Below are 72,089 nucleotides of genomic sequence, written 5' to 3' on the forward strand. Positions count from 1 at the left end.
CCTGAATGCATTGCACACAGATTGAGGCACAAATGCAATCCTTAGCACTGTCTTTTGCGATCTGCTTTAGGATTATGTTGCATCTTTATTTTCTCTAGGATGGTCAAAAATCATGAATTGTTTAATGGTAGCAAGATTTCTTTAATCTGTTAAGGTAGATCTGGCCAGGCTCTAGCTTCACAGACAGAAAACTTGCAGGCAAGCAGCAAGAGCAGAAAGAGCTTCATTGCATTGCCCAATATAAAATTACACTGAATAATGTGTTTTTGCTCATCCTAGTAATTCTGATCTCTTAATGTTCACACAACAGTAAAGCAGTCAGAACACTCAGTTATAAGTTAGATGTTTTCTGTTGACATCTTGGTTTATCGTGACCGTCATTCTGGTCAGTGCTAAGCAGGTTTGCTGATTGTCATTTTCATGACAGTTGTGCCGTGTTCGTGCTGTCTTGCAGTGAGAGGGTTACAGCACATTGAAAAGTTGATGTTTCTAGCGTTACAACACTTTCTAGGGTTACAGCATTTCTAGGGTTGATGTTTCTAGGGTTACAGCATTTCTAGGGTTGCCATGAGCTAATTTTTTGCTATGGGGTATTCTCTCTTTTCCCTTTTTTTTTTTTTTTTTTTTTTTTAAATAATCTCTACTGAGCAAAATGTAAAGATGAAACTGTATCCTCTAGGATGCCTACATTCAGAAGCACGCTTAGTTAACAAGAGAGAATACAAAGTTATCAAGCAACCACAATATTCAGTCCTAATTCACATGATGCTGTGGTACGTTCTTCTGAGTGATGCTGTTTGATCCCAGATGATCATAGCAGTTGTTGTGATCGATGTTCGACTGCATGGGAAATGCTGCGTCCTCGTGGTCTTGATTCTTCCGCCGTTGTTTGTTGCGATGATTGCAGTTAGCAGAAAAGAAGGCTCGAGGTGACCTGATCGTGGCCATCCAGTATCTGAAGAGAGCCTACAAGAATGCTGGGGAGGGACATCCTAGCATGTCAGGAAATTACAGGACTAGGGAGAATGGAACAAGACTGGGGATGGGAAGATTCAGGCTGGATGTGAAGAAGAAATTCTTCACTGTGAAAGTGGTGAAGCCCTGGAATGGGTTGCCCAAGGAGATGGCCGAGGCCCCGTGCCTGGAGGTGTTTAAGACCAGGCTGGACGAGGCTCTAGCCTGCCTGATCCAGTGTGAGATGTCCCTGCCCATGGCAGTGGTTGGAACTAAATGATCCTTGTGGTCCTTTCCAACCTTGACTCATTCCACGAGTCTATGATTCCACAGATTTTCTAACTAATTTTGAGTGGTTTTTGTTTGTTTTTAATGTGAGCTATTTTTAAATTTGTAATTAATGTTTTGCTTCATTTCTTTAATATTTTGAAATCTACTTTCAATAAATCTATTTCATTTTTGTTTGATTTCATTATATGGATTTATGGGGTTTTTTATTATTTTTTACATGTTTGCAATTGTTTTTATTTAATTTTTTAATTTATTTTCATTTCAATTTTGATTTTGTAAATTATTTTTATAGTTTTTTCTTTTTAATTCTAACTTGAGTTGTTTCATGCTTTATGTTGAATGTATTTCTTGTATTATTTATTTTGTTTCTTTTTGTTATTTTATTTAATTTTTATCTATTATTTTCTATTGTTAATTTATTACTTTGATATGACTAATATTTTGACTTTTAATCTAGTTCTTTTGTTTAATCTTTAATTAATTTCAAATTTTGTTTTTAAATTTATTTATATACTGTTTTAATTTGGTTTTTTCTTCATTGCATTTTATTATATATATTTTTTTTAATCTGCACTTTTTAATTATTTTTTAATTTTTTTGTTTGTTAATTTCAATCTAATTTTGATATAATTTTATTCAATTAATTTTTGTTATTTTGTATTTTAATTTTTCTTTGTTCTTTAAATTTTTATTATTATTTTTAACTTACTTTTTGTAATTTTTAATTTATTTCTTTTTTACCTTCTTTATTATAATTTTTCTTTTGTTATTGTAATTTTTTAATCTGTATTTTAATTTGTTATTGTAATCAATTTTTTCTTTTTCAATTTCTTTTATTTTTGTAATTTCTATTTTTTCTTTTTATCTAGTGTTTAATCTTTTGTTTTTTATCTTATATTATTTATTGTAATTATTTTTTATTTTCCATGTTTATTTTATCTAATCTATTTTATAGTCTAATTTTAATTTTTACTTTTTTATTATATTTTTTAACCTTTTCTATTAATTCTTTTTAATTATCATTTTTCATTTTAATTTTCTCAACTTTTTCTTTGTATAATTTTTTGGTTGTTTTAATCTAGTAGTCTTGATAATCCTTATTTTCATTTTTTTGCTAACAATTCTTATGTTTTTCCCTGTTAATAGCTATTCTGTGTTAGTAATCTTTATGATTTTTCAGTGTGACATATTTTGTTTTTAATATTTTGTTTTTATTGTTGCTCTTTTTTATTACTATTCTGTTATTTAGTACTCTATGTTTTGTATCCAGAGTTTTTGTGCTTTTGTTATATATTTCTATTTTTTTTTTGTTTAACTTTTTGTTTTTGCTTTTTTTAAAATTTTTTGTATTTTTTTTTCTAGTCTATGTCTAAGAAGGAAATATAAAGACATTACCTTAGCTAAGGAATACTTTTTTTTAAAATGAATACCTATTTACTACAAGTCTTAATTATATTACATGGAGCTCCTTTGAAATGCCATGGCACACAACTAAGAAGGTTCAAACCAAAAGAAATCTTACAATGTGATCTCATTACTAAGTACTTACACCTTACTACAATTACTATGTACTAGGTATCTATAAATATAAAATGCTTACCATTCATTATGCTTACCAGGAAAACTTAGCAAAACTCTAAATAACAAATCTCTTAAGGACATTGCAATCAGAAATGAAGAAATTAGCACTGTAACTTTAAATCAGAGCAGAGCTTTGGTTGGCAAGAGTAGTACTAGAAAATCCTCCCTTTTCTGGGGGTGGGGGTAGGGGTGGGTGGCTAGCAAGGTGTGACCTAGTTGCTATTGTTTCTGTATTAGGGTCTTAACGACTTGCAGCCTATCGTGTCTGAACGACCATTGTTCCACCCATACTGGATTATGTTTTCTCCATTTTAATTTGAGGGTTGGTTGCTGACTAGTAGCCATTATAAAGATGGAACGGTAACAAGTTTTGCTCCTAGTTGACTTAAGGCATATCAGCCCAATAGAGCAACTGGAAGGGTTAACATGTACGGTCTTACAGTGATTGATTTGCTGTAGTTAAAAGCTAATTGCACTGGCTCTTTGCTAACCCAGGTTGTTTGGATACCTTTTAAACACATGACTTCAACATTTGCCATGAGCAATGACTAGTGACCATTCCGTTTATGACCAGGTATAATGATGACATCGTCTCCAGTATCCATAATAATTGAAAATTGTATCATTTGTCCACAAGGGTGTCTGACAGATAAAATCTGTTCCAGTTTTCCCTTTTGGATTTTTAGGGCTAATGAGGTAGTAGGCATATCAGTGGAACCTGAGCCTTCTTGCCCTTGGATTCTGTTAGAAGTTTTAGGCACTTGGGACTGAGATGGTATTATCTAAGCAATTTCTGTCCCAACAAGAGTGCTAACAGGAGAGGCAATGGTATCGAGCATAATTTTCATAGCCCAGTCATAATCAGAATGTATTGAACCAGGAATTATAAGAATGCCCTGTCTAAAGATAGACTGTCGTCTGCCAATTAACAGAGCAGAGGGTCTGTGACCCAAAGGACCATGCCAGTTAAACTCGACAACGCTTTGTGGATTCAAAAGGAGATATGCGGCTGTTGTCAGGTCCGCTGTGCGCTGCCTGGGGGGGCTGGGGGGGGGAAGGGGGAGGGGAAGGTGGGGGGCGCGGTCCAAGGACCCTGGTTTGGTGTCATCGTGCGGGGTATATTCACGCTGCAGGAGCAGCTTCTGCGACGATCTCGAGTAAAATGATTAGATTTGTGACCCTTTCGAGTCTGTCCAACAGTCAGACACTTTAAGGTACCTAGGTTTCTCAGAGGCACGATGATTTCAGGACTGCTTCTATGGCCGTGGCTAGATACATTGCTGCTTGTCGATGCCTTCATTCGTTGTGGTCCTGCAGTCATGAGGCAGTGGCACCTGTTGATAAAATGCTGAGAACCTATTTAGTTTCTTCATTAGCATTGTCAAATTCCAAAATATCCACATTTCTACCTTCATATTGTGAGTCAGGTCTGAATTAGTATTGAATGCTGTATGTAAGGGATGGTATTGACAAAGGAACCAAGTATCCCTGTTAGACCCTGCTCAGTAATAAGAAACACAGGATCAGAGTTATTGTCCTGGATGGTGGACCACCCTTTGATCACTACATCCTGACTTAATTGCAAAACATTCTCAGGAAGCTGCATTTGTTGATAAGATCTGGCAAAGATCTCGCCCCAATGAGATGGCTAATGGTGACACCTCGTAAAGTCTGCTGGCTGCTGGGGCATGGCTTCTCAGGCATTTGCAAGTGAATTGTCAGTTAATTGAGGAGTTGCAAGGGCTAAGACGGTGTGACTTTCAAGTCTGCTTGCTGCTGAAACTCAGACAGCACTGTCTTACGATGTAACTTTTTTGTTGCAATCAGAATACCATCCATAGTCTTATAGATGTCACAAGTCTATGTCACAATGAGTCTGTTTAAGTGGGAAGAGAGTGCCTTCAGGATTCAAGCATGCCTTCAGGCTACCCATTGATATCGGTGGGTGGAGTCTGCCTTAATCGATGACTCAGTAGATGCAGACTTTGTTAAGTCCTCCGAGTGTGAGCAAATTGTAAAGAAAACGATCCTTCAAATGAATAATAATCAGGTCCCAATTTGTGGGGACTGGGAGTTGGGAGGCCAGGTTGTAAGGCACCCATCTCCTCCATGATCGCTCTCAGACCTTGTAGTAAACACCATTTGCTGACATACGTGTGTCAAAAGGGATTAACAAATGTGTTGAAAACAACTGATTGATTACAGCAGTTGTGTATCCTGACTGTAGCCCATAGGTAGCTATGGCTTGTCTAGCTCCTGTTAAAGAACATTAGTCAGTTCAGATGACCATAGTCATTGTTAACCTTCTCCATCTGTGACTACATTTCCCACAATACCTTTCCACCAGCTCAGCGGGACAGTTCCCTGTCCCTCCCACCTCCCGATCGCCCCATCGGGACTCAATTGAAATCTCCGTCCGAGGCTATACTCTGCTAATGACTGGAATGTAGGGGGCGGGGGGGGGGGTGTAGCCGGTGAAACTGCTGGGAGGAAGGGCCGCTGGGGCCGTTCTTGCCGCTACCGTGGGGGTGGCTGTTGCCGGGGCTGCTGTTGTCGGTGGTGCGTCGGTCGATGCCGCTTGATCGGAGCCGCCGGTACTCGCGGGGGCCATGGGGGGTCGCGGGAGGCGTCGCCAGGAGAACTGCCAGAGCGTGGGGCGCCGTTGAGGTGGGCGCTGCCAGGCCGAGGGCTGCCGGGCTGAGCGCTGCCGGGGTGGTGGGGGCCACCATCGGGGCGGCCGGGGCTCGCGGCGGGGCGGGGGTGCAAAAATGCCGTGATCGCGAGCCTGCAAGCGCTCCAGGAGTTCTAGGGCAGAGTTCGCACTGTCCGGCTTCCAAGCCCAAGCCATCGCTGGCGGTATCAGGAAGATGTTGATGAAGGGGATGGAAAACGCCGAGCCGCAGGTTTCGCCGCTTGCCTTTTTTTTTTTTTTTTTTTTTTTTTTTTTTTTTCTCCTCTGGGTTTCTCCGCTGGGCGCGGGCGGCTGTGTCGGTGTGTTAATAAACACGGTGTGCTGGCCAAGATGGCGGAGGTGCCGTCTCCTTTGTCTAATTCTTAATGCGTAGCGACCTCCATTTTTATTTCGCGCGCCTTATCAGTTCGATCTGGATTCGCTTCTGCCGCTATTGACGTGGCAGGAGCAGATTTTTCCGCGCAAAAGGACGGTAATAGAGAGCCGCGATTCGTGTAGAAGGAGTAGCGGGCAGTTGAAATTGAGGAGGATGCTGACGGAGCGGCAGACGATGTGCAAGGAGAGACGTGGGGGGGGCGGGGGGCGGGGAGTGCCTTCCGAGTCTCTCGTCTCGGTTAGAATCAAACGCCGCAGCAGCTGAATCGGGAGTAGCCTGCTCTGCTTTTTCCGATTGCAATGTCCGTGACGATCCGTCACACGGTGCTATAGCAAAAAGCTGCTTTATAAAGCATTTAGCACCTCATCCCACAGCTGGGCTGCAATTTCGTCCCATGCTTCGGAAGTAAAAGCTTAATTGCCGTGGGGATGACTCTGGGCACAGGCTAATAGCCCTTTTACGATCCCAGAATTGCCAGTAATACCTCTCACGGAGAGGATAGGTGGAAGGCATTTAGCACAGCCTCTTCTGTGGTGGCGTGCTGCCCCTTGCCTCTCCCCAGTCGCTCACCGGGCCAGGGTGAGATTCACTTCCTTTGTGAGCGTGCGCGCTGCTAATTTTTCCAGCACCGGGGCAGTGCTGTCCGACCGGCTTTCCGTATCGCTCGGACGTACCTCTCTGCGCTGAGTCGATCAGAATGGTACTCCGAGGATCCCTTGTCCATGAGTTCAGGTTTATTCGGGCGCCAGATGTAGGACGACGGAGATTGGGAATCAATACGGCTGACCAATGTGATCGAGTATTGTTCCTTTATTGTTCCAGTGTTGCAGGCCTATGGAGCAGGCCTGTAGTGCAAGTATAGCACAGTAAAGTGTAGAAGAAACAGGAGACAGGAAAGGCAGAAGAAGAAGTGCGTAGCAAGGCAACTGCTACGACTTATATAAACTCGGAGTGCTCTGTTGGCATAGCTCCAGTGGTTCCCTATGAGTGACCACACATTGCACTATTACAGATTATTGGTCCAACTACTAATGACACAACGAGGTTGTTGATGCAGGTGCATATCCTGTTGTCCCAAGATAACTGTCCATGTTTATAGCTACCAGTGTCTTGTTTTAGTTACATGCTGCAGGCACAGCACTGTTTTGCTACACTGCTAGCTGATTCTGCATTTATGGCCTACCACCATGTCAGGCTCCAGGCCTGCACTGCCAGATTGCTCACACTGCTCGTCGCTGGCATTGCCACAGATTCTTCTTTCGTTTACCAACATCCGTCCACCATATTCCCTTTCTTAAAGGCACAGTCTCAAACGGTCACAGTCCACCCCTTCTAAACAAATTTCATTGACTGTTCATACTGTCCATCCAATCCAAAATGACATTTACAGTTCGTAAGTAAAGTTCATAGTCCATTGCGGCTATGCTCAGATGTAGATGATTCAAAAGTCCAAGAAAATCAGAAAATGAGAAAAATGGAAAACAGTTCATTTCTTCGCCGGCGAAGCAAAGAAAAGGGAAACAGGGAATCTCAGGGTCTCTTAGTTGACTCAGGGCTCTCAGGGTTCGTGCACCGTAGATTTCCTCGCTGAGCCTTCCTTTGGACGCGATGTAGCTGTACAACAGTTTGAAATTAACCTCTTTCAGCTAAAGTTAAATTTCTTTGTGGTATACACTGAATTTCTCTATTCTCTTGCATTACCCAATAAGTGTGACCCGGACCTTCAGCTGAAACCACCCCTTGGACAGGTTTAGCCTCTCCTGAGGGTGAAAATACCCAAACAGTTTTACCTAACAGATTCTTTTCTCTAACAACAGGAACTCTGTCACCTTCTACTTTCCGTAGAAAATCTGAATGTGCAGGTCCAGCTCGGTTCACTGAACCTCTACTATTTACCAGCCAGGTTGCTTGTGCTAGATGTTTTTCCCAGTTTTTCAAAGATCCACCCCCCATGGCTTTAAGAATGGTCTTCAACAAACCGTTGTAGCGTTCAATCTTCCCTGAAGCTGGTGCATAGTAGGGAATATGGAATATCCACTCAATACCGTGCTCTTTTGCCCAGCTCTTTACAAGGTTGTTCTTGAAATGAGTTCCGTTGTCTGACTCAATCCTCTCTGGAGTTCCGTGTCTCCACAGGATTTGTCTCTCCAGACCGAGAATGGTGTTGCGTGCAGTTGCATGTGGAACTGGATAAGTTTCCAACCATCCAGTGTTTGCCTCTACCATAGTAAGCACGTACTGCTTACCAGAACGAGAATGTGGTAGAGTGATGTAGTCAATCTGCCAAGCTTCACCATACTTGTACTTGGACCATCTGTCACCATACCACAAGGGCTTAAGTCGTTTTGCCTGCTTAATAGCAGCACAAATGTCACAGTCATGGATGACTTGTGTGATGGCATCCATGGAAATGTCTATGGATCTGTCACGAGCCCATTGGTATGTTGCATCTCTGCCTTGATGTCCTGACGAATCATGAGCCCACCGAGCTGAGAATATCTCACCTCGGTGTTTCCAGTCGAGATCAAGTTTAGAGTCCATGTCTACTTGAGAAACTCTTGCAGCTAGATCTGCCTGATGGTTGTGTTGTTGTTCCTCAGTAGCTTTGCTCTTAGGAATGTGAGCATCGATGTGTCTCACTTTCACTGGAATTCTCTCGATTCGATCAGCAATGTCCTGCCATAGGTTGGCTGCCCAAATGGGTTTTCCTTTCCTCTGCCAACCACTCTTCTTCCAGTTCTTTAGCCAACCCCATAGAGCATTGGCTACCATCCATGAGTCGGTGTAGAGATAAAGCTTTGGCCATCTCTCACGTTCAGCCACGTCGAGAGCTAGCTGGACAGCTTTTACCTCTGCGAACTGACTGGATTCTCCTTCTCCATCTTTCGCCTCTGCAACTCGGCGTGTTGGACTCCACACTGCAGACTTCCACCTTCGCTTGTTTCCAACAAGACGACAGGAACCGTCTGTGAACAAAGTATATTTCTTTTCATCATCAGAAAGGTCATTGTAAGGAGGAGCTTCCTCACCACGAGTTACTTTCTCCTCTGGAGGTTTGGCACAGTTGATACCTTCAGGCCAACTTGAGATCACCTCCACTAGACCAGGTCTTTCAAGATTTCCCATTCGAGCTCTCTGTGTTATCAGAGCCATCCACTTAGACCATGTTGAGTCTGTGGCATGATGTGGTGTGGATCCTTTGCCTTTGAACATTCAATTCAAAACTGGTAATCTGGGAGCTAGAAGAAGTTGTGATTCAGTTCCAATCACTTCAGAAGATGCTTTTACTCCTTCATAGGCAGCTAAAATGTCTTTCTCTGTTGGAGTATAATTAGCCTCTGAACCTCTGTAACCTCGACTCCAGAAACCAAGAGGTCGTCCACGTGTCTCACCTGGAGCTTTTTGCCACAAGCACCAGGTTGGACCATTGTCACTTGCAGCCGTGTACAAAATGTTCTTAATGTCTGGACCATCTCGGACAGGTCCCAGACCCATCGCTTGAATTACCTCTTGCTTTATCTGGTCAAAGGCTGCTTGTTGTTCAGGTCCCCAGTGGAAATGGTTTCTCTTTCGAGTCACATCATACAGAGGTTTCACAATCCGACTGTATCCAGGAATGTGCAGTCTCCAAAATCCCACTATCCCCAAGAAACGTAGGGTCTCTTGCTTGTTTGTGGGACTTGCCATGGTAGAGACTCTATTTACCACATCCACTGGAATGTGTCGGCGTCCATCCTGCCACCGCACTCCCAGAAACTGAATCTCTGTGGTAGGTCCTTTCACCTTGTCTTGTTTGATGGCAAAACCTGCATTCAGAAGAATGTCAATGATTTTGTTACCTTTCTCGAAGACTTCCTCAGCAGTTTTACCCCAGACGATGATATCATCGATGAACTGGATGTGTTCTGGAGCACCGCCTTTCTCCAGAGCATCGTGGATCACTGCATGACAGATGCTTGAGCTGTGGCTCCAGCCCATTGGCAATCTGTTGAAAGTGTACTGGATTCCTGTCCAGGTGAAAGCAAACTGAGGCCTGCATTCCTCTGCTATGGGAATAGAGAAAAATGCATTAGCAATGTCTATGGTAGCATACCATTTGGCCTCTTTGGATTCCAGCTCATACTGTAGTTCCATCATGTCTGGTACTGCTGCACTCATAGGTGGTGTTACTTCATTTAGGGCTCGGTAGTCTACCGTCAGACACCAGTCTCCATTCTGCTTTCGCACAGGCCACACTGGACTTGTTGAAAGGTGAATGAGTTTTGCTGACGACTTTCTGACTCTCCAGCTGACGAATTAGATTCTGAATGGGCAACAAAGAGTCACGGTTGGTTCTGTACTGTCTGTGATGCACAGTCTGAGAAGCAACCGGCAATTTAATGTCCTGTATCTTGCGTTGTCCCACAACTGCAGATTCATCAGAAAGCTCAGGTCTGGCAGATAGCTTCAATTTTTGTCCATCAATTTCTATAGAAGCTACTCCAAAAGCCCATTTGTAACCTTTAGGGTCTTTGAAACGCCCTTCTCTCAGAAAATCAATTCCCAAAATACAAGGTGCATCAGGTCCGGTCACAACTGTATGCTTCCTCCATTGTTTACCAGTTAAACTTATATTAACCTCTACCTTACTTAACTCTTGAGATCCACCAGTGACTCCCAGAATAGTTATAGACTCTGATCCCTGATAATTTGATGGCATTATGGTGCACTGAGCTCCTGTGTCAACCAAGGCCCTGTACTTCCAAAATTGTGAAGTGCCAGGCCACTGGATGTACACATCCCAATAGATTCTGTTATCTCTGTTATCCCTCTCCTCCCCCTGGCGGGAGGCAGGGTACCCCTAGTTATGGGGAACATGCGCACATGTGCATTGCACATAGTTTGCAGGGTTATAACTTTGCATGTTATAACTGGAGCCACTGTTGGAGCTACTAGGGTTGTTCTGGGGAACTGTGGAAGAAACAGCTACCCTTCTGGTATTGCTACCTCGGGTTCTGCCACTTTGCAATTCCCTCAGTCTCCTGAAAAGATTAGAAGTTGGTTGGCCATCCCAGCGGTTCATGTTCTCACCAAACTGATCACGTAGAGTTATCCAAATAGTTCTACGTGATCGCCTTGGTGGTGTGTTTTGGAATGACCTGTTTTGGAATGACCTCCTTGGAGGATGTGTATTCCTCACAGATGAAACTTGTATCCACCTGGAGGGAGAATTGAAATTATCCCTTTGTGCCAATTGGGATATGGAATTTTTAAATTAATCTTTTAACTCTCTTATGCAATTCTGTATATCACCAGACATAGTTTTAATGGCTGAAACCAAAGAACCACGTGTCATGCTATCCTCCAATTGTCTCATTTGATGAGTGAATTGGCCAACCGTAGGAGAAGCTCCACCATAACTTCTTGACACAATTCTGCTTGCCAGAATGTTTGCATAATTGGAAGGAGCAAGTTTGATGATCTTTTTAGCAAGACCAATACCCACAGGAATGTCATCAGGATTCAGAGTTTCATGTTCACCATAGAGTACCTCTCTAACAGCAAATTCTCTCAAACGCTTAATTCCCTCATCTATGGTAGTCCAGGGTTTAGGGTTCCATGGAAGATCATCTCGGGAAGGGTATCTCAGGGCAACCGCTATTAAAAGGCGTATCCACAGATTAACCTTACCGAGAGCCCTGCCTAGATGTCTATGTATTCCATTATCCCTTGAGAGAGTTCCTAACTGAGCTGCTGACTTGTCTCCAACTATTAGAGCTGGAGCACCTGTATCATAACATCTACTAAGCCAAGCTAGAACTGGCTTCTTATCTGCCCTGGTGAAATCTTTACGGACATTTCTCAGTTCCTCACGGGGTGACGAACACTCTGAAATATCATCTTGCTCTTCGTCTCCCTGAATTTTTTGTCCATATAATCCTGCTGTCATTCTCCTAAGGATCTCTTTAAGCTGAGATCCACCTTTGCCAGCTGCTTTCCTAACTTCATCTCCATCCTGCTTTGATCTCACTAGGTTAGCTAGATCTTTAAAACAAACCTTCTCTTCCTCCTCAGCAGGATCTTTTAGAGTAGAGGGCCCCTCACCAGGATCAGTCTCCAGCTCTTCTTCTTCTCCATCTTTGGCCTTTCCACCTCTAGTCTTTAAAACAGCCACCTTAACTGGAGCTGTGTTTGAATTTACAGCCACCTTAATGGAAGCTGACAGGTCCTGAGATAAATCAGCTGCTGGGGCAGTGACTTCCGGTCCCACCGAGGGAGTGGGCGGAAATGACGTTGCTCTGTTAATGGCCGATGGAGAAGAAGAAGGAGGAGAAGGAGTAGGCGGCATGTTGATACCAGCCGACACCCTTGGCAGCTTGCCAGAATCAGCAGAAAAGTCATTTAGAGCTGCTTTACCAATTAACTTTTTAGCCCTCTTTTTAACTGACACAGATTCTGCACCCTCTTCGTCACTAGATGACTCTGGGACTGATCCAGAGCCACGGCGTTTTCTTTTTGATCTAGTTTTAATAACAAAACAAGCTCTGGACACCTTTCTCTCCTGCCGCAAAGAAATCAGGAGATACACGATAATTATCACCAGCAGCAGAATTATAGACACCAAATAAATCACCTTTGGTTCCCAGGCGTCACCTAAAGTTACTCTCTCCTCAGGCGGAATCTTAAAACCCTTTATCTCAATTGGGAGAGTGGTGGAGGTAACATTCCTGTATCTCACTGGCCATAAGAAATCCATGGATTTTCCATACCATAGTCTAACTCTATACACAACCCACATATAATTTTTCCGCACCAAATATTTACCCAGGTAATCCAAAATCAAACCCAAACAATACCTGTAAACCAGAGCCCCAAAAATTGAAAAGAATAATCGCTCCACAAACCACAACACCTTCGTGTTTGCTAATTCAGCTAGAAAACACTAAATCAATCAAGTAATAAATTAAACTAATTATCTGCCACACGTTGGGTATGCCAAGAAAAAAAATGTCGAGGGTTGGAAGGGTTAGGCCCAGAAGCCTCCTCCCTCCCCGCTGTAAAGTAAAGGGAAAGAAAATTGAAGGGAAAGGGGAAAAAAAACTCACAGCTGAATTAGCAAAGCAGTGGAGCTGTATATTTACAAAGCAATGTAGGATATGCAGGGGAATATATACAAATTTACAATATGTACAATATATACAAAGATATACAATAGAGTAGCGCAGAAATGAGAGTTCCCCCCTCTGCTGAGGGGGGTTTCCCACCTCCGCTCTCCCCTCTTTCCCCCTTTCCCCAGAGTGGGATAGAAAGAGAAAGAAAAGAGAGAAAAAAAAAGTTAGAAGCAGTTTGTGTTAATTGGAAAGGAGTTAATACAGGCCTTTATCAGTTTCAAGGCCGAAGCCTTGGCAGACAGCCCAGGAGCTGCAAGATGCTGCCCGAAGGAAAGGCGGAAGCAAGACTGAAGATAGAAGCGCCGGAGTGCCCAGTTCACTCCCAGTTCAGAAGGTGATTCCTCCCACTTCACCACTTCACCCACTTCTTTCGTTTACCAACATCCATCCACCATATTCCCTTTCTTAAAGGGAATATGCTTGACCTCCTCTTCACCAACAGGGAAGGACTGGTGGGCGATGTCGTGGTTGGAGGGTGTTTGGGGTCCAGTGACCACGAGATAATTGAATTCTCGGTTTTTGGTCAAGCCAAGAGGGGCGGCAAGAAGACCTCCACTCTGGACTTCCGGAGGGCAGACTTTGGGTTACTCAAGGAACTAATTCAGAGGGTTCCTTGGGATAAAGCCCTTAATAATAAAGGGGTCCAGGAGAGCTGGACCTATTTCAATGAAGAATTGTTGAAGGCTCAGGGACAGGCTGTGCCAATGTGCCGGAAGATGAGCCGCCGGGGCAGACGGCCAGCCTGGATGGTTCATGAACTTTTAATGGAACTGAGGGAAAAAAAGAGGGTGTATCACCTTTGGAAGCGAGGGGAGGCAACCCACAGAATGTTTAAGGATGTTGCTAGGTCTTGTAGGAAGAGAATTAGGGAGGCAAAAGCACACTTGGAGCTTAAACTGGCCTCTACTGTGAAGGACAACAAAAAGTCCTTCTATAAATACATTAATAGTAAGAGGAAGGGGAAGGACAACCTCCACTCCTTGGTGGATACGGAGGGGAACATTGTAACCAAGGATAAGGAAAAGGCAGAGATACTTAACACCTTCTTTGCCTCAATTTTTACTAGAAGGGCAGAACGTCTTCCTGACAGCTGGCCTGCAGAGCTGGCAGAAGGAGCCAGGGAGCTGCACAGTTTCCCTATGTTCCATGAGGCGGTGGTTGGAACTCTCCTTAGCAGCTTGGATCCCCACAAGTCCATGGGACCAGATGGGATTCATCCTAGGGTGCTGAGAGAGCTGGCAGATGAGCTGGCCAAGCCACTCTCCATAATTTTCCAGCAGTCCTGGCTCACTGGCGAGGTCCCAGAGGACTGGAAGCTGGCCAACGTGGTGCCCATCCATAAGAAGGGCCAGTTGGATGAGCCAGGGAATTACAGGCCTGTCAGCCTGACCTCAGTGCCAGGCAAGATCATGGAACAGGTCATCCTGAGTTCAATAACACAACACTTACAGGATGGCCAAGGGATCAGGCCTAGCCAGCATGGATTTAGGAAGGGCAGGTCCTGCCTGACCAACCTGATCTCCTTCTATGATCAGGTGACCCACCTGGTGGATGTGGGGAGGCCTGTTGATGTAGTCTACCTGGACCTCAGCAAGGCCTTTGACACCGTCCCCCATAGCAAACTGCTGGCCAAGCTGTCAGCCCATGGCTTGGACGGGAGCACACTGCGATGGGTTAGGAACTGGCTGGAGGGCCGAGCCCAGAGAGTGGTGGTGAATGGTGCCACATCCAGCTGGCAGCCAGTCACTAGTGGTGTGCCCCAAGGATCACTGCTGGGCCCTGTGCTCTTTAACATCTTTATTGATGATCTGGATGAGGGCATTGAGTCCATCATCAGTAAATTTGCTGACGACACCAAGCTGGGGGCAAGAGTTGATCTGCTGGAGGGTAGAGAGGCTCTGCAGAGAGACCTTGACAGGCTGGACAGATGGGCAGAGTCCAACGGCATGAGATTTAGCACATCCAAATGCCGGGTTCTGCACATTGGCCACAACAACCCCATGCAGTGCTACAGGCTGGGGTCAGAGTGGCTAGAGAGCAGCCAGGCAGAGAGGGACCTGGGGGTGCTGGTTGATGGTAGGCTTAACATGAGCCTGCAGTGTGCCCAGGCAGCCAAGAGGGCCAATGGCATCCTGGCCTGCATCAAGAACAGTGTGGCCAGCAGGAGCAGGGAGGTCATTCTGCCCCTGTACACTGCACTGGTTAGGCCACACCTCGAGTACTGTGTCCAGTTCTGGGCCCCTCAGTTTAGGAAGGATGTTGACTTGCTGGAACGAGTCCAGAGAAGAGCAACAAAGTTGGTGAGGGGTTTGGAACACAAGCCCTATGAGGAGAGGCTGAGGGAGCTGGGGCTGCTTAGCCTGGAGAAGAGGAGACTCAGGGGTGACCTTATCACTCTCTACAACTACCTGAAGGGAGGTTGTAGACAGGCGGATGATGGTCTCTTCTCCCAGGCACCCAGTACCAGAACAAGAGGACACAGTCTCAGGCTGCGCCAGGGGAGGTTCAGGTTGGATGTTAGGAAGAAGATCTATACGGAAAGAGTGATTGCGCTATGGAATGGGTTGCCCGGGGAGGTGGTGGAGTTGCCGTCATTGAAGGTGTTCAGAAGGAGACTTGATGGGGTGCTTGGTGCCATGGGTTAGCTGTTTGGGTGGGTTGGATTGGTTGATGGGTTGGACACGATGATCTTGAAGGTCTCTTCCAACCTGGTTTGGTTTATTCTAATAAAGGTTTATTCTAATAAAGGCACAGCCTCAAACGGTCACAACTCTACAGCTGCATACAGCACTTCTGAGACAATTCGAATGGAAGCAAAAGAATGTTGGGGTAAAACCTAACGGGAAAAGCGTAGCACCAAATTGCATTTGCCATCTGATCTAACTTCTGGGGGCAGTCAAAATGAGTATTTGAATTCTGCCCTATCACTTTCCTCTGCTGAGATACAGGGTGGTCCAAACTGCTGCAAAATGCTTGATTTCGAGATTGATAGAAACTAATGAAAAAATTGTTGGGGTAAAACCTAAAGGGAAAAGCCTAGCACCAAATTGCATTTGCCATCTGATCTAACTTCTGGAGGCAGTCAAAATGAGTATTTGAATTCTGCCCTGACACTTTCCTCTGTCGAGATACATGTTTTACTTTGCAGCTGCATACGGCACTTCTGAGAAAATTCGAATGGAAGCAAAACTTTGTTGGGGTAAAACCTAAAGGGAAAAGCCTAGCACCAACTTGCATTTGCCATCTGATCTAACTTCTGGGGACAGTCAAAATGATCCTTAGAATTCTTCCCTATCTCTTTCCTCTGCTGAGATACAGGGTGGTCCACACTGCTGTAAAATGCTTGATTTCGAGAGTGATCGAAATTAATGAAAACATTGTTGGGGTAAAACCTAAAGGGAAAGGCCTAGCACCAAATTGCATTTGCCATCTGATCTAACTTCTGGAGGCAGTCAAAATGAGTATTTGAATTCAGCCCTAAGACTTTCCTCTGATGAGATACATGCATTAATCTGCAGCTGCATAAAGCACTTCTGAGACAATTCGAATAGAAGCAAAACATTCTTGGGGTAAAACCTAAAGGGAAAAGCCTAGCACCAAATTGCATTTGCCATCTGATCTAACTTCTGGAGTCAGTCAAAATGATCCTTAGAATTCTTCCCTACCTCTTTCCTCTGCTGAGATACAGGGTGGTCCACACTGCTGTAAAAGGCTTGATTTCGAGAGTGCTCGAAACTAATGAAAACATGGTTGGGGTAAAAACTAAAGGGAAAGGCCTAGCACCAAAATGCATTTGCCATCTGATCTAACTTCTGGCGAAAGTCAAAATGATCCTTAGAATTCTTCCCTACCTCTTTCATCTGCTGAGATACAGGGTGGTCCACACTGCTGTAAAATGCTTGATATCGAGAGTGATCAAAACTAATGAAAACATTGTTGGGGTAAAACCTAAAGGGAAAGGCCTAGCACCAAATTGCATTTGCCATCTGATCTAACTTCTGGAGGCAGTCAAAATGAGTATTTGAATTCAGCCCTAACACTTTCCTCTGATGAGATACATGCATTAATCTGCAGCTGCATAAAGCACTTCTGAGACAATTCGAATAGAAGCAAAACATTCTTGGGGTAAAACCTAAAGGGAAAAGCGTAGCACCAAATTGCATTTGCCATCTGATCTAACTTCTGGAGGCAGTCAAAATGATCCTTAGAATTCTTCCCTACCTCTATCCTCGGCCGAGAGACATGCATTCATCTACAGCTGCATACTGCACTTCGGAGACAATTCGAATAGAAGCAAAACATTCTTGGGGTAAAACCTAAAGGGAAAAGCCTAGCACCGCATTGCATTGGCCATCTGATCTAACTTCTGGAGACAGTGAAAATGATCCTTAGAATTCTTCCCTACCTCTTTCCCCGGCCGAGATACATGCATTCATCTACAGCTGCATACAGCACTACTGAGACAAGTCGAATAGAAGCAAAACATTCTTGGGGTAAAACCTAAAGGGAAAAGCCTAGCACCAAATTTCATTTGCCATCTGATGTAATTTCTGGAGACAGTCAAAATGATCCTTAGAATTCTTCCCTGCCTCTTTCCTCTGCTGAGATACAGGGTGGTCAACACTGCTGCAAAATGCTAGATCTCGAGATTGATCGAAACTAATGGAAAAGGTGTTGCGGTAAAACCTAAAGGGAAAAGCCTAGCACCAAATTGCATTTGCCATCTGATCTAACTTCTGGAGACAGTCAAAATGATCCTTAGAATTCTTCCCTACCTCTTTCCTCTGCTGAGATACAGGGTGGTCCACACTGCTGTAAAATGCTTGGTTTTTGAGAGTGATAGAAATTAATGAAAGCATTGTTGGGGTAAAACCTAAAGGGAAAGGCCTAGCACCAAATTGCATTTGCCATCTGATCTAACTTCTGGAGGCAGTCAAAATGAGTATTTGAATTCTGCCCTAACACTTCCCTCTGCTGAGATACATGCATTACTCTGCAGCTGCATACAGCACTTCTGAGACAATTCGAAAAGAAGTAAAACAGTGTAGGGGTAAAACCTAAAGGGAAAAGCCTAGCAACAAATTGCATTTGCCATCTGATCTGACTTCTGGAGACAGACAAAATGATCCTTAGAATTCTGCCTTACCTCTTTCATCTGCTGAGATACAGGGTGGTCCACAGTGCTGTAAAATGCTTGATTTCGAGATTGATCGAAACTAATGAAAACATTTTTGTGGTAAAACGTAAAGGGAAAAGCCTAGCACCAAATTGCATTTGCCATCTGATGTAACTTCTGGAGGCAGTCAAAATAAGTATTTGAATTCCGCCCTAGCTGTATCCCCTTCTCAGATACAGGGTGGTCAAAACTGCTGCAAAATGCTAGATTTCGAGGTTGATCGAAACTAATGAAAACATTGTTGCGGTAAAACCTAAAGGGAAAGGCCTAGCACGAAATTGCATTTGCCATCTGATCTAACTTCTGGAGACAGTCAAAATGATCCTTAGAATTCTTCCCTACCTCTTTCCTCTGCTGAGATACAGGGTGGTCCACATTGCTATAAAATACTTGATTTCGAGAGTGATCGAAACTAATGAAAACATTGTTGGGGTAAAACCTAAAGGGAAAGGCCTAGCACCAAATTGCACTTGCCATCTGATCTAACTTCTGGAGGTAGTCAAAATGAGTTTTTGAATTCAGCCCTAACACTTTCCTCTGATGAGATACATGCTTTAATCTACAGCTGCATACAGCGTTCTGAGACAATTCGCATAGAAGCAAAATATTCTTGGGGTAAAACCTAAAGGGAAAATCCTAGCACCAAATTGCATTCGCCATCTGATCTAACTTCTGGAGACTGTCAAAATGATCCTTAGAATTCTTCCCTACCTCTTTCCTCTGCTGAGATACAGAGTGGTCAACACTGCTGTAAAATGCTAGATTTCGAGATTGATCGAAACTAATGAAAACATTGTTGCGGTAAAACCTAAACGGAAAGGCCTAGCACCAAATTGCATTTGCCATCTGATCTAACTTCTGGAGGCAGTCAAAATGATCCTTAGAATTCTTCCCTACCTCTTTCCTCTGCTGAGATACAGGGTGGTCCACACTGCTGTAAAATGCTTGGTTTTGAGAGTGATAGAAATTAATGAAAACATTGTTGGGGTAAAACCTAAAGGGAAAGGCCTAGCACCAAATTGCATTTGCCATCTGATCTAACTTCTGGAGGCAGTCAAAATGAGTATTTGAATTCAGCCCTAACTCTTTCCGCTGCTGAGATACATGCATTAATCTGCAGCTGCATAAAGCACTTCGGAGAAAATTCGAATAGAAGCAAACCATTCTTGGGGTAAAACCTAAAGGGAAAAGCCTAGCACCAAATTGCATTTGCCATCTGTTCTAACTTGTGGAGACAGTCAAAATGATCCTTTGAATTCTTCCCTACTTCTTTCCTCTGCTGAGATACAGGGTGGTCAACACTGCTGCAAAATGCTAGATTTCGAGATTGATCGAAACTAATGAAAACATTGTTGCGGTAAAACCTAAACGGAAAGGCCTAGCACCAAATTGCATTTGCCATCTGATCTAACTTATGGAGGCAGTCAAAATGATCCTTAGAATTCTTCCCTACCTCTTTCCTCTGCTGAGATACAGGGTGGTCAACACTGCTGCAAAATGCTAGATCTCGAGATTGATCGAAACTAATGAAAAAGTTGTTGCGGTAAAACCTAAAGGGAAAAGCCTAGCACCGAATTGCATTTGCCATCTGATGTAACTTCTGGAGACAGTCAAAATGATCCTTAGAATTCTTCCCTACCTCTTTCCTCGGCCGAGATACATGCATTCATCTACAGCTGCGTACAGCACTTCGGAGACAATTCGAATAGAAGCAAAACATTCTTGGGGTAAAACCTAAAGGGAAAAGCCTAGCACCACATTGCATTGGCCATCTGATCTAACTTCTGGAGACAGTCAAAATGATCCTTAGAATTCTTCCCTACCTCTTTCCCCGGCCGAGATACATGCATTCATCTACAGCTGCATACAGCACTACTGAGACAATTCGAATAGAAGCAAAACATTCTTGGGGTAAAACCTAAAGGGAAAAGCCTAGCACCAAATTTCATTTGCCATCTGATGTAATTTCTGGAGACAGTCAAAATGATCCTTAGAATTCTTCCCTACCTCTTTCCTCTGCTGAGATACAGGGTGGTCAACACTGCTGCAAAATGCTAGATCTCGAGATTGATCGAAACTAAAGAAAACATTGTGGGGGTAAAACTTAAATGGAAAGGCCTGGCGGAAATTTCATTTGCCATCTGATCTAACTTCTGGAGGCAGTCAAAATGAGTATTTGAATTCAGCCCTAACACTTTCCTCTGCTGAGATACATGCTTTTATCTACAGCTGCATACAGCGTTCTGAGACAATTCAAATAGAAGGAAAACATTCTTGGGGGAAAACCTAAAGGGAAAAGCCTAGCACCAAATTGCATTCGCCATCTGATCTAACTTCTGGAGACAGTCAAAATGATCCGTAGAATTCTTCCCTACCTCTTTCCTCTGCTGAGATACAGGGCAGTCAACACTTCTGCAAAATGCTTGATTTCGAGAGTGATCGAAACTAATGAAAACATTGTTGGGGTATAACCTAAAGGGAAAGGCCTAGCACCATATTGCATTTGCCATCTGATCTAACTTCTGGAGGCAGTCAAAATGATCCTTAGAATTCTTCCCTATCTCTTTCCTCTGCTGAGATACAGGGTGGTCCACACTGCTGTAAAATGCTTGCTTTCGAGAGTGATCAAAACTCATGAAAACATTGCTGGGTAAAACCCAAAGGGAAAAGCCTGGCGCCAAATTGCATTTGCCATCTGATCTAACTTCTGGAGGCAGTCAAAATGAGTATTTGAATTCAGCCCTAACACTTTCCTCTGCTGAGATACATGCATTAATCTGCGGCTGCATAAAGCACTTCTGAGACAATTCGAATAGAAGGAAAGCATTATTGGGGTAAAACCTAAAGGGAAAGGCCTAGCACCAAATTGCACTTGTTATCTGATCTAACTTCTGGAGACAGTCAAAATGATCCTTAGAATTCTTCCCTACCTCTTTCCTCTGCTGAGATACAGGGTGGTCCACATTGCTGTAAAATGCTTGATTTTGAGAGTGATCAAAACTTGTGAAAACATTGATGTAGTAAAACCTAAAGGGAAAGGCCTAGCACCAAATTGCATTTGCCATCTGATCTAACTTCTGGAGACAGTCAAAATGATCCTTAGAATTCTTCCCTACCTCTTTCCTCTGCTGAGATACAGGGTGGTCAACACTGCTGCAAAATGCTAGATCTCGAGATTGATCGAAACTAATGAAAAAGTTGTTGCGGTAAAACCTAAAGGGAAAAGCCTTGCACCAAATTGCATTTGCCATCTGATGTAACTTCTGGAGACAGTCAAAATGATCCTTAGAATTCTTCCCTACCTCTTTCCTCTGCTGAGATACAGGGTGGTCCGCACTGCTGTAAAATGCTTGATTTTGAGAGTGATCGAAACTTGTGAAAACATTGATGTAGTAAAACCTAAAGGGAAAGGCCTAGCACCAAATTGCATTTGCCATCTCATCAAACTTCTGGAGGCGGTCAAAATGAGTATTTGAATTCTGCCCCAACACTTTCCTCTGCTGAGATACATGCTTTCCTCTACAGTTGCATATAGCACTTCTGAGACAATTCGAATAGAAGCAAAATATTCTTGGGGTAAAACCTAAAGGGAAAGGCCTAGCACGAAATTGCATTTGCCATCTGATCTAACTTCTGGAGACAGTCAAAATGATCCTTAGAATTCTTCCCTACCTCTTTCCTCTGCTGAGATACAGGGTGGTCCACATTGCTATAAAATACTTGATTTCGAGAGTGATCGAAACTAATGAAAACATTGTTGGGGTAAAACCTAAAGGGAAAGGCCTAGCACCAAATTGCACTTGCCATCTGATCTAACTTCTGGAGGTAGTCAAAATGAGTTTTTGAATTCAGCCCTAACACTTTCCTCTGATGAGATACATGCTTTAATCTACAGCTGCATACAGCGTTCTGAGACAATTCGCATAGAAGCAAAATATTCTTGGGGTAAAACCTAAAGGGAAAATCCTAGCACCAAATTGCATTCGCCATCTGATCTAACTTCTGGAGACTGTCAAAATGATCCTTAGAATTCTTCCCTACCTCTTTCCTCTGCTGAGATACAGAGTGGTCAACACTGCTGTAAAATGCTAGATTTCGAGATTGATCGAAACTAATGAAAACATTGTTGCGGTAAAACCTAAACGGAAAGGCCTAGCACCAAATTGCATTTGCCATCTGATCTAACTTCTGGAGGCAGTCAAAATGATCCTTAGAATTCTTCCCTACCTCTTTCCTCTGCTGAGATACAGGGTGGTCCACACTGCTGTAAAATGCTTGGTTTTGAGAGTGATAGAAATTAATGAAAACATTGTTGGGGTAAAACCTAAAGGGAAAGGCCTAGCACCAAATTGCATTTGCCATCTGATCTAACTTCTGGAGGCAGTCAAAATGAGTATTTGAATTCAGCCCTAACTCTTTCCGCTGCTGAGATACATGCATTAATCTGCAGCTGCATAAAGCACTTCGGAGACAATTCGAATAGAAGCAAAACATTCTTGGGGTAAAACCTAAAGGGAAAAGCCTAGCACCAAATTGCATTTGCCATCTGTTCTAACTTGTGGAGACAGTCAAAATGATCCTTTGAATTCTTCCCTACTTCTTTCCTCTGCTGAGATACAGGGTGGTCAACACTGCTGCAAAATGCTAGATTTCGAGATTGATCGAAACTAATGAAAACATTGTTGCGGTAAAACCTAAACGGAATGGCCTAGCACCAAATTGCATTTGCCATCTGATCTAACTTCTGGAGGCAGTCAAAATGATCCTTAGAATTCTTCCCTACCTCTTTCCTCTGCTGAGATACAGGGTGGTCCACACTGCTGTAAAATGCTTGGTTTTGAGAGTGATAGAAATTAATGAAAACATTGTTGGGGTAAAACCTAAAGGGAAAGGCCTAGCACCAAATTGCATTTGCCATCTGATCTAACTTCTGGAGGCAGTCAAAATGAGTATTTGAATTCAGCCCTAACTCTTTCCGCTGCTGAGATACATGCATTAATCTGCAGCTGCATAAAGCACTTCGGAGACAATTCGAATAGAAGCAAAACATTCTTGGGGTAAAACCTAAAGGGAAAAGCCTAGCACCAAATTGCATTTGCCATCTGATCTAACTTGTGGAGACAGTCAAAATTATCCTTTGAATTCTTCCCTACTTCTTTCCTCTGCTGAGATACAGGGTGGTCAACACTGCTGCAAAATGCTAGATTTCGTGAGTGATCGAAACTAATGAAAACATTGTTGGGGTAAAACCTAAAGGGAACGGCCTCGCACCAAATTGCATTTGCCATCTGATCTAACTTCTGTAGGCAGTCAAAATGATCCTTAGAATTCTTCCCTACCTCTTTCCTCTGCTGAGATACAGGGTGGTCAACACTGCTGCAAAATGCTAGATCTCGAGATTGATCGAAACTAATGAAAAAGTTGTTGCGGTAAAACCTAAAGGGAAAAGCCTAGCACCAAATTGCATTTGCCATCTGTTCTAACTTCTGGAGACAGTCAAAATGATCCTTAGAATTCTTCCCTACCTCTTTCCTCTGCTGAGATACAGTGTGGTCCACACTGCTGTAAAATGCTTGGTTTTTTAGAGTGATAGAAATTAATGAAAACATTGTTGGGGTAAAACCTAAAGGGAAAGGCCTAGCACCAAATTGCATTTGCCATCTGATCTAACTTCTGGAGGCCGTCAAAATGATCCTTAGAATTCTTCCCTACCTCTTTCCTCTGCTGAGATACAGGGTGGTCCACATTGCTATAAAATACTTGATTTCAAGAGTGATCGAAACTAATGAAAACATTGTGGGGGTAAAACTTAAATGGAAAGGCCTGGCGCAAATTTCATTTGCCATCTGATCTAACTTCTGGAGGCAGTCAAAATGAGTATTTGAATTCAGCCCTAACACTTTCCTCTGCTGGGATACATGCTTTTATCTACAGCTGCATACAGCGTTCTGAGACAGTTCGAATAGAAGCAAAATATTCTTGGGGTAAAACCTAAAGGGAAAAGCCTAGCACCAAATTGCATTCGCCATCTGATCTAACTTCTGGAGACAGTCAAAATGATCCGTAGAATTCTTCCCTACCTCTTTCCTCTGCTGAGATACAGGGCAGTCAACACTTCTGCAAAATGCTTGATTTCGAGAGTGATCGAAACTAATGAAAACATTGTTGGGGTATAACCTAAAGGGAAAGGCCTAGCACCATATTGCATTTGCCATCTGATCTAACTTCTGGAGGCAGTCAAAATGATCCTTAGAATTCTTCCCTATCTCTTTCCTCTGCTGAGATACAGGGTGGTCCACACTGCTGTAAAATGCTTGCTTTCGAGAGTGATCAAAACTCATGAAAACATTGCTGGGTAAAACCCAAAGGGAAAAGCCTGGCGCCAAATTGCATTTGCCATCTGATCTAACTTCTGGAGGCAGTCAAAATGAGTATTTGAATACAGCACTAACACTTTCCTCTGCTGAGATACATGCATTAATCTGCGGCTGCATAAAGCACTTCTGAGACAATTCGAATAGAAGGAAAGCATTATTGGGGTAAAACCTAAAGGGAAAGGCCTAGCACCAAATTGCACTTGCTATCTGATCTAACTTCTGGATACAGTCAAAATCATCCTTAGAATTCTTCCCTACCTCTTTCCTCTGCTGAGATACAGGGTGGTCCACATTGCTGTAAAATGCTTGATTTTGAGAGTGATCGAAACTTGTGAAAACATTGATGTAGTAAAACCTAAAGGGAAAGGCCTAGCACCAAATTGCATTTGTCATCTGATCTAACTTCTGGAGGCAGTCAAAATGATCCTTAGAATTCTTCCCTACCTCTTTCCTCTGCTGAGATACAGGGTGGTCAACACTGCTGCAAAATGCTAGATCTCGAGATTGATCGAAACTAATGAAAAAGTTGTTGCGGTAAAACCTAAAGGGAAAAGCCTTGCACCAAATTGCATTTGCCATCTGATGTAACTTCTGGAGACAGTCAAAATGATCCTTAGAATTCTTCCCTACCTCTTTCCTCTGCTGAGATACAGGGTGGTCCGCACTGCTGTAAAATGCTTGATTTTGTGAGTGATCGAAACCTGTGAAAACATTGATGTAGTAAAACCTAAAGGGAAAGGCCTAGCACCAAATTGCATTTGCCATCTGATCTAACTTCTGGAGGCAGTCAAAATGATCCTTAGAATTCTTCCCTACCTCTTTCCTCTGCTGAGATACAGGGTGGTCCACACTGCTGTAAAATGCTTGATTTTGTGAGTGATCGAAACTTGTGAAAACATTGATGTAGTAAAACCTAAAGGGAAAGGCCTAGCACCAAATTGCATTTGCCATCTGATCTAACTTCTGGAGGCAGTCAAAATGAGTATTTGAATACATCCCTAACAATTTCCTCTGATGAGATACATGCTTTAATCTTCAGCTGCATACAGCACTTCTGAGACAATTCGAATAGAAGCAAAATACTCTTGGGTTAAAACCTAAAGGGAAAAGCCTAGCACCAAATTGCATTTGCCATCTGATCTAACTTCTGGAGACAGTCAAAATGATCCTTAGAATTCTTCCCTACCTCTTTCCTCTGCTGAGATACAGGGTGGTCCACACTGCTGTAAAATGCTTGGTTTTGAGAGTGATAGAAATTAATGAAAACATTGTTGGGGTAAAACCTAAAGGGAAAGGCCTAGCACCAAATTGCATTTGCCATCTGATCTAACTTCTGGAGGCAGTCAAAATGAGTATTTGAATTCAGCCCTAACACTTTCCGCTGCTGAGATACATGCATTAATCTGCAGCTGCATAAAGCACTTCTGAGACAATTCGAATAGAAGCAAAACATTCTTTGGGTATAACCTAAAGGGAAAAGCCTAGCACCAAATTGCATTTGCCATCTGATCTAACTTCTGGAGACAGTCAAAATGATCCTTAGAATTCTTCCCTACCTCTTTCCTCAGGTGACATACAGGGTGGTCAACACTGCTGCAAAATGCTAGATCTCGAGATTGATCGAAACTAATGAAAAAGTTGTTGCGGTAAAACCTAAAGGGAAAAGCCTAGCACCAAATTGCATTTGCCATCTGATGTAACTTCTGGATACAGTCAAAATGATCCTTAGAATTCTTCCCTACCTTTTCCCTCTGCTGAGATACAGGGTGGTCCACACTGCTGTAAAATGCTTGATTTTGAGAGTGATCGAAACTTGTGAAAACATTGATGTAGTAAAACCTAAAGGGAAAGGCCTAGCACCAAATTGCATTTGCCATCTGATCTAACTTCTGGAGGCAGTCAAAATGAGTATTTGAATTCAGCCCTAACACTTTCCGCTGCTGAGATACATGCATTAATCTTCAGCTGCATACAGCACTTCTGAGACAATTCGAATAGAAGCAAAACATTCTTGGGGTAAAACCTAAAGGGAAAAGCCTAGCACCAAATTGCACTTGCTATCTGATCTAACTTCTGGAGGCAGTCAAAATGAGTATTTGAATTCAGCCCTACCTCTTTCCTCTGCTGAGATACAGGGTTCTCCACACTGCTGTAAAATGTTTGATTTCGAGAGTGATCGAAACTAATGAAAACATTGTTGGGATAAAACCTAAAGGGAATAGCCTAGCACCAAATTGCATTTGCCATCTGATCTAACTTCTGGAGGCAGTCAAAATGAGTATTTGAATTCAGCCCTAACACTTTCCTCTGCTGAGATACATGCATTAATCTGCGGCTGCATAAAGCACTTCTGAGACAATTCGAATAGAAGGAAAACATTATTGGGGTAAAACCTAAAGGGAAAGGCCTAGCACCAAATTGCACTTGCTATCTGATCTAACTTCTGGAGGCAGTCAAAATGAGTATTTGAATTCAGCCCTACCTCTTTCCTCTGCTGAGATACAGGGTTCTCCACACTGCTGTAAAATGTTTGATTTCGAGAGTGATCGAAACTAATGAAAACATTGTTGGGGTAAACCCAATGGGAAAAGCCTAGCACCAAATTGCATTTGCCATCTGATGTAACTTCTGGAGACAGTCAAAATGATCCTTAGAATTCTTCCCTACCTCTTTCCTCTGCTGAGATACAGGGTGGTCCACATTGCTGTAAAATGCTTGATTTTGAGAGTGATCGAAACTTGTGAAAACATTGATGTAGTAAAACCTAAAGGGAAAGGCCTAGCACCAAATTGCATTTGCCATCTGATCTAACTTCTGGAGACAGTCAAAATGATCCTTAGAATTCTTCCCTACCTCTTTCCTCTGCTGAGATACAGGGTGGTCCACATTGCTATAAAATACTTGATTTCGAGAGTGATCGAAACTAATGAAAACATTGTTGGGGTAAAACCTAAAGGGAAAGGCCTAGCACCAAATTGCATTTGCCATCTGATCTAACTTCTGGAGGTAGTCAAAATGAGTTTTTGAATTCAGCCCTAACACTTTCCTCTGATGAGATACATGCTTTAATCTACAGCTGCATACAGCGTTCTGAGACAATTCGCATAGAAGCAAAATATTCTTGGGGTAAAACCTAAAGGGAAAATCCTAGCACCAAATTGCATTCGCCATCTGATCTAACTTCTGGAGACTGTCAAAATGATCCTTAGAATTCTTCCCTACCTCTTTCCTCTGCTGAGATACAGAGTGGTCAACACTGCTGTAAAATGCTAGATTTCGAGATTGATCGAAACTAATGAAAACATTGTTGCGGTAAAACCTAAACGGAAAGGCCTAGCACCAAATTGCATTTGCCATCTGATCTAACTTCTGGAGGCAGTCAAAATGATCCTTAGAATTCTTCCCTACCTCTTTCCTCTGCTGAGATACAGGGTGGTCCACACTGCTGTAAAATGCTTGGTTTTGAGAGTGATAGAAATTAATGAAAACATTGTTGGGGTAAAACCTAAAGGGAAAGGCCTAGCACCAAATTGCATTTGCCATCTGATCTAACTTCTGGAGGCAGTCAAAATGAGTATTTGAATTCAGCCCTAACTCTTTCCGCTGCTGAGATACATGCATTAATCTGCAGCTGCATAAAGCACTTCGGAGACAATTCGAATAGAAGCAAAACATTCTTGGGGTAAAACCTAAAGGGAAAAGCCTAGCACCAAATTGCATTTGCCATCTGTTCTAACTTGTGGAGACAGTCAAAATGATCCTTTGAATTCTTCCCTACTTCTTTCCTCTGCTGAGATACAGGGTGGTCAACACTGCTGCAAAATGCTAGATTTCGAGATTGATCGAAACTAATGAAAACATTGTTGCGGTAAAACCTAAACGGAATGGCCTAGCACCAAATTGCATTTGCCATCTGATCTAACTTCTGGAGGCAGTCAAAATGATCCTTAGAATTCTTCCCTACCTCTTTCCTCTGCTGAGATACAGGGTGGTCCACACTGCTGTAAAATGCTTGGTTTTGAGAGTGATAGAAATTAATGAAAACATTGTTGGGGTAAAACCTAAAGGGAAAGGCCTAGCACCAAATTGCATTTGCCATCTGATCTAACTTCTGGAGGCAGTCAAAATGAGTATTTGAATTCAGCCCTAACTCTTTCCGCTGCTGAGATACATGCATTAATCTGCAGCTGCATAAAGCACTTCGGAGACAATTCGAATAGAAGCAAAACATTCTTGGGGTAAAACCTAAAGGGAAAAGCCTAGCACCAAATTGCATTTGCCATCTGATCTAACTTGTGGAGACAGTCAAAATTATCCTTTGAATTCTTCCCTACTTCTTTCCTCTGCTGAGATACAGGGTGGTCAACACTGCTGCAAAATGCTAGATTTCGTGAGTGATCGAAACTAATGAAAACATTGTTGGGGTAAAACCTAAAGGGAAAGGCCTCGCACCAAATTGCATTTGCCATCTGATCTAACTTCTGTAGGCAGTCAAAATGATCCTTAGAATTCTTCCCTACCTCTTTCCTCTGCTGAGATACAGGGTGGTCAACACTGCTGCAAAATGCTAGATCTCGAGATTGATCGAAACTAATGAAAAAGTTGTTGCGGTAAAACCTAAAGGGAAAAGCCTAGCACCAAATTCCATTTGCCATCTGATGTAACTTCTGGAGACAGTCAAAATGATCCTTAGAATTCTTCCCTACCTCTTTCCTCTGCTGAGATACAGGGTGGTCCACATTGCTGTAAAATGCTTGATTTTGAGAGTGATCAAAACTTGTGAAAACATTGATGTAGTAAAACCTAAAGGGAAAGGCCTAGCACCAAATTGCATTTGCCATCTGATCTAACTTCTGGAGGCAGTCAAAATGATCCTTAGAATTCTTCCCTACCTCTTTCCTCTGCTGAGATAGAGGGTGGTCAACACTGCTGCAAAATGCTACATCTCGAGATTGATCGAAACTAATGAAAAAGTTGTTGCGGTAAAACCTAAAGGGAAAAGCCTAGCACCAAATTGCATTTGCCATCTGATGTAACTTCTGGAGACAGTCAAAATGATCCTTAGAATTCTTCCCTACCTCTTTCCTCGGCCGAGATACATGCATTCATCTACAGCTGCGTACAGCACTTCGGAGACAATTCGAATAGAAGCAAAACATTCTTGGGGTAAAACCTAAAGGGAAAAGCCTAGCACCACATTGCATTGGCCGTCTGATGTAACTTCTGGAGACAGTCAAAATGATCCTTAGAATTCTTCCCTACCTCTTTCCCCAGCCGAGATACATGCATTCATCTACAGCTGCATACAGCACTACTGAGACAATTCGAATAGAAGCAAAACATTCTTGGGGTAAAACCTAAAGGGAAAAGCCTAGCATCAAATTTCATTTGCCATCTGATGTAATTTCTGGAGACAGTCAAAATGATCCTTAGAATTCTTCCCTACCTCTTTCCTCTGCTGAGATACAGGGTGGTCAACACTGCTGCAAAATGCTAGATCTCGAGATTGATCGAAACTAATGAAAAAGTTGTTGCGGTAAAACCTAAAGGGAAAAGCCTAGCACCAAATTGCATTTGCCATCTGTTCTAACTTCTGGAGACAGTCAAAATGATCCTTAGAATTCTTCCCTACCTCTTTCCTCTGCTGAGATACAGTGTGGTCCACACTGCTGTAAAATGCTTGGTTTTTTAGAGTGATAGAAATTAATGAAAACATTGTTGGGGTAAAACCTAAAGGGAAAGGCCTAGCACCAAATTGCATTTGCCATCTGATCTAACTTCTGGAGGCCGTCAAAATGATCCTTAGAATTCTTCCCTACCTCTTTCCTCTGCTGAGATACAGGGTGGTCCACATTGCTATAAAATACTTGATTTCAAGAGTGATCGAAACTAATGAAAACATTGTGGGGGTAAAACTTAAATGGAAAGGCCTGGCGCAAATTTCATTTGCCATCTGATCTAACTTCTGGAGGCAGTCAAAATGAGTATTTGAATTCAGCCCTAACACTTTCCTCTGCTGAGATACATGCTTTTATCTACAGCTGCATACAGCGTTCTGAGACAGTTCGAATAGAAGCAAAATATTCTTGGGGTAAAACCTAAAGGGAAAAGCCTAGCACCAAATTGCATTCGCCATCTGATCTAACTTCTGGAGACAGTCAAAATGATCCGTAGAATTCTTCCCTACCTCTTTCCTCTGCTGAGATACAGGGCAGTCAACACTTCTGCAAAATGCTTGATTTCGAGAGTGATCGAAACTAATGAAAACATTGTTGGGGTATAACCTAAAGGGAAAGGCCTAGCACCATATTGCATTTGCCATCTGATCTAACTTCTGGAGGCAGTCAAAATGATCCTTAGAATTCTTCCCTATCTCTTTCCTCTGCTGAGATACAGGGTGGTCCACACTGCTGTAAAATGCTTGCTTTCGAGAGTGATCAAAACTCATGAAAACATTGCTGGGTAAAACCCAAAGGGAAAAGCCTGGCGCCAAATTGCATTTGCCATCTGATCTAACTTCTGGAGGCAGTCAAAATGAGTATTTGAATACAGCACTAACACTTTCCTCTGCTGAGATACATGCATTAATCTGCGGCTGCATAAAGCACTTCTGAGACAATTCGAATAGAAGGAAAGCATTATTGGGGTAAAACCTAAAGGGAAAGGCCTAGCACAAAATTGCACTTGCTATCTGATCTAACTTCTGGATACAGTCAAAATCATCCTTAGAATTCTTCCCTACCTCTTTCCTCTGCTGAGATACAGGGTGGTCCACATTGCTGTAAAATGCTTGATTTTGAGAGTGATCGAAACTTGTGAAAACATTGATGTAGTAAAACCTAAAGGGAAAGGCCTAGCACCAAATTGCATTTGTCATCTGATCTAACTTCTGGAGGCAGTCAAAATGATCCTTAGAATTCTTCCCTACCTCTTTCCTCTGCTGAGATACAGGGTGGTCAACACTGCTGCAAAATGCTAGATCTCGAGATTGATCGAAACTAATGAAAAAGTTGTTGCGGTAAAACCTAAAGGGAAAAGCCTTGCACCAAATTGCATTTGCCATCTGATGTAACTTCTGGAGACAGTCAAAATGATCCTTAGAATTCTTCCCTACCTCTTTCCTCTGCTGAGATACAGGGTGGTCCGCACTGCTGTAAAATGCTTGATTTTGTGAGTGATCGAAACTTGTGAAAACATTGATGTAGTAAAACCTAAAGGGAAAGGCCTAGCACCAAATTGCATTTGCCATCTGATCTAACTTCTGGAGGCAGTCAAAATGATCCTTAGAATTCTTCCCTACCTCTTTCCTCTGCTGAGATACAGGGTGGTCCACACTGCTGTAAAATGCTTGATTTTGTGAGTGATCGAAACTTGTGAAAACATTGATGTAGTAAAACCTAAAGGGAAAGGCCTAGCACCAAATTGCATTTGCCATCTGATCTAACTTCTGGAGGCAGTCAAAATGATCCTTAGAATTCTTCCCTACCTCTTTCCTCTGCTGAGATACAGGGTGGTCCACACTGCTGTAAAATGCTTGGTTTTGAGAGTGATAAAAATTAATGAAAACATTGTTGGGGTAAAACCTAAAGGGAAAGGCCTAGCACCAAATTGCATTTGCCATCTGATCTAACTTCTGGAGACAGTCAAAATGAGTATTTGAATACATCCCTAACAATTTCCTCTGATGAGATACATGCTTTAATCTTCAGCTGCATACAGCACTTCTGAGACAATTCGAATAGAAGCAAAATACTCTTGGGTTAAAACCTAAAGGGAAAAGCCTAGCACCAAATTGCATTTGCCATCTGATCTAACTTCTGGAGACAGTCAAAATGATCCTTAGAATTCTTCCCTACCTCTTTCCTCTGCTGAGATACAGGGTGGTCCACACTGCTGTAAAATGCTTGGTTTTGAGAGTGATAGAAATTAATGAAAACATTGTTGGGGTAAAACCTAAAGGGAAAGGCCTAGCACCAAATTGCATTTGCCATCTGATCTAACTTCTGGAGGCAGTCAAAATGAGTATTTGAATTCAGCCCTAACACTTTCCGCTGCTGAGATACATGCATTAATCTGCAGCTGCATAAAGCACTTCTGAGACAATTCGAATAGAAGCAAAACATTCTTTGGGTATAACCTAAAGGGAAAAGCCTAGCACCAAATTGCATTTGCCATCTGATCTAACTTCTGGAGACAGTCAAAATGATCCTTAGAATTCTTCCCTACCTCTTTCCTCAGGTGACATACAGGGTGGTCAACACTGCTGCAAAATGCTAGATCTCGAGATTGATCGAAACTAATGAAAAAGTTGTTGCGGTAAAACCTAAAGGGAAAAGCCTAGCACCAAATTGCATTTGCCATCTGATGTAACTTCTGGAGACAGTCAAAATGATCCTTAGAATTCTTCCCTACCTTTTCCCTCTGCTGAGATACAGGGTGGTCCACACTGCTGTAAAATGCTTGATTTTGAGAGTGATCGAAACTTGTGAAAACATTGATGTAGTAAAACCTAAAGGGAAAGGCCTAGCACCAAATTGCATTTGCCATCTGATCTAACTTCTGGAGGCAGTCAAAATGAGTATTTGAATTCAGCCCTAACACTTTCCGCTGCTGAGATACATGCATTAATCTTCAGCTGCATACAGCACTTCTGAGACAATTCGAATAGAAGCAAAACATTCTTGGGGTAAAACCTAAAGGGAAAAGCCTAGCACCAAATTGCACTTGCTATCTGATCTAACTTCTGGAGGCAGTCAAAATGAGTATTTGAATTCAGCCCTACCTCTTTCCTCTGCTGAGATACAGGGTTCTCCACACTGCTGTAAAATGTTTGATTTCGAGAGTGATCGAAACTAATGAAAACATTGTTGGGATAAAACCTAAAGGGAATAGCCTAGCACCAAATTGCATTTGCCATCTGATCTAACTTCTGGAGGCAGTCAAAATGAGTATTTGAATTCAGCCCTAACACTTTCCTCTGCTGAGATACATGCATTAATCTGCGGCTGCATAAAGCACTTCTGAGACAATTCGAATAGAAGGAAAACATTATTGGGGTAAAACCTAAAGGGAAAGGCCTAGCACCAAATTGCACTTGCTATCTGATCTAACTTCTGGGGGCAGTCAAAATGAGTATTTGAATTCAGCCCTACCTCTTTCCTCTGCTGAGATACAGGGTTCTCCACACTGCTGTAAAATGTTTGATTTCGAGAGTGATCGAAACTAATGAAAACATTGTTGGGGTAAACCCAATGGGAAAAGCCTAGCACCAAATTGCATTTGCCATCTGATGTAACTTCTGGAGACAGTCAAAATGATCCTTAGAATTCTTCCCTACCTCTTTCCTCTGCTGAGATACAGGGTGGTCCACATTGCTGTAAAATGCTTGATTTTGAGAGTGATCGAAACTTGTGAAAACATTGATGTAGTAAAACCTAAAGGGAAAGGCCTAGCACCAAATTGCATTTGCCATCTGATCTAACTTCTGGAGGCAGTCAAAATGATCCTTAGAATTCTTCCCTACCTCTTTCCTCTGCTGAGATACAGGGTGGTCAACACTGCTGCAAAATGCTAGATCTCGAGATTGATCGAAACTAATGAAAAAGTTGTTGCGGTAAAACCTAAAGGGAAAAGCCTTGCAACAAATTGCATTTGCCATCTGGTGTAACTTCTGGAGACAGTCAAAATGATCCTTAGAATTCTTCCCTACCTCTTTCCTCTGCTGAGATACAGGGTGGTCCGCACTGCTGTAAAATGCTTGATTTTGAGAGTGATCGAAACTTGTGAAAACATTGATGTAGTAAAACCTAAAGGGAAAGGCCTAGCACCAAATTGCATTTGCCATCTCATCTAACTTCTGGAGGCGGTCAAAATGAGTATTTGAATTCATCCCTAACACTTTGATGAGATACATGCTTTAATCTACAGCTGCATACAGCACGTCTGAGACAATTCGAATAGAAGCAAAATACTCTTGGGTTAAAACCTAAAGGGAAAAGCCTAGCACCAAATTGCATTTGCCATCTGATCTAACTTCTGGAGACAGTCAAAATAATCCTTAGAATTCTTCCCTACCTCTTTCCTCTGCTGAGATACAGGGTGGTCCACACTGCTGTAAAATGCTTGGTTTTGATAGTGATAAAAATTAATGAAACATTGTTGGGGTAAAACCTAAAGGGAAAGGCCTAGCACCAAATTGCATTTGCCATCTGATCTAACTTCTGGAGGCCGTCAAAATGATCCTTAGAATTCTTCCCTACCTCTTTCCTCTGCTGAGTTACAGGGTGGTCAACACTGCTGCAAAATGCTAGATTTCGAGATTGATCGAAACTAATGAAAACATTGTTGGGATAAAACCTAAAGGGAATAGCCTAGCACCAAATTGCATTTGCCATCTGATCTAACTTCTGGAGGCAGTCAAAATGATCCTTAGAATTCTTCCCTACCTCTTTCCTCGGCCGAGATACATGCATTCATCTACAGCTGCATACAGCACTTCGGAGACAATTCGAATAGAAGCAAAACATTCTTGGGGTAAAACTTAGAGGGAAAAGCCAAGCACCAAATTTCATTTCCCATCTGATCTAACTTCTGGAGACAGTCAAAATGATCCTTAGAATTCTTCCCTACCTCTTTCCCCGGCCGAGATACATGCATTCATCTACAGCTGCATACAGCACTACTGAGACAATTCGAATAGAAGCAAAACATTCTTGGTGTAAAACTTAGAGGGAAAAGCCAAGCACCAAATTTAATTTGCCATCTGATCTAACTACTGGAGACAGTCAAAATGATCCTTAGAATACTTCCCTACCTCTTTCCTCAGCCGAGATACATGCATTCATCTACAGCTGCATACAGCACTACTGAGACAATTCGAATAGAAGCAAAACATTCTTGGGGTAAAACCTAAAGGGAAAAGCGTAGCACCAAATTTCATTTGCCATCTGATGTAATTTCTGGAGACAGTCAAAATGATCCTTAGAATTCTTCCCTACCTCTTTCCTCTGCTGAGATACAGGGTGGTCAACACTGCTGCAAAATGCTAGATCTCGAGATTTATCGAAACTAATGAAAAAGTTGTTGCGGTAAAACCTAAAGGGAAAAGCCTAGCACCAAATTGCATTTGCCATCTGATCTAGCTTCTGGAGACAGTCAAAATGATCCTTAGAATTCTTCCCTACCTCTTTCCTCTGCTGAGATACAGGGTGGTCCACACTGCTGTAAAATGCTTGGTTTTGAGAGTGATAGAAATTAATGAAAACATTGTTGGGGTAAAACCTAAAGGGAAAGGCCTAGCACCAAATTGCATTTGCCATCTGATCTAACTTCTGGAGGCAGTCAAAATGAGTATTTGAATTCAGCCCTAACACTTTCCGCTGCTGAGATACATGCATTAATCTGCAGCTGCATAAAGCACTTCTGAGACAATTCGAATAGAAGCAAAACATTCTTTGGGTATAACCTAAAGGGAAAAGCCTAGCACCAAATTGCGTTTGCCATCTGATCTAACTTCTGGAGACAGTCAAAATGATCCTTAGAATTCTTCCCTACCTCTTTCCTCAGCTGACATACAGGGTGGTCAACACTGCTGTAAAATGCTTGTTTTTGAGAGTGTTGGCAATTAATGAAAACATTGTTGGGGTAAAACCTAAAGGGAAAGGCCTAGCACCAAATTGCATTTGCCATCTGATCTAACTTCTGGAGACAGTCAAAATGATCCTTAGAATTCTTCCCTACCTCTTTCCTCTTCTGAGATACAGGGTGGTCAACACTGCTGCAAAATGCTAGATTTCGTGAGTGATCAAAACGAATGAAAAGATTGTTGGGGTAAAACCTAAAGGAAAAGGCCTAGCACCAAATTGCATTTGCCATCTGATCTAACTTCTGGAGGCAGTCAAAATGATCCTTAGAATTCTTCCCTACCTCTTTCCTCTGCTGAGATACAGGGTGGTCCACATTCCTGCAAAATGCTTGATTTCGAGTGTCAACGAAACTAATGAAAAAATTGCTGGGGTAAAACGTAAAGGGAAAGGCCTAGCACCAAATTGCATTTGCCATCTGATCTAACTTCTGGGGGCAGTCAAAATGATCTTTAGAATTCTTCCCTACCTCTTTCCTCTGCTGAGATACAGGGTGGTCCACACTGCTGTAAAATGCTTGGTTTTGAGAGTGATAGAAATTAATGAAAACATTGTTGGGGTAAAACCTAAAGGGAAAGGCCTAGCACCAAATTGCATTTGCCATCTGATCTAACTTCTGGAGGCCGTCAAAATGATCCTTAGAATTCTTCCCTACCTCTTTCCTCTGCTGAGATGCAGGGTGGTCAACACTGCTGCAAAATGCTAGATTTCGAGATTGATCGAAACTAATGAAAACATTGTTGAGATAAAACCTAAAGGGAATAGCCTAGCACCAAATTGCTTTTGCCATCTGATCTAACTTCTGGAGGCAGTCACAATGAGTATTTGAATTCAGCCCTAACACTTTCCGCTGCTGAGATACATGCATTAATCTGCAGCTGCATAAAGCACTTCTGAGACAATTCGAATAGAAGCAAAACATTCTTGGGGTAAAACCTTAAGGGAAAAGCGTAGCACCAAATTGCATTTGCCATCTGATCTAACTTCTGGAGACAGTCAAAATGATCCTTAGAATTCTTCCCTACCTCTTTCCCCGGCCGAGATACATGCATTCATCTACAGCTGCATACAGCACTACTGAGACAATTCGAATAGAAGCAAAACATTCTTGGTGTAAAACTTAGAGGGAAAAGCCAAGCACCAAATTTCATTTGCCATCTGATCTAACTTCTGGAGACAGTCAAAATGATCCTTAGAATACTTCCCTACCTCTTTCCCCAGCCGAGATACATGCATTCATCTACAGCTGCATACAGCACTACTGAGACAATTCGAATAGAAGCAAAACATTCTTGGGGTAAAACCTAAAGGGAAAAGCGTAGCACCAAATTTCATTTGCCATCTGATGTAATTTCTGGAGACAGTCGAAATGATCCTTAGAATTCTTCCCTACCTCTTTCCTCTGCTGAGATACAGGGTGGTCAACACTGCTGCAAAATGCCAGATCTCGAGATTGATCGAAAATAATGAAAAAGTTGTTGCGGTAAAACCTAAAGGGAAAAGCCTAGCACCAAATTGCATGTGCCATCTGATCTAACTTCTGGAGGCAGTCAAAATGAGTATTTGAATTCAGCCCTAACACTTTCCTCTGATGAGATACATGCTTTAATCTACAGCTGCATACAGCACTTCTGAGACAATTCGAATAGAAGCAAAATACTCTTGGGTTAAAACCTAAAGGGAAAAGCCTAGCACCAAATTGCATTTGCCATCTGATCTAACTTCTGGAGACAGTCAAAATGATCCTTAGAATTGTTCCCTACCTCTTTCCTCTGCTGAGATACAGGGTGGTCAACACTGCTGCAAAATGCTAGATTTCGTGAGTGATCGAAACTAATGAAAAGATTGTTGGGGTAAAACCTAAAGGAAAAGGCCTAGCACCAAATTGCATTTGCCATCTGATCTAACTTCTGGAGGCAGTCAAAATGATCCTTAGAATTCTTCCCTATCTCTTTCCTCTGCTGAGATACAGGGTGGTCCACATTCCTGCAAAATGCTTGATTTCGAGTTCGTTCGAAACTAATGAAAAAATTGCTGGGGTAAAACCTAAAGGGAAAAGCCTAGCACCAAATTGCATTTGCCATCTCATCTAACTTCTGGAGACAGTCAAAATGATCCTTAGAATTCTTCCCTACCTCTTTCCTCGGCCGAGATACATGCATTCATCTACAGCTGCATACAGCACTTCGGAGGCAATTCGAATAGAAGCAAAACATTCTTGGGGTAAAACTTAGAGGGAAAAGGCAAGCACCAAATTTCATTTCCCATCTGATCTAACTTCTGGAGACAGTCAAAATGATCCTTAGAATTCTTCCCTACCTCTTTCCCCGGCCGAGATACATGCATTCATCTACAGCTGCATACAGCACTACTGAGACAATTCGAATAGAAGCAAAACATTCTTGGGGTAAAACCTAAAGGGAAAAGCGTAGCACCAAATTTCATTTGCCATCTGATGTAATTTCTGGAGACAGTCAAAATGATCCTTAGAATTCTTCCCTACCTCTTTCCTCTGCTGAGATGCAGGGTGGTCAACACTGCTGCAAAATGCTAGATCTCGAGATTTATCGAAACTAATGAAAAAGTTGTTGCGGTAAAACCTAAAGGGAAAAGCCTAGCACCAAATTGCATTTGCCATCTGATCTAGCTTCTGGAGACAGTCAAAATGATCCTTAGAATTCTTCCCTACCTCTTTCCTCTGCTGAGATACAGGGTGGTCCACGCTGCTGTAAAATGCTTGATTTTGAGAGTGATCGAAACTTGTGAAAACATTGATGTAGTAAAACCTAAAGGGAAAGGCCTAGCACCAAATTGCATTTGCCATCTGATCTAACTTCTGGAGACAGTCAAAATGAGTGTTTGAATACATCCCTAACAATTTCCTCTGATGAGATACATGCTTTAATCTACAGCTGCATACAGCACTTCTGAGACAATTCGAATAGAAGCAAAATACTCTTGGGTTAAAACCTAAAGGGAAAAGCCTAGCCCCAAATTGCATTTGCCATCTGATCTAACTTCTGGAGACAGTCAGAATGATCCTTAGAATTCTTCCCTACCTCTTTCCTCTGCTGAGATACAGGGTGGTCCACACTGCTGTAAAATGCTTGGTTTTGAGAGTGATAGAAATTAATGAAAACATTGTTGGGGTAAAACCTAAAGGGAAAGGCCTAGCACCAAATTGCATTTGCCATCTGATCTAACTTCTGGAGGCAGTCAAAATGAGTATTTGAATTCAGCCCTAACACTTTCCGCTGCTGAGATACATGCATTAATCTGCAGCTGCATAAAGCACTTCTGAGACAATTCGAATAGAAGCAAAACATTCTTTGGGTATAACCTAAAGGGAAAAGCCTTGCACCAAATTGCATTTGCCATCTGATCTAACTTCTGGAGACAGTCAAAATGATCCTTAGAATTCTTCCCTACCTCTTTCCTCAGCTGACATACAGGGTGGTCAACACTGCTGCAAAATGCTAGATCTCGAGATTGATCGAAACTAATGAAAAAGTTGTTGAGGTAAAACCTAAAGGGAAAAGCCTAGCACCAAATTGCATTTGCCATCTGATGTAACTTCTGGAGACAGTCAAAATGATCCTTAGAATTCTTCCCTACCTCTTCCCTCTGCTGAGATACAGGGTGGTCCACACTGCTGTAAAATGCTTGATTTTGTGAGTGATCGAAACTTGTGAAAACATTGATGTAGTAAAACCTAAAGGGAAAGGCCTAGCACCAAATTGCATTTGCCATCTGATCTAACTTCTGGAGGCAGTCAAAATGAGTATTTGAATTCAGCCCTAACACTTTCCTCTGCTGAGATACATGCTTTAATCTACAGCTGCATACAGCACTTCTGAGACAATTCGTATAGAAGCAAAATACTCTTGGGTTAAAAACTAAAGGGAAAAGCCTAGCACCAAATTGCATTTGCCATCTGATCTAACTTCTGGAGACAGTCAAAATGATCCTTAGAATTCTTCCCTACCTCTTTCCTCGGCCGAGATACATGCATTCATCTACAGCTGCATACAGCACTTCGGAGACAATTCGAATAGAAGCAAAACATTCTTGGGGTAAAACTTAGAGGGAAAAGGCAAGCACCAAATTTCATTTCCCATCTGATCTAACTTCTGGAGACAGTCAAAATGATCCTTAGAATTCTTCCCTACCTCTTTCCCCGGCCGAGATACATGCATTCATCTACAGCTGCATACAGCACTACTGAGACAATTCGAATAGAAGCAAAACATTCTTGGGGTAAAACCTAAAGGGAAAAGCGTAGCACCAAATTTCATTTGCCATCTGATGTAATTTCTGGAGACAGTCAAAATGATCCTTAGAATTCTTCCCTACCTCTTTCCTCTGCTGAGATGCAGGGTGGTCAACACTGCTGCAAAATGCTAGATCTCGAGATTTATCGAAACTAATGAAAAATTTGTTGCGGTAAAACCTAAAGGGAAAAGCCTAGCACCAAATTGCATTTGCCATCTGATCTAGCTTCTGGAGACAGTCAAAATGATCCTTAGAATTCTTCCCTACCTCTTTCCTCTGCTGAGATACAGGGTGGTCCACACTGCTGTAAAATGCTTGATTTTGAGAGTGATCGAAACTTGTGAAAACATTGATGTAGTAAAACCTAAAGGGAAAGGCCTAGCACCAAATTGCATTTGCCATCTGATCTAACTTCTGGAGACAGTCAAAATGAGTGTTTGAATACATCCCTAACAATTTCCTCTGATGAGATACATGCTTTAATCTACAGCTGCATACAGCACTTCTGAGACAATTCGAATAGAAGCAAAATACTCTTGGGTTAAAACCTAAAGGGAAAAGCCTAGCACCAAATTGCATTTGCCATCTGATCTAACTTCTGGAGACAGTCAAAATGATCCTTAGAATTCTTCCCTACCTCTTTCCTCTGCTGAGATACAGGGTGGTCCACACTGCTGTAAAATGCTTGGTTTTGAGAGTGATAGAAATTAATGAAAACATTGATGGGGTAAAACCTAAAGGGAAAGGCCTAGCACCAAATTGCATTTGCCATCTGATCTAACTTCTGGAGGCAGTCAAAATGAGTATTTGAATTCAGCCCTAACACTTTCCGCTGCTGATATACATGCATTAATCTGCAGCTGCATAAAGCACTTCTGAGACAATTCGAATAGAAGCAAAACATTCTTTGGGTATAACCTAAAGGGAAAAGCCTAGCACCAAATTGCATTTGCCATCTGATCTAACTTCTGGAGACAGTCAAAATGATCCTTAGAATTCTTCCCTACCTCTTTCCTCTGCTGAGATACAGGGTGGTCAACACTGCTGCAAAATGCTAGATCTCGAGATTGATCGAAACCAATGAAAAAGTTGTTGCGGTAAAACCTAAAGGGAAAAGCCTAGCACCAAATTGCATTTGCCATCTGATCTAGCTTCTGGAGACAGTCAAAATGATCCTTAGAATTCTTCCCTGCCTCTTTCCTCTGCTGAGATACAGGGTGGTCCACGCTGCTGTAAAATGCTTGATTTTGAGAGTGATCGAAACTTGTGAAAACATTGATGTAGTAAAACCTAAAGGGAAAGGCCTAGCACCAAATTGCATTTGCCATCTGATCTAACTTCTGGAGACAGTCAAAATGAGTATTTGAATACATCCCTAACAATTTCCTCTGATGAGATACATGCTTTAATCTACAGCTGCATACAGCACTTCTGAGACAATTCGAATAGAAGCAAAATACTCTTGGGTTAAAACCTAAAGGGAAAAGCCTAGCACCAAATTGCATTTGCCATCTGATCTAACTTCTGGAGACAGTCAAAATGATCCTTAGAATTCTTCCCTACCTCTTTCCTCTGCTGAGATACAGGGTGGTCCACACTGCTGTAAAATGCTTGGTTTTGAGAGTGATAGAAATTAATGAAAACATTGTTGGGGTAAAACCTAAAGGGAAAGGCCTAGCACCAAATTGCATTTGCCATCTGATCTAACTTCTGGAGGCAGTCAAAATGAGTATTTGAATTCAGCCCTAACACTTTCCGCTGCTGAGATACATGCATTAATCTGCAGCTGCATAAAGCACTTCTGAGACAATTCGTATAGAAGCAAAACATTCTTTGGGTATAACCTAAAGGGAAAAGCCTAGCACCAAATTGCATTTGCCATCTGATCTAACTTCTGGAGACAGTCAAAATGAGTATTTGAATTCAGCCCTAACACTTTCCGCTGCTGAGATACATGCATTAATCTGCAGCTGCATAAAGCACTTCTGAGACAATTCGTATAGAAGCAAAACATTCTTTGGGTATAACCTAAAGGGAAAAGCCTAGCACCAAATTGCATTTGCCATCTGATCTAACTTCTGGAGGCAGTCAAAATGAGTATTTGAATTCAGCCCTAACACTTTCCGCTGCTGAGATACATGCATTAATCTGCAGCTGCATAAAGCACTTCTGAGACAATTCAAATAGAAGCAAAACATTCTTTGGGTATAACCTAAAGGGAAAAGCCTAGCACCAAATTGCATTTGCCATCTGATCTAACTTCTGGAGACAGTCAAAATGATCCTTAGAATTCTTCCCTACCTCTTTCCTCAGCTGACATCCAGGGTGGTCAACACTGCTGCAAAATGCTAGATCTCGAGATTGATCGAAACTAATGAAAAAGTTGTTGCGGTAAAACCTAAAGGGAAAAGCCTAGCACCAAATTGCATTTGCCATCTGATCTAACTTCTGGAGACAGTCAAAATGATCCTTAGAATTCTTCCCTACCTCTTCCCTCTGCTGAGATACAGGGTGGTCCACACTGCTGTAAAATGCTTGATTTTGTGAGTGATCGAAACTTGTGAAAACATTGATGTAGTAAAACCTAAAGGGAAAGGCCTAGCACCAAATTGCATTTGCCATCTGATCTAACTTCTGGAGGCAGTCAAAATGAGTATTTGAATTCAGCCCTAACACTTTCCTCTGCTGAGATACATGCTTTAATCTACAGCTGCATACAGCACTTCTGAGACAATTCGTATAGAAGCAAAATACTCTTGGGTTGAAACCTAAAGGGAAAAGCCTAGCACCAAATTGCATTTGCCATCTGATCTAACTTCTGGAGACAGTCAAAATGATCCTTAGAATTCTTCCCTACCTCTTTCCTCTGCTGAGATACAGGGTGGTCCACACTGCTGTAAAATGCTTGGTTTTGAGAGTGTTGGCAATTAATGAAAACATTGTTGGGGTAAAACCTAAAGGGAAAGGCCTAGCACCAAATTGCATTTGCCATCTGATCTAATTTCTGGAGGCAGTCAAAATGAGTATTTGAATTCAGCCCTAACACTTTCCGCTGCTGAGATACATGCATTAATCAGCAGCTGCATAAAGCACTTCTGAGACAATTCAAATAGAAGCAAAACATTCTTGGGGTAAAACCTAAAGGGAAAAGCCTAGCACCAAATTGCATTTGCCATCTGATCTAACTTCTGGAGACAGTCAAAATGATCCTTAGAATTCTTCCCTACCTCTTTCCTCTTCTGAGATACAGGGTGGTCAACACTGCTGCAAAATGCTAGATTTCGTGAGTGATCGAAACGAATGAAAAGATTGTTGGGGTAAAACCTAAAGGAAAAGGCCTAGCACCAAATTGCATTTGCCATCTGATCTAACTTCTGGAGGCAGTCAAAATGATCCTTAGAATTGTTCCCTGCCTCTTTCCTCTGCTGAGATACAGGGTGGTCCACATTCCTGCAAAATGCTTGATTTCGAGTGTCAACGAAACTAATGAAAAAATTGCTGGGGTAAAACGTAAAGGGAAAGGCCTAGCACCAAATTGCATTTGCCATCTGATCTAACTTCTGGGGGCAGTCAAAATGATCTTTAGAATTCTTCCCTACCTCTTTCCTCTGCTGAGATACAGGGTGGTCCACACTGCTGTAAAATGCTTGGTTTTGAGAGTGATAGAAATTAATGAAAACATTGTTGGGGTAAAACCTAAAGGGAAAGGCCTAGCACCAAATTGCATTTGCCATCTGATCTAACTTCTGGAGGCCGTCAAAATGATCCTTAGAATTCTTCCCTACCTCTTTCCTCTGCTGAGATGCAGGGTGGTCAACACTGCTGCAAAATGCTAGATTACGAGATTGATCGAAACTAATGAAAACATTGTTGAGATAAAACCTAAAGGGAATAGCCTAGCACCAAATTGCATTTGCCATCTGATCTAACTTCTGGAGGCAGTCAAAATGAGTATTTGAATTCAGCCCTAACACTTTCCGCTGCTGAGATACATGCATTAATCTGCAGCTGCATAAAGCACTTCTGAGACAATTCGAATAGAAGCAAAACATTCTTGGGGTAAAACCTAAAGGGAAAAGCGTAGCACCAAATTGCATTTGCCATCTGATCTAACTTCTGGAGACAGTCAAAATGATCCTTAGAATTCTTCCCTACCTCTTTCCTCGGCCGAGATACATGCATTCATCTACAGCTGCATACAGCACTTCGGAGACAATTCGAATAGAAGCAAAACATTCTTGGGGTAAAACTTAGAGGGAAAAGGCAAGCACCAAATTTCATTTCCCATCTGATCTAACTTCTGGAGACAGTCAAAATGATCCTTAGAATTCTTCCCTACCTCTTTCCCCGGCCGAGATACATGCATTCATCTACAGCTGCATACAGCACTACTGAGACAATTCGAATAGAAGCAAAACATTCTTGGGGTAAAACCTAAAGGGAAAAGCGTAGCACCAAATTTCATTTGCCATCTGATGTAATTTCTGGAGACAGTCAAAATGATCCTTAGAATTCTTCCCTACCTCTTTCCTCTGCTGAGATGCAGGGTGGTCAACACTGCTGCAAAATGCTAGATCTCGAGATTTATCGAAACTAATGAAAAATTTGTTGCGGTAAAACCTAAAGGGAAAAGCCTAGCACCAAATTGCATTTGCCATCTGATCTAGCTTCTGGAGACAGTCAAAATGATCCTTAGAATTCTTCCCTACCTCTTTCCTCTGCTGAGATACAGGGTGGTCCACACTGCTGTAAAATGCTTGATTTTGAGAGTGATCGAAACTTGTGAAAACATTGATGTAGTAAAACCTAAAGGGAAAGGCCTAGCACCAAATTGCATTTGCCATCTGATCTAATTTCTGGAGGCAGTCAAAATGAGTATTTGAATTCAGCCCTAACACTTTCCTCTGCTGAGATACATGCATTAATCAGCAGCTGCATAAAGCACTTCTGAGACAATTCAAATAGAAGCAAAACATTCTTGGGGTAAAACCTAAAGGGAAAAGCCTAGCACCAAATTGCATTTGCCATCTGATCTAACTTCTGGAGACAGTCAAAATGATCCTTAGAATTCTTCCCTACCTCTTTCCTCTTCTGAGATACAGGGTGGTCAACACTGCTGCAAAATGCTAGATTTCGTGAGTGATCGAAACGAATGAAAAGATTGTTGGGGTAAAACCTAAAGGAAAAGGCCTAGCACCAAATTGCATTTGCCATCTGATCTAACTTCTGGAGGCAGTCAAAATGATCCTTAGAATTGTTCCCTGCCTCTTTCCTCTGCTGAGATACAGGGTGGTCCACATTCCTGCAAAATGCTTGATTTCGAGTGTCAACGAAACTAATGAAAAAATTGCTGGGGTAAAACGTAAAGGGAAAGGCCTAGCACCAAATTGCATTTGCCATCTGATCTAACTTCTGGGGGCAGTCAAAATGATCTTTAGAATTCTTCCCTACCTCTTTCCTCTGCTGAGATACAGGGTGGTCCACACTGCTGTAAAATGCTTGGTTTTGAGAGTGATAGAAATTAATGAAAACATTGTTGGGGTAAAACCTAAAGGGAAAGGCCTAGCACCAAATTGCATTTGCCATCTGATCTAACTTCTGGAGGCCGTCAAAATGATCCTTAGAATTCTTCCCTACCTCTTTCCTCTGCTGAGATGCAGGGTGGTCAACACTGCTGCAAAATGCTAGATTACGAGATTGATCGAAACTAATGAAAACATTGTTGAGATAAAACCTAAAGGGAATAGCCTAGCACCAAATTGCATTTGCCATCTGATCTAACTTCTGGAGGCAGTCAAAATGAGTATTTGAATTCAGCCCTAACACTTTCCGCTGCTGAGATACATGCATTAATCTGCAGCTGCATAAAGCACTTCTGAGACAATTCGAATAGAAGCAAAACATTCTTGGGGTAAAACCTAAAGGGAAAAGCGTAGCACCAAATTGCATTTGCCATCTGATCTAACTTCTGGAGACAGTCAAAATGATCCTTAGAATTCTTCCCTACCTCTTTCCCCGGCCGAGATACATGCATTCATCTACAGCTGCATACAGCACTACTGAGACAATTCGAATAGAAGCAAAACATTCTTGGTGTAAAACTTAGAGGGTAAAGCCAAGCACCAAATTTAATTTGCCATCTGATCTAACTTCTGGAGACAGTCAAAATGATCCTTAGAATACTTCCCTACCTCTTTCCTCAGCCGAGATACATGCATTCATCTACAGCTGCATACAGCACTACTGAGACAATTCGAATAGAAGCAAAACATTCTTGGGGTAAAACCTAAAGGGAAAAGCGTAGCACCAAATTTCATTTGCCATCTGATGTAGTTTCTGGAGACAGTCGAAATGATCCTTAGAATTCTTCCCTACCTCTTTCCTCTGCTGAGATACAGGGTGGTCAACACTGCTGCAAAATGCTAGATCTCGAGATTGATCGAAAATAATGAAAAAGTTGTTGCGGTAAAACCTAAAGGGAAAAGCCTAGCACCAAATTGCATTTGCCATCTGATCTAACTTCTGGAGGCAGTCAAAATGAGTATTTGAATTCAGCCCTAACACTTTCCTCTGATGAGATACATGCTTTAATCTACAGCTGCATACAGCACTTCTGAGACAATTCGAATAGAAGCAAAATACTCTTGGGTTAAAACCTAAAGGGAAAAGCCTAGCACCAAATTGCATTTGCCATCTGATCTAACTTCTGGAGACAGTCAAAATGATCCTTAGAATTGTTCCCTACCTCTTTCCTCTGCTGAGATACAGGGTGGTCAACACTGCTGCAAAATGCTAGATTTCGTGAGTGATCGAAACTAATGAAAAGATTGTTGGGGTAAAACCTAAAGGAAAAGGCCTAGCACCAAATTGCATTTGCCATCTGATCTAACTTCTGGAGGCAGTCAAAATGATCCTTAGAATTCTTCCCTATCTCTTTCCTCTGCTGAGATACAGGGTGGTCCACATTCCTGCAAAATGCTTGATTTCGAGTTCGTTCGAAACTAATGAAAAAATTGCTGGGGTAAAACCTAAAGGGAAAAGCCTAGCACCAAATTGCATTTGCCATCTGATCTAACTTCTGGAGACAGTCAAAATGATCCTTAGAATTCTTCCCTACCTCTTTCCTCGGCCGAGATACATGCATTCATCTACAGCTGCATACAGCATTTCGGAGACAATTCGAATAGAAGCAAAACATTCTTGGGGTAAAACTTAGAGGGAAAAGGCAAGCGCCAAATTTCATTTCCCATCTGATCTAACTTCTGGAGACAGTCTAAATGATCCTTAGAATTCTTCCCTACCTCTTTCCCCGGCCGAGATACATGCATTCATCTACAGCTGCATACAGCACTACTGAGACAATTCGAATAGAAGCAAAACATTCTTGGGGTAAAACCGAAAGGGAAAAGCGTAGCACCAAATTTCATTTGCCATCTGATGTAATTTCTGGAGACAGTCAAAATGATCCTTAGAATTCTTCCCTACCTCTTTCCTCTGCTGAGATACAGGGTGGTCCACACTGCTGTAAAATGCTTGATTTCGAGTGTCAACGAAACTAATGAAAAAATTGCTGGGGTAAAACGTAAAGGGAAAGGCCTAGCACCAAATTGCATTTGCCATCTGATCTAACTTCTGGGGGCAGTCAAAATGATCTTTAGAATTCTTCCCTACCTCTTTCCTCTGCTGAGATACAGGGTGGTCCACACTGCTGTAAAATGCTTGGTTTTGAGAGTGATAGAAATTAATGAAAACATTGTTGGGGTAAAACCTTAAGGGAAAGGCCTAGCACAAAATTGCATTTGCCATCTGATCTAACTTCTGGAGGCCGTCAAAATGATCCTTAGAATTCTTCCCTACCTCTTTCCTCTGCTGAGATGCAGGGTGGTCAACACTGCTGCAAAATGCTAGATTTCGAGATTGATCGAAACTAATGAAAACATTGTTGAGATAAAACCTAAAGGGAATAGCCTAGCACCAAATTGCATTTGCCATCTGATCTAACTTCTGGAGGCAGTCAAAATGATCCTTAGAATTCTTCCCTACCTCTTTCCTCTGCTGAGATACAGGGTGGTCCACGCTGCTGTAAAATGCTTGATTTTGAGAGTGATCGAAACTTGTGAAAACATTGATGTAGTAAAACCTAAAGGGAAAGGCCTAGCACCAAATTGCATTTGCCATCTGATCTAACTTCTGGAGACAGTCAAAATGAGTGTTTGAATACATCCCTAACAATTTCCTCTGATGAGATACATGCTTTAATCTACAGCTGCATATAGCACTTCTGAGACAATTCGAATAGAAGCAAAATACTCTTGGGTTAAAAACTAAAGGGAAAAGCCTAGCACCAAATTGCATTTGCCATCTGATCTAACTTCTGGAGACAGTCAAAATGATCCTTAGAATTCTTCCCTACCTCTTTCCTCTGCTGAGATACAGGGTGGTCCACACTGCTGTAAAATGCTTGGTTTTGAGAGTGATAGAAATTAATGAAAACATTGTTGGGGTAAAACCTAAAGGGAAAGGCCTAGCACCAAATTGCATTTGCCATCTGATCTAACTTCTGGAGGCAGTCAAAATGAGTATTTGAATTCAGCCCTAACACTTTCCGCTGCTGAGATACATGCATTAATCTGCAGCTGCATAAAGCACTTCTGAGACAATTCGAATAGAAGCAAAACATTCTTTGGGTATAACCTAAAGGGAAAAGCCTAGCACCAAATTGCATTTGCCGTCTGATCTAACTTCTGGAGACAGTCAAAATGATCCTTAGAATTCTTCCCTACCTCTTTCCTCTGCTGAGATACAGGGTGGTCAACACTGCTGCAAAATGCTAGATCTTGAGATTGATCGAAACTAATGAAAAAGTTGTTGCGGTAAAACCTAAAGGGAAAAGCCTAGCACCAGATTGCATTTGCCATCTGATCTAACTTCTGGAGACAGTCAAAATGATCCTTAGAATTCTTCCCTACCTCTTCCCTCTGCTGAGATACAGGGTGGTCCACGCTGCTGTAAAATGCTTGATTTTGAGAGTGATCGAGACTTGTGAAAACATTGATGTAGTAAAACCTAAAGGGAAAGGCCTAGCACCAAATTGCATTTGCCATCTGATCTAACTTCTGGAGGCAGTCAAAATGAGTATTTGAATTCAGCCCTAACACTTTCCTCTGCTGAGATACATGCTTTAATCTACAGCTGCATACAGCACTTCTGATACAATTCGTATAGAAGCAAAATACTCTTGGGTTAAAACCTAAAGGGAAAAGCCTAGCACCAAATTGCATTTGCCATCTGATCTAACTTCTGGAGACAGTCAAAATGATCCTTAGAATTCTTCCCTACCTCTTTCCTCTGCTGAGATACAGGGTGGTCCACACTGCTGTAAAATGCTTGGTTTTGAGAGTGTTAGCAATTAATGAAAACATTGTTGGGGTAAAACCTAAAGGGAAAGGCCTAGCACCAAATTGCATTTGCCATCTGATCTAATTTCTGGAGGCAGTCAAAATGAGTATTTGAATTCAGCCCTAACACTTTCCGCTGCTGAGATACATGCATTAATCTGCAGCTGCATAAAGCACTTCTGAGACAATTCGAATAGAAGCAAAACATTCTTGGGGTAAAACCTAAAGGGAAAAGCCTAGCACCAAATTGCATTTGCCATCTGATCTAACTTCTGGAGGCAGTCAAAATGGGTATTTGAATTCAGCCCTAACACTTTCCTCTGCTGAGATACATGCTTTTATCTACAGCTGCATACAGCGTTCTGAGACAGTTCGAATAGAAGCAAAATATTCTTGGGGTAAAATCTAAAGGGAAAAGCCTAGCACCAAATTGCATTTGCCGTCTGATCTAACTTCTGGAGACAGTCAAAATGATCCGTAGAATTCTTCCCTACCTCTTCCCTCTGCTGAGATACAGGGTGGTCCACATTGCTGTAAAATGCTTGATTTTGAGAGTGATCGAAACTTGTGAAAACATTGATGTAGTAAAACCTAAAGGGAAAGGCCTGGCACCAAATTGCATTTGCCATCTGATCTAACTTCTGGAGACAGTCAAAATGATCCTTAGAATTCTTCCCTACCTCTTTCCTCTGCTGAGATACAGGGTGGTCAACACTGCTGCAAAATGCTAGATCTCGAGATTGATCGAAACTAATGAAAAAGTTGTTGCGGTAAAACCTAAAGGGAAAAGCCTTGCACCAAATTGCATTTGCCATCTGGTGTAACTTCTGGAGACAGTCAAAATGATCCTTAGAATTCTTCCCTACCTCTTTCCTCTGCTGAGATACAGGGTGGTCCGCACTGCTGTAAAATGCTTGATTTTGAGAGTGATCGAAACTTGTGAAAACATTGATGTAGTAAAACCTAAAGGGAAAGGCCTAGCACCAAATTGCATTTGCCATCTCATCTAACTTCTGGAGGCGGTCAAAATGAGTATTTGAATTCATCCCTAACACTTTGATGAGATACATGCTTTAATCTACAGCTGCATACAGCACTTCTGAGACAATTCGAATAGAAGCAAAATACTCTTGGGTTAAAACCTAAAGGGAAAAGCCTAGCACCAAATTGCATTTGCCGTCTGATCTAACTTCTGGAGACAGTCAAAATAATCCTTAGAATTCTTCCCTACCTCTTTCCTCTGCTGAGATACAGGGTGGTCCACACTGCTGTAAAATGCTTGGTTTTGAGAGTGATAAAAATTAATGAAAACATTGTTGGGGTAAAACCTAAAGGGAAAGGCCTAGCACCAAATTGCATTTGCCATCTGATCTAACTTCTGGAGGCCGTCAAAATGATCCTTAGAATTCTTCCCTACCTCTTTCCTCTGCTGGGTTACAGGGTGGTCAACACTGCTGCAAAATGCTAGATTTCGAGATTGATCGAAACTAATGAAAACATTGTTGGGATAAAACCTAAAGGGAATAGCCTAGCACCAAATTGCATTTGCCATCTGATCTAACTTCTGGAGGCAGTCAAAATGATCCTTAGAATTCTTCCCTACCTCTTTCCTCGGCCGAGATACATGCATTCATCTACAGCTGCATACAGCACTTCGGAGACAATTCGAATAGAAGCAAAACATTCTTGGGGTAAAACTTAGAGGGAAAAGCCAAGCACCAAATTTCATTTCCCATCTGATCTAACTTCTGGAGACAGTCAAAATGATCCTTAGAATTCTTCCCTACCTCTTTCCCCGGCCGAGATACATGCATTCGTCTACAGCTGCATACAGCACTACTGAGACAATTCGAATAGAAGCAAAACATTCTTGGGGTAAAACCTAAAGGGAAAAGCGTAGCACCAAATTTCATTTGCCATGTGATGTAATTTCTGGAGACAGTCAAAATGATCCTTAGAATTCTTCCTTACCTCTTTCCTCTGCTGAGATACAGGGTGGTCAACACTGCTGCAAAATGCTAGATCTCGAGATTTATCGAAACTAATGAAAAAGTTGTTGCGGTAAAACCTAAAGGGAAAAGCCTAGCACCAAATTGCATTTGCCATCTGATCTAGCTTCTGGAGACAGTCAGAATGATCCTTAGAATTCTTCCCTACCTCTTTCCTCTGCTGAGATACAGGGTGGTCCACGCTGCTGTAAAATGCTTGATTTTGAGAGTGATCGAAACTTGTGAAAACATTGATGTAGTAAAACCTAAAGGGAAAGGCCTAGCACCAAATTGCATTTGCCATCTGATCTAACTTCTGGAGACAGTCAAAATGAGTATTTGAATACATCCCTAACAATTTCCTCTGATGAGATACATGCTTTAATCTACAGCTGCATACAGCACTTCTGAGACAATTCGAATAGAAACAAAATACTCTTGGGTTAAAACCTAAAGGGAAAAGCCTAGCACCAAATTGCATTTGCCATCTGATCTAACTTCTGGAGACAGTCAAAATGATCCTTAGAATTCTTCCCTACCTCTTTCCTCTGCTGAGATACAGGGTGGTCCACACTGCTGTAAAATGCTTGGTTTTGAGAGTGATAGAAATTAATGAAAACATTGTTGGGGTAAAACCTAAAGGGAAAGGCCTAGCACCAAATTGCATTTGCCATCTGATCTAACTTCTGGAGGCAGTCAAAATGAGTATTTGAATTCAGCCCTAACACTTTCCGCTGCTGAGATACATGCATTAATCTGCAGCTGCATAAAGCACTTCTGAGACAATTCGAATAGAAGCAAAACATTCTTTGGGTATAACCTAAAGGGAAAAGCCTAGCACCAAATTGCGTTTGCCATCTGATCTAACTTCTGGAGACAGTCAAAATGATCCTTAGAATTCTTCCCTACCTCTTTCCTCAGCTGACATACAGGGTGGTCAACACTGCTGTAAAATGCTTGTTTTTGAGAGTGTTGGCAATTAATGAAAACATTGTTGGGGTAAAACCTAAAGGGAATGGCCTAGCACCAAATTGCATTTGCCATCTGATCTAACTTCTGGAGACAGTCAAAATGATCCTTAGAATTCTTCCCTACCTCTTTCCTCTTCTGAGATACAGGGTGGTCAACACTGCTGCAAAATGCTAGATTTCGTGAGTGATCGAAACGAATGAAAAGATTGTTGGGGTAAAACCTAAAGGAAAAGGCCTAGCACCAAATTGCATTTGCCATCTGATCTAACTTCTGGAGGCAGTCAAAATGATCCTTAGAATTCTTCCCTACCTCTTTCCTCTGCTGAGATACAGGGTGGTCCACATTCCTGCAAAATGCTTGATTTCGAGTGTCAACGAAACTAATGAAAAAATTGCTGGGGTAAAACGTAAAGGGAAAGGCCTAGCACCAAATTGCATTTGCCATCTGATCTAACTTCTGGGGGCAGTCAAAATGATCTTTAGAATTCTTCCCTACCTCTTTCCTCTGCTGAGATACAGGGTGGTCCACACTGCTGTAAAATGCTTGGTTTTGAGAGTGATAGAAATTAATGAAAACATTGTTGGGGTAAAACCTAAAGGGAAAGGCCTAGCACCAAATTGCATTTGCCATCTGATCTAACTTCTGGAGGCCGTCAAAATGATCCTTAGAATTCTTCCCTACCTCTTTCCTCTGCTGAGATGCTGGGTGGTCAACACTGCTGCAAAATGCTAGATTTCGAGATTGATCGAAACTAATGAAAACATTGTTGAGATAAAACCTAAAGGGAATAGCCTAGCACCAAATTGCATTTGCCATCTGATCTAACTTCTGGAGGCAGTCACAATGAGTATTTGAATTCAGCCCTAACACTTTCCGCTGCTGAGATACATGCATTAATCTGCAGCTGCATAAAGCACTTCTGAGACAATTCGAATAGAAGCAAAACATTCTTGGGGTAAAACCTAAAGGGAAAAGCGTAGCACCAAATTGCATTTGCCATCTGATCTAACTTCTGGAGACAGTCAAAATGATCCTTAGAATTCTTCCCTACCTCTTTCCCCGGCCGAGATACATGCATTCATCTACAGCTGCATACAGCACTACTGAGACAATTCGAATAGAAGCAAAACATTCTTGGTGTAAAACTTAGAGGGAAAAGCCAAGCACCAAATTTCATTTGCCATCTGATCTAACTTCTGGAGACAGTCAAAATGATCCTTAGAATACTTCCCTACCTCTTTCCCCAGCCGAGATACATGCATTCATCTACAGCTGCATACAGCACTACTGAGACAATTCGAATAGAAGCAAAACATTCTTGGGGTAAAACCTAAAGGGAAAAGCGTAGCACCAAATTTCATTTGCCATCTGATGTAATTTCTGGAGACAGTCGAAATGATCCTTAGAATTCTTCCCTACCTCTTTCCTCTGCTGAGATACAGGGTGGTCAACACTGCTGCAAAATGCCAGATCTCGAGATTGATCGAAAATAATGAAAAAGTTGTTGCGGTAAAACCTAAAGGGAAAAGCCTAGCACCAAATTGCATTTGCCATCTGATCTAACTTCTGGAGGCAGTCAAAATGAGTATTTGAATTCAGCCCTAACACTTTCCTCTGATGAGATACATGCTTTAATCTACAGCTGCATACAGCACTTCTGAGACAATTCGAATAGAAGCAAAATACTCTTGGGTTAAAACCTAAAGGGAAAAGCCTAGCACCAAATTGCATTTGCCATCTGATCTAACTTCTGGAGACAGTCAAAATGATCCTTAGAATTGTTCCCTACCTCTTTCCTCTGCTGAGATACAGGGTGGTCAACACTGCTGCAAAATGCTAGATTTCGTGAGTGATCGAAACTAATGAAAAGATTGTTGGGGTAAAACCTAAAGGAAAAGGCCTAGCACCAAATTGCATTTGCCATCTGATCTAACTTCTGGAGGCAGTCAAAATGATCCTTAGAATTCTTCCCTATCTCTTTCCTCTGCTGAGATACAGGGTGGTCGACATTCCTGCAAAATGCTTGATTTCGAGTTCGTTCGAAACTAATGAAAAAATTGCTGGGGTAAAACCTAAAGGGAAAAGCCTAGCACCAAATTGCATTTGCCATCTCATCTAACTTCTGGAGACAGTCAAAATGATCCTTAGAATTCTTCCCTACCTCTTTCCTCGGCCGAGATACATGCATTCATCTACAGCTGCATACAGCACTTCGGAGACAATTCGAATAGAAGCAAAACATTCTTGGGGTAAAACTTAGAGGGAAAAGGCAAGCACCAAATTTCATTTCCCATCTGATCTAACTTCTGGAGACAGTCAAAATGATCCTTAGAATTCTTCCCTACCTCTTTCCCCGGCCGAGATACATGCATTCATCTACAGCTGCATACAGCACTACTGAGACAATTCGAATAGAAGCAAAACATTCTTGGTGTAAAACTTAGAGGGAAAAGCCAAGCACCAAATTTCATTTGCCATCTGATCTAACTTCTGGAGACAGTCAAAATGATCCTTAGAATACTTCCCTACCTCTTTCCCCAGCCGAGATACATGCATTCATCTACAGCTGCATACAGCACTACTGAGACAATTCGAATAGAAGCAAAACATTCTTGGGGTAAAACCTAAAGGGAAAAGCGTAGCACCAAATTTCATTTGCCATCTGATGTAATTTCTGGAGACAGTCGAAATGATCCTTAGAATTCTTCCCTACCTCTTTCCTCTGCTGAGATACAGGGTGGTCAACACTGCTGCAAAATGCCAGATCTCGAGATTGATCGAAAATAATGAAAAAGTTGTTGCGGTAAAACCTAAAGGGAAAAGCCTAGCACCAAATTGCATTTGCCATCTGATCTAACTTCTGGAGGCAGTCAAAATGAGTATTTGAATTCAGCCCTAACACTTTCCTCTGATGAGATACATGCTTTAATCTACAGCTGCATACAGCACTTCTGAGACAATTCGAATAGAAGCAAAATACTCTTGGGTTAAAACCTAAAGGGAAAAGCCTAGCACCAAATTGCATTTGCCATCTGATCTAACTTCTGGAGACAGTCAAAATGATCCTTAGAATTGTTCCCTACCTCTTTCCTCTGCTGAGATACAGGGTGGTCAACACTGCTGCAAAATGCTAGATTTCGTGAGTGATCGAAACTAATGAAAAGATTGTTGGGGTAAAACCTAAAGGAAAAGGCCTAGCACCAAATTGCATTTGCCATCTGATCTAACTTCTGGAGGCAGTCAAAATGATCCTTAGAATTCTTCCCTATCTCTTTCCTCTGCTGAGATACAGGGTGGTCGACATTCCTGCAAAATGCTTTATTTCGAGTTCGTTCGAAACTAATGAAAAAATTGCTGGGGTAAAACCTAAAGGGAAAAGCCTAGCACCAAATTGCATTTGCCATCTCATCTAACTTCTGGAGACAGTCAAAATGATCCTTAGAATTCTTCCCTACCTCTTTCCTCGGCCGAGATACATGCATTCATCTACAGCTGCATACAGCACTTCGGAGACAATTCGAATAGAAGCAAAACATTCTTGGGGTAAAACTTAGAGGGAAAAGGCAAGCACCAAATTTCATTTCCCATCTGATCTAACTTCTGGAGACAGTCAAAATGATCCTTAGAATTCTTCCCTACCTCTTTCCCCGGCCGAGATACATGCATTCATCTACAGCTGCATACAGCACTACTGAGACAATTCGAATAGAAGCAAAACATTCTTGGGGTAAAACCTAAAGGGAAAAGCGTAGCACCAAATTTCATTTGCCATCTGATGTAATTTCTGGAGACAGTCAAAATGATCCTTAGAATTCTTCCCCACCACTTTCCTCTGCTGAGATGCAGGGTGGTCAACACTGCTGCAAAATGCTAGATCTCGAGATTTATCGAAACTAATGAAAAAGTTGTTGCGGTAAAACCTAAAGGGAAAAGCCTAGCACCAAATTGCATTTGCCATCTGATCTAGCTTCTGGAGACAGTCAAAATGATCCTTAGAATTCTTCCCTACCTCTTTCCTCTGCTGAGATACAGGGTGGTCCACGCTGCTGTAAAATGCTTGATTTTGAGAGTGATCGAAACTTGTGAAAACATTGATGTAGTAAAACCTAAAGGGAAAGGCCTAGCACCAAATTGCATTTGCCATCTGATCTAACTTCTGGAGACAGTCAAAATGAGTGTTTGAATACATCCCTAACAATTTCCTCTGATGAGATACATGCTTTAATCTACAGCTGCATACAGCACTTCTGAGACAATTCGAATAGAAGCAAAATACTCTTGGGTTAAAACCTAAAGGGAAAAGCCTAGCCCCAAATTGCATTTGCCATCTGATCTAACTTCTGGAGACAGTCAGAATGATCCTTAGAATTCTTCCCTACCTCTTTCCTCTGCTGAGATACAGGGTGGTCCACACTGCTGTAAAATGCTTGGTTTTGAGAGTGAAAGAAATTAATGAAAACATTGTTGGGGTAAAACCTAAAGGGAAAGGCCTAGCACCAAATTGCATTTGCCATCTGATCTAACTTCTGGAGGCAGTCAAAATGAGTATTTGAATTCAGCCCTAACACTTTCCGCTGCTGAGATACATGCATTAATCTGCAGCTGCATAAAGCACTTCTGAGACAATTCGAATAGAAGCAAAACATTCTTTGGGTATAACCTAAAGGGAAAAGCCTAGCACCAAATTGCATTTGCCATCTGATCTAACTTCTGGAGACAGTCAAAATGATCCTTAGAATTCTTCCCTACCTCTTTCCTCAGCTGACATACAGGGTGGTCAACACTGCTGCAAAATGCTAGATCTCGAGATTGATCGAAACTAATGAAAAAGTTGTTGCGGTAAAACCTAAAGGGAAAAGCCTAGCACCAAATTGCATTTGCCATCTGATCTAACTTCTGGAGACAGTCAAAATGATCCTTAGAATTCTTCCCTACCTCTTCCCTCTGCTGAGATACAGGGTGGTCCACACTGCTGTAAAATGCTTGATTTTGTGAGTGATCGAAACTTGTGAAAACATTGATGTAGTAAAACCTAAAGGGAAAGGCCTAGCACCAAATTGCATTTGCCATCTGATCTAACTTCTGGAGGCAGTCAAAATGAGTATTTGAATTCAGCCCTAACACTTTCCTCTGCTGAGATACATGCTTTAATCTACAGCTGCATACAGCACTTCTGAGACAATTCGTATAGAAGCAAAATACTCTTGGGTTAAAAACTAAAGGGAAAAGCCTAGCACCAAATTGCATTTGCCATCTGATCTAACTTCTGGAGACAGTCAAAATGATCCTTAGAATTCTTCCCTACCTCTTTCCTCTGCTGAGATACAGGGTGGTCCACACTGCTGTAAAATGCTTGGTTTTGAGAGTGTTGGCAATTAATGAAAACATTGTTGGGGTAAAACCTAAAGGGAAAGGCCTAGCACCAAATTGCATTTGCCATCTGATCTAATTTCTGGAGGCAGTCAAAATGAGTATTTGAATTCAGCCCTAACACTTTCCTCGGCCGAGATACATGCATTCATCTACAGCTGCATACAGCACTTCGGAGACAATTCGAATAGAAGCAAAACATTCTTGGGGTAAAACTTAGAGGGAAAAGGCAAGCACCAAATTTCATTTCCCATCTGATCTAACTTCTGGAGACAGTCAAAATGATCCTTAGAATTCTTCCCTACCTCTTTCCCCGGCCGAGATACATGCATTCATCTACAGCTGCATACAGCACTACTGAGACAATTCGAATAGAAGCAAAACATTCTTGGGGTAAAACCGAAAGGGAAAAGCGTAGCACCAAATTTCATTTGCCATCTGATGTATTTTCTGGAGACAGTCAAAATGATCCTTAGAATTCTTCCCTACCTCTTTCCTCTGCTGAGATACAGGGTGGTCCACACTGCTGTAAAATGCTTGGTTTTGAGAGTGATAGAAATTAATGAAAACATTGTTGGGGTAAAACCTAAAGGGAAAGGCCTAGCACCAAATTGCATTTCCCATCTGATCTAACTTCTGGAGGCAGTCAAAATGAGTATTTGAATTCAGCCCTAACACTTTCCGCTGCTGAGATACATGCATTAATCTGCAGCTGCATACAGCACTACTGAGACAATTCGAATAGAAGCAAAACATTCTTTGGGTATAACCTAAAGGGAAAAGCCTAGCACCAAATTGCGTTTGCCATCTGATCTAACTTCTGGAGACAGTCAAAATGATCCTTAGAATTCTTCCCTACCTCTTTCCTCAGCTGACATACAGGGTGGTCAACACTGCTGTAAAATGCTTGTTTTTGAGAGTGTTGGCAATTAATGAAAACATTGTTGGGGTAAAACCTAAAGGGAAAGGCCTAGCACCAAATTGCATTTGCCATCTGATCTAACTTCTGGAGACAGTCAAAATGATCCTTAGAATTCTTCCCTACCTCTTTCCTCTTCTGAGATACAGGGTGGTCAACACTGCTGCAAAATGCTAGATTTCGTGAGTGATCGAAACGAATGAAAAGATTGTTGGGGTAAAACCTAAAGGAAAAGGCCTAGCACCAAATTGCATTTGCCATCTGATCTAACTTCTGGAGGCAGTCAAAATGATCCTTAGAATTCTTCCCTACCTCTTTCCTCTGCTGAGATACAGGGTGGTCCACATTCCTGCAAAATGCTTGATTTCGAGTGTCAACGAAACTAATGAAAAAATTGCTGGGGTAAAACGTAAAGGGAAAGGCCTAGCACCAAATTGCATTTGCCATCTGATCTAACTTCTGGGGGCAGTCAAAATGATCTTTAGAATTCTTCCCTACCTCTTTCCTCTGCTGAGATACAGGGTGGTCCACACTGCTGTAAAATGCTTGGTTTTGAGAGTGATAGAAATTAATGAAAACATTGTTGGGGTAAAACCTAAAGGGAAAGGCCTAGCACCAAATTGCATTTGCCATCTGATCTAACTTCTGGAGGCCGTCAAAATGATCCTTAGAATTCTTCCCTACCTCTTTCCTCTGCTGAGATGCTGGGTGGTCAACACTGCTGCAAAATGCTAGATTTCGAGATTGATCGAAACTAATGAAAACATTGTTGAGATAAAACCTAAAGGGAATAGCCTAGCACCAAATTGCATTTGCCATCTGATCTAACTTCTGGAGGCAGTCACAATGAGTATTTGAATTCAGCCCTAACACTTTCCGCTGCTGAGATACATGCATTAATCTGCAGCTGCATAAAGCACTTCTGAGACAATTCGAATAGAAGCAAAACATTCTTGGGGTAAAACCTAAAGGGAAAAGCGTAGCACCAAATTGCATTTGCCATCTGATCTAACTTCTGGAGACAGTCAAAATGATCCTTAGAATTCTTCCCTACCTCTTTCCCCGGCCGAGATACATGCATTCATCTACAGCTGCATACAGCACTACTGAGACAATTCGAATAGAAGCAAAACATTCTTGGTGTAAAACTTAGAGGGAAAAGCCAAGCACCAAATTTCATTTGCCATCTGATCTAACTTCTGGAGACAGTCAAAATGATCCTTAGAATACTTCCCTACCTCTTTCCCCAGCCGAGATACATGCATTCATCTACAGCTGCATACAGCACTACTGAGACAATTCGAATAGAAGCAAAACATTCTTGGGGTAAAACCTAAAGGGAAAAGCGTAGCACCAAATTTCATTTGCCATCTGATGTAATTTCTGGAGACAGTCGAAATGATCCTTAGAATTCTTCCCTACCTCTTTCCTCTGCTGAGATACAGGGTGGTCAACACTGCTGCAAAATGCCAGATCTCGAGATTGATCGAAAATAATGAAAAAGTTGTTGCGGTAAAACCTAAAGGGAAAAGCCTAGCACCAAATTGCATTTGCCATCTGATCTAACTTCTGGAGGCAGTCAAAATGAGTATTTGAATTCAGCCCTAACACTTTCCTCTGATGAGATACATGCTTTAATCTACAGCTGCATACAGCACTTCTGAGACAATTCGAATAGAAGCAAAATACTCTTGGGTTAAAACCTAAAGGGAAAAGCCTAGCACCAAATTGCATTTGCCATCTGATCTAACTTCTGGAGACAGTCAAAATGATCCTTAGAATTGTTCCCTACCTCTTTCCTCTGCTGAGATACAGGGTGGTCAACACTGCTGCAAAATGCTAGATTTCGTGAGTGATCGAAACTAATGAAAAGATTGTTGGGGTAAAACCTAAAGGAAAAGGCCTAGCACCAAATTGCATTTGCCATCTGATCTAACTTCTGGAGGCAGTCAAAATGATCCTTAGAATTCTTCCCTATCTCTTTCCTCTGCTGAGATACAGGGTGGTCGACATTCCTGCAAAATGCTTGATTTCGAGTTCGTTCGAAACTAATGAAAAAATTGCTGGGGTAAAACCTAAAGGGAAAAGCCTAGCACCAAATTGCATTTGCCATCTCATCTAACTTCTGGAGACAGTCAAAATGATCCTTAGAATTCTTCCCTACCTCTTTCCTCGGCCGAGATACATGCATTCATCTACAGCTGCATACAGCACTTCGGAGACAATTCGAATAGAAGCAAAACATTCTTGGGGTAAAACTTAGAGGGAAAAGGCAAGCACCAAATTTCATTTCCCATCTGATCTAACTTCTGGAGACAGTCAAAATGATCCTTAGAATTCTTCCCTACCTCTTTCCCCGGCCGAGATACATGCATTCATCTACAGCTGCATACAGCACTACTGAGACAATTCGAATAGAAGCAAAACATTCTTGGGGTAAAACCTAAAGGGAAAAGCGTAGCACCAAATTTCATTTGCCATCTGATGTAATTTCTGGAGACAGTCAAAATGATCCTTAGAATTCTTCCCCACCACTTTCCTCTGCTGAGATGCAGGGTGGTCAACACTGCTGCAAAATGCTAGATCTCGAGATTTATCGAAACTAATGAAAAAGTTGTTGCGGTAAAACCTAAAGGGAAAAGCCTAGCACCAAATTGCATTTGCCATCTGATCTAGCTTCTGGAGACAGTCAAAATGATCCTTAGAATTCTTCCCTACCTCTTTCCTCTGCTGAGATACAGGGTGGTCCACGCTGCTGTAAAATGCTTGATTTTGAGAGTGATCGAAACTTGTGAAAACATTGATGTAGTAAAACCTAAAGGGAAAGGCCTAGCACCAAATTGCATTTGCCATCTGATCTAACTTCTGGAGACAGTCAAAATGAGTGTTTGAATACATCCCTAACAATTTCCTCTGATGAGATACATGCTTTAATCTACAGCTGCATACAGCACTTCTGAGACAATTCGAATAGAAGCAAAATACTCTTGGGTTAAAACCTAAAGGGAAAAGCCTAGCCCCAAATTGCATTTGCCATCTGATCTAACTTCTGGAGACAGTCAGAATGATCCTTAGAATTCTTCCCTACCTCTTTCCTCTGCTGAGATACAGGGTGGTCCACACTGCTGTAAAATGCTTGGTTTTGAGAGTGAAAGAAATTAATGAAAACATTGTTGGGGTAAAACCTAAAGGGAAAGGCCTAGCACCAAATTGCATTTGCCATCTGATCTAACTTCTGGAGGCAGTCAAAATGAGTATTTGAATTCAGCCCTAACACTTTCCGCTGCTGAGATACATGCATTAATCTGCAGCTGCATAAAGCACTTCTGAGACAATTCGAATAGAAGCAAAACATTCTTTGGGTATAACCTAAAGGGAAAAGCCTAGCACCAAATTGCATTTGCCATCTGATCTAACTTCTGGAGACAGTCAAAATGATCCTTAGAATTCTTCCCTACCTCTTTCCTCAGCTGACATACAGGGTGGTCAACACTGCTGCAAAATGCTAGATCTCGAGATTGATCGAAACTAATGAAAAAGTTGTTGCGGTAAAACCTAAAGGGAAAAGCCTAGCACCAAATTGCATTTGCCATCTGATCTAACTTCTGGAGACAGTCAAAATGATCCTTAGAATTCTTCCCTACCTCTTCCCTCTGCTGAGATACAGGGTGGTCCACACTGCTGTAAAATGCTTGATTTTGTGAGTGATCGAAACTTGTGAAAACATTGATGTAGTAAAACCTAAAGGCCTAGCACCAAATTGCATTTGCCATCTGATCTAACTTCTGGAGGCAGTCAAAATGAGTATTTGAATTCAGCCCTAACACTTTCCTCTGCTGAGATACATGCTTTAATCTACAGCTGCATACAGCACTTCTGAGACAATTCGTATAGAAGCAAAATACTCTTGGGTTAAAAACTAAAGGGAAAAGCCTAGCACCAAATTGCATTTGCCATCTGATCTAACTTCTGGAGACAGTCAAAATGATCCTTAGAATTCTTCCCTACCTCTTTCCTCTGCTGAGATACAGGGTGGTCCACACTGCTGTAAAATGCTTGGTTTTGAGAGTGTTGGCAATTAATGAAAACATTGTTGGGGTAAAACCTAAAGGGAAAGGCCTAGCACCAAATTGCATTTGCCATCTGATCTAATTTCTGGAGGCAGTCAAAATGAGTATTTGAATTCAGCCCTAACACTTTCCTCGGCCGAGATACATGCATTCATCTACAGCTGCATACAGCACTTCGGAGACAATTCGAATAGAAGCAAAACATTCTTGGGGTAAAACTTAGAGGGAAAAGGCAAGCACCAAATTTCATTTCCCATCTGATCTAACTTCTGGAGACAGTCAAAATGATCCTTAGAATTCTTCCCTACCTCTTTCCCCGGCCGAGATACATGCATTCATCTACAGCTGCATACAGCACTACTGAGACAATTCGAATAGAAGCAAAACATTCTTGGGGTAAAACCGAAAGGGAAAAGCGTAGCACCAAATTTCATTTGCCATCTGATGTATTTTCTGGAGACAGTCAAAATGATCCTTAGAATTCTTCCCTACCTCTTTCCTCTGCTGAGATGCAGGGTGGTCAACACTGCTGCAAAATGCTAGATCTCGAGATTTATCGAAACTAATGAAAAAGTTGTTGCGGTAAAACCTAAAGGGAAAAGCCTAGCACCAAATTGCATTTGCCATCTGATCTAGCTTCTGGAGACAGTCAAAATGATCCTTAGAATTCTTCCCTACCTCTTTCCTCTGCTGAGATACAGGGTGGTCCACGCTGCTGTAAAATGCTTGATTTTGAGAGTGATCGAAACTTGTGAAAACATTGATGTAGTAAAACCTAAAGGGAAAGGCCTAGCACCAAATTGCATTTGCCATCTGATCTAACTTCTGGAGACAGTCAAGATGAGTGTTCGAATACATCCCTAACTATTTCCTCTGATGAGATACATGCTTTAATCTACAGCTGCATACAGCACTTCTGAAGAAAATTCGTATAGAAGCAAAATACTCTTGGGTTAAAACCTAAAGGGAAAAGCCTAGCACCAAATTGCATTTGCCATCTGATCTAACTTCTGGAGGCAGTCAAAATGATCCTTAGAATTCTTCCCTACCTCTTTCCTCTGCTGAGATACAGGGTGGTCCACACTGCTGTAAAATGCTTGGTTTTGAGAGTGATAGAAATTAATGAAAACATTGTTGGGGTAAAACCTAAAGGGAAAGGCCTAGCACCAAATTGCATTTGCCATCTGATCTAGCTTCTGGAGGCAGTCAAAATGAGTATTTGAATTCAGCTCTAACACTTTCCGCTGCTGAGATACATGCATTAATCTGCAGCTGCATAAAGCACTTCTGAGACAATTCGAATAGAAGCAAAACATTCTTTGGGTATAACCTAAAGGGAAAAGCCTAGCACCAAATTGCGTTTGCCATCTGATCTAACTTCTGGAGACAGTCAAAATGATCCTTAGAATTCTTCCCTACCTCTTTCCTCAGCTGACATACAGGGTGGTCAACACTGCTGCAAAATGCTAGATCTCGAGATTGATCGAAACTAATGAAAAAGTTGTTGCGGTAAAACCTAAAGGGAAAAGCCTAGCACCAAATTGCATTTGCCATCTGATGTAACTTCTGGAGACAGTCAAAATGATCCTTAGAATTCTTCCCTACCTCTTCCCTCTGCTGAGATACAGGGTGGTCCACACTGCTGTAAAATGCTTGATTTTGTGAGTGATCGAAACTTGTGAAAACATTGATGTAGTAAAACCTAAAGGGAAAGGCCTAGCACCAAATTGCATTTGCCATCTGATCTAACTTCTGGAGGCAGTCAAAATGAGTATTTGAATTCAGCCCTAACACTTTCCTCTGCTGAGATACATGCTTTAATCTACAGCTGCATACAGCACTTCTGAGACAATTCGTATAGAAGCAAAATACTCTTGGGTTAAAACCTAAAGGGAAAAGCCTAGCACCAAATTGCATTTGCCATCTGATCTAACTTCTGGAGGCAGTCAAAATGATCCTTAGAATTCTTCCCTACCTCTTTCCTCTGCTGAGATACAGGGTGGTCCGCATTCCTGCAAAATGCTTGATTTCGAGTGTCAACGAAACTAATGAAAAAATTGCTGGGGTAAAACGTAAAGGGAAAGGCCTAGCACCAAATTGCATTTGCCATCTGATCTAACTTCTGGGGGCAGTCAAAATGATCTTTAGAATTCTTCCCTACCTCTTTCCTCTGCTGAGATACAGGGTGGTCCACACTGCTGTAAAATGCTTGGTTTTGAGAGTGATAGAAATTAATGAAAACATTGTTGGGGTAAAACCTAAAGGGAAAGGCCTAGCACAAAATTGCATTTGCCATCTGATCTAACTTCTGGAAGCCGTCAAAATGATCCTTAGAATTCTTCCCTACCTCTTTCCTCTGCTGAGATGCAGGGTGGTCAACACTGCTGCAAAATGCTAGATTTCGAGATTGATCGAAACTAATGAAAACATTGTTGAAATAAAACCTAAAGGGAATAGCCTAGCACCAAATTGCATTTGCCATCTGATCTAGCTTCTGGAGACAGTCAAAATGATCCTTAGAATTCTTCCCTACCTCTTCCCTCTGCTGAGATACAGGGTGGTCCACGCTGCTGTAAAATGCTTGATTTTGAGAGTGATCGAGACTTGTGAAAACATTGATGTAGTAAAACCTAAAGGGAAAGGCCTAGCACCAAATTGCATTTGCCATCTGATCTAACTTCTGGAGACAGTCAAAATGATCCTTAGAATTCTTCCCCACCTCTTTCCTCTGCTGAGATACAGGGTGGTCCACACTGCTGTAAAATGCTTGGTTTTGAGGGTGATAGAAATTAATGAAAACATTGTTGGGGTAAAATCTAAAGGGAAATGCCTAGCACCAAATTGCATTTGCCATCTGATCTAATTTCTGGAGGCAGTCAAAATCATCCTGAGAATTCTTCCCTACCTCATTCTTCTGCTGAGATACAGGGTGGCCAACAATGCTGCAAAATGCTTGATTTCGAGTGTCATCGAAACTAATGAAACTAATGAATAGAAGCAAAACATTCTTCCCTACCTCTTTCCTCTGCTGAGATACAGGGTGGTCCACAGTGCTGTAAAATGCTTGATTTCGAGAGTGATCGAAACTTGTGAAAACATTGTTGGGGTAAAAACTAAAGGGAAAGGCCTAGCACCAAATTGCATTTGCCATCTGATCTAAGTTCTGGAGGCAGTCAAAATGAGTATTTGAATTCTGCCCCGACACTTCCCTCGGCAGTGATACATGCTTTTCTCTAGAGCTGCATACAGCGCTTCTGAGACAATTCGAGTAGAAGCAAAACTTTCTTGGGGTAAAACGTAAAGGGAAAGGCCTAGCACCAAATTGCATTTGCCATCGGATCTAACTTCTGGAGGCAGTCAAAATGAGTATTTGAATTCAGGCCTAACACTTTCCTCTGATGAGATACATGCTTTAATCTACAGCTGAATACAGCACTTCTGAGACAGTTCGAATAGAAGCAAAATACTCTTGGGTTAAAACCTAAAGGGAAAAGCCTAGCACCAAATCGCATTTGCCATCTGATCTAACTTCTGGAGACAGTCAAAATGATCCGTAGAATCCCTCCCTACCTCTTTCCTCAGCTGAGATACAGGGTGGTCCACACTGCTGAAAAATGCTTGGTTTTGAGAGTGATCGAAACTCAAGAAAACATTGATGTTGTAAAACCTAAAGGGAAAGGCCTAGCACCAAATTGCATTTGCATTCTCATCTAACTTCTGGAGGTAGTCAAAACGAGTATTTGAATTCAGCCCTAACACTTTCCTCTGCTGAGATACATGCTTTAATCTACAGCTGCATACAGAACTTCGGAGACAATTCGTATAGAAGCGAAACATTCTTGGGGTAAAACCTAAATGGAAAAGCCTGGCACCAAATTGCATTTGCCATCTGATCTAACTTCTTGAGACAGTCAAAATGATCCTCAGAATTCTTCCCTACCTCTTTCCTCTGCTGAGATACAGGGTGGTCAACACTGCTGCAAAATGATAGATTTCGAGAGTGATCGAAACTAATGAAAAATTTGTTGCGGTAAAACCTAAAGGGAAATGCCTAGCACCATATTGCATTTGCCATCTGATCTAACTTCTGGAGACAGTCAAAATCATCCTTAGAATTCTTCCCTACCTCATTCTTCTGCTGAGATACAGGGTGGCCAACAATGCTGCAAAATGCTTGATTTCGAGTGTCATCGAAACTAATGAAAAAATTCTTGGGGTAAAACCTAAAGGGAAATGCCTAGCACCAAATTGCATTTGCCATCTGATCTAACTTCTGGAGACAGCCAAAATGATCCTTAGAATTCTTCCCTACCTCCTTCCTCTACTGAGATACAGGGTGGTCAACACTGCTGTAAAATTCCTGATTTCGAGAGTGTTAGAAATTAATGAAAACATTGTTGGGGTAAAACCGAAAGGGAAAGGCCTAGCACCAAATTGCATTTGCCATCTGATCTAACTTCGGGAGGCAGTCAAAATGAGTATTTGAAATCAGCCCTAGCACTTTCCGCTGCTGAGATACATGCATTAATCTGCAGCTGCATACGGCACTTCTGAGACAATTCGATTAGATGCAAAACATTCTTGGGGTAAAACCTAAAGGGAAAAGCCTAGCACCAAATTGCATTTGCCATCTGATCTAACTTCTGGAGACAGTCAAAATGATCCTTAGAATTCTTCCCTACCTCTTTCCTCTGCTGAGATACAGGGTGGTCAACACTGCTGTAAAATGCTAGATCTCGAGATTGATCGAAACTAATGAAAAAGTTATTGCGGTAAAACCTAAAGGGAAAAGCCTAACACCAAATTGCATTTGCCATCTGATCTAACTTCTGGAGGCAGTCAAAATGATCCGTAGAATTCTTCCCTACCTCTTTCTACTGGTGAGATACAGGGTGGCCAACACTGCTGCAAAATGCTTGATTTCGAGATCGATCGAAACTAATGAAAAAATTTCTGGGGTGAAACCTAAAGGGAAAAGCCTAGCATGAAATTGCATTTGCCATCTGATCTAACTTCTGGAGACGGTCAAAATGATCCTTAGAATTCTTCCCAACCTCTTTCATCTGCTGAGATACAGGGTGGTCCACACTGCTGTAAAATGCTTGATTTCGAGAGTGCTCGAAACTAATGAAAACATTGTTGGGTGTGGTGGAGTGGAAGGGTAAGGCCAAGAAGCCTTCTCCCTTCCCCCTTGTGAGGTAAAAGAGAAAAAGAAATTGAAGGGAAAGGAAAAAAAAAACTCACAGGCTGAATTAGCAAAGCTGTGGATCTTTATATTTACAAAGCAATGAAGGATATGCAGGGGAATATTTACAAATTTGCAACATTTACAATATATACAAAGATATACAACGGAGTAACACAGAAATGAGAGTAACCCCCCTCGGCAGACGGGGTTCCCCGCCTCCGCTCTCCCCTCTCTCCCCCCCTTTCCCCAGAGTGGGATGGAAAGAGAAAGAAAAGAGAGGAAAAAAAAAGTTAAAAGCAGTTTGTGTTAATTGGAAGGGAGTTAATACCGGCCGTTATCTGGTCTTCAGTGCCGAGGCCTTGGCAGAAAGCCGAGCAGAGAGAGAGAGCTGCAGCACGAAGAAGAGGCGGAAGCAAGACTGAAGATAAAGTGCCGGAGTGCCCAGGATATCTTTCCTACACTCCCAGTTCAGAAGGTGCTTCCTCCCACTTTTCCAATGAAATTAGTTTAGATTATTGCTTCCGTTTACCAACTTCCGTCCACCATATTCCCTTTCTTAAGGGTACAGCCTCAAACGGTCACATTGGGGTAAAAACTAAAGGGAAAGGCCTAGCACCAAATTGCATTTGCCATCTGATCTAACTTCTGGAGACAGTCAAAATGATCCTTAGAATTCTTCCCTTCCTCTTTCCTCTGCTGAGATACAGGGTGGTCCACACTGCTGTAAAATGCTTGATTTTGAGAGTGATAGAAATTAATGAAAACATTGTTGCGGTAAAACCTAAAGGGAAAGGCCTAGCACCAAATTGCATTTGCCATCAGATCTAACTTCTGGAGACAGTGAAAATCATCCTTAGAATTCTTCCCTACCTCATTCTTCTGCTGAGATACAGGGTGGCCAACAATGCTGCAAAATGCTAGATTTCGAGATTGATCGAAACTAATGAAAAAGTTGTTGTGGTAAAACCTAAAGGGAAAAGCCTAGCACGAAATTGCATTTGCCATCTGACCTAACTTCTGGAGGCAGTCAAAATGATCCTTAGAATTCTTCCCTACCTCTTTCCTCTGCTGAGATACAGGGTGGTCAACACTGCTCCAAAATGCTTGATTTCGAGAGTGATTGAAACTATTGAAAAAATTCATGGGGTAAAACCTAAAGAGAAAAGCCTAGCACCAAATTGCATTTGCCATCAGATCTAACTTCTAGAGGCAGTCAAAATGAGTATTTGAATTCAGCCCTAACACTTTCTGCTGCTGAGATACATGCATTAATCTGCAGCTGCATAAAGCACTTCTGAGACAATTCGAATAGAAGCAAAACATTCTTGGGGGAAAACCTAAAGGGAAAAGCCTAGCACCAAACTGCATCTGCCATCTGATCTAACTTCTGGAGACAGTCAAAATGATCCTCAGAATTCTTCCCTACCTCATTCCTCTGCTGAGATACAGGGTGGCCAACACTGCTGCAATATGCTTGATTTCGAGATTGATCGAAACTCATGAAGAAATTCTTGGGGTAAAACCTAAAGGGAAAAGCCTAGCACGAAATTGCATTTGCCATCTTATCTAACTTCTGGAGACAGTCAAAATCATCCTGAGAATTCTTCCCTACCTCATTCCTCTGCTGAGATACAGGGTGGCCAACAATGCTGCAAAATGCTAGATTTCGAGATTGACCGAAACTAATGAAAACATTGTTAGTGTAAAACCTAAAGGGAAAGGCCTAGCACCAAATTGCATTTGCCATCTGATCTAACTCCTGGAGACTGTCAAAATGATCCTTAGAATTCTTCCCTAACACTTTCCTCTGCTGAGATACAGGGTGGTCCACAGTGCTGTAAAATGCTTGATTTCGAGAGTGATCGAAACTAATGAAAACATTGTTGGGGTAAAAACTAAAGGGAAAGGCCTAGCACCAAATTGCATTTGCCATCTGATCTAACTTCTGGAGACAGTCAAAATGAGTATTTGAATTCTGCCCCGACACTTCCCTCGGCAGTGATACATGCTTTTCTCTAGAGCTGCATACAGCGCTTCTGAGACAATTCGAATAGAAGCAAAATACTCTTGGGTTAAAACCTAAAGGGAAAAGCCTAGCACCAAATTGCATTTGCCATCTGATCTAACTTCTGGAGACAGTCAAAATGATCCTTAGAATCCTTCCCTACCTCTTTCCTCAGCTAAGATACAGGGTGGTCCACACTGCTGTAAAATGCTTGGTTTTGAGAGTGATCGAAACTTAAGAAAACATTGATGTTGTAAAACCTAAAGGGAAAGGCCTAGCACCAAATTGCATTTGCCATCTGATCTAACTTCTGGAGGTAGTCAAAATGAGTATTTGAATTCAGCCCTAACACTTTCCTCTGCTGAGATACATGCTTTAACCTACAGCTGCATACAGATCTTCAAAGACAATTCGTATAGAAGCAAAACATTCTTGGGGTAAAACCTAAATGGAAAAGCCTGGCACCAAATTGCATTTGCCATCTGATCTAACTTCTTGAGACAGTCAAAATGATCCTTAGAATTCTTCCCTACCTCTTTCCTCCGCTGAGATACAGGGTGGTCAACACTGCTGCAAAATGCTTGAATTCGAGTGTCATCGAAACTAATGAAAAAGCTGTTGTGGTAAAACCTAAAGGGAAAAGCCTAGCACCAAATTGCATTTGCCATCTGACCTAACTTCTGGAGACTGTGAAAATCATCCTTAGAATTCTTCCCTACCTCTTTCCTCTGCTGAGATACAGGGTGGTCAACACTGCTCCAAAATGCTTGATTTCGAGAGTGATCGAAACTATTGAAAAAATTGATGGGGTAAAACCTAAAGAGAAAAGCCTAGCACCAAATTGCATTTGCCATCAGATCTAACTTCTAGAGGCAGTCAAAATGAGTATTTGAATTCAGCCCTAACACTTTCTGCTGCTGAGATACATGCTTTGATCTTCAGCTGCATACAGCACTTCTGAGACAATTCGAATAGAAGCAAAACATTCTTGGGGTAAAAAGTAAAGGGAAAAGCCTAGCACCAAATTGCATTCGCCGTCTGATCTAACTTCTGGAGACAGTCAAAAAGATCCTTAGAATTCTTCCCTACCTCTTGCCTCTGCTGAGATGCAGGGCAGTCAACCCTTCTGCAAAATGCTTGATTTCGAGAGTGATCGAAACTAATGAAAACATTGTTGGGGTATAACCTAAAGGGAAAGGCCTAGCACCAAATTGCATTTGCCATCTGATCCAACTTCTGGAGGCACTCAAAATGATCCTTAGAATTCTTCCCTACCTCTTTCCTCGGCTGAGATACAGGGTGGTCCACACTGCTGTAAAATGCTTGATTTCGAGAGTGATCGAAACTAATGAAAACATTGCTGGGTAAAACCCAAAGGGAAAAGCCTGGCGCCAAATTGCATTTGCCATCTGATCTAACTTCTGGAGGCAGTCAAAATGAGTATATGAATTCAGCCCTAACACTTTCCTCTGCTGAGCTACATGCATTAATCTGCGGCTGCATAAAGCACTTCTGAGATAATTCGAATAGAAGCAAATCATTATTGGAGTAAAACCTAAAGGGAAAGGCCGAGCTCCAAATTGCATTTGCTATCTGATCTAACTTCTGGAGGCAGTCAAAATGATTATTTGAATTCAGCCCTACCTCTTTCCTCTGCTGAGATACAG

This window comes from Melanerpes formicivorus, unplaced genomic scaffold (assembly GCF_026170545.1).
Source record: "Melanerpes formicivorus ecotype bairdi unplaced genomic scaffold, bMelFor1.0.p_v2 SCAF_31, whole genome shotgun sequence".
NCBI lineage: Eukaryota > Metazoa > Chordata > Aves > Piciformes > Picidae > Melanerpes > Melanerpes formicivorus.